General features: G+C 37.7%; 1 long non-coding RNA gene across 1 annotated transcript; it reads right to left on the reverse strand.

Annotated features, from left to right (window-relative positions):
- Positions 1-15,782: 15,782 nt before the first annotated feature.
- LOC133277225 (uncharacterized) lies at positions 15,783-46,531 on the reverse strand. The gene is made up of 4 exons (XR_009746136.1): positions 46,427-46,531; positions 28,100-28,200; positions 16,825-17,002; positions 15,783-15,838 (listed from the first exon to the last, which is right to left on the reverse strand). It is a non-coding gene; the product is annotated as an uncharacterized LOC133277225 (long non-coding RNA).
- Between the last annotated feature and the right edge of the window lie 25,558 nt (positions 46,532-72,089).

Here is a 72,089-nt window from a genome sequence, read left to right on the forward strand (position 1 = left end):
TGACCTGGAGAATTACAGACCAGTCAGTCTCACCTCTGTGCCTGGCAAAATCTTGGAGCAGATTCTCCTGGAAGGCATGCTAAGGCACATGAAAAACAACAAGGTACTTGGTGACAGCCAGCATGGCTTCACTAAGGGGAAATCCTGCCTGATTTGGTGGCCTTATATGATGGGGCTACAGAACTGATGGACGGGGTAGAGCAGTTGATGTCATCTACCTGGACTTCTGCAAAGCTCTCGACACTGTCCCACATGACATCCTTGTCTCTAAATTGAAGTGACATCAATCTGATGGATGGACCACTTGGTGGATAAAGAACTGGCTGGTTGGCCACAAGCAAAGAGTTGTGGTCAATGGCTCAATGTCCAGCTGGAGACCAGCAACGAGTGGTGTCCCTCAGGGATCGGTGCTGGGACCGGTCTTGTCCAACATCTTTGTCACTGACATGGACAGTGGGATTGAGTGCGCCCTCAGCAAGTTTGCTGATGACACCAAGCTGTGTGGTTCAGTTGATACGCTGGAGGGAAGGAATGCCATCCAGAGGGACCTCTACAAAAGGTGATCCTGCCCCTCTACTCTGCTCTCGTGAGACTTTACTTGGAGTATTGTGTGCAGTTCTGGTGTCCTCAACATAAAAAGGACATGGAACTGTTGGAACAAGCCCAGAGGAGGGCCACGAGGATGATCAGGGGACTGGAGCACCTCTCGTATGAAGATAGGCTGAGAAAGTTGGGGCTGTTTAGCCTGGAGAAGAGAAGGCTGCGTGGAGACCTCATAGCAGCCTTCCAGTATCTGAAGGGGGCCTAAAGGATGCTGGGGAGGAACTCTATTAGGGACTGTAGTGATAGGACAGGGTGTAACGGGTTAAAACTTAAGCAGGGGAAGTTTAGGTTGGATATAAGGAAGAAGTTCTTTACTGTTAGGGTGGTGAGGCACTGGAATGGGTTGCCCAGGGAGGTTGTGAATTTTCCATCCCTGGCAGTGTTCAAGGACAAGTTGGACAAAGCCTTGGGTGACATGGTTTTGTGAGAAGTGTCCCTGCCCATGGCAGGGGGGGTTGGAACTAGTTGATTTTAAGGTACTTTCCAACCCTAACTATTCTATGATTCTATGACAACTATATCAACATTAAGATACTTATGAAATTGGACTACATAACAATTGTTCCTAACAAAGCAGATGGACACCAATCCATCACTGTAGCTATACGACTATTGATACATTATTTTAAAAAATTATAAAAAGTTTATAAGATTACTGTTGTTTGAATAATTCTCAAAGTATCTGCTAAGAATAAGATTTTCTTTACATGCCAACTCAACAGTCTAAAAGCAAAAATTTAAAGTTTTCGTGTGACAGAGTTCTTTAAAGTATTAAAAGCAATTAAAAAAAAAAATCTTTTTTAGTGAAGTATAACTCTATTGCTTCCAAGGAGAGCTGGGTACTTCCTTTGCCTCAATTATCATAGGTACAATAAATCAATAAATCAGAGAAATCACTTCCATTTTTTTCTTGCATACAAGTAAAGGTTCCATATCCAACTCAACGTAGTACTTACTTGGCCAGTGAGCTCCCTATATTTCTCTTTTTGCAGTATTCCTGCTCCAGTGCATAGCATTGCTCTATTAAGCTTGTGTTTGTTTTGGTTGCACTATGTAACAAAGATAATTAAGCACATTCTACATGATCTCCAACTACGACATTCCAAAAGGATAAGAAAATTATGTATAATCAACCAGAGCCCTTTTTACAGTTGCTTTCAACTTCCATTTAAATCAAAATATTAAAACCCCACAGTCTCCCAGATTACACACAGTAGGTGCAAAGTGGGCACTTCACTACCATTTACCTAGATCTAAGGTATTAGGAAATTTCCCAATTATTCATTAGATGTAACAAGAGGGGAAGGAACATCTACATCACTGAGAACACTCAAACACAGACAACTGCATTCAAACTTCTTATGAATTAGTAGCGGTATCTCGGCCATCAGCTGTTAGAGCACTCTCAACTAAGTTAGCCTCTCCAGAATGCTTAAGAAGCACTTAGATCCATTAGATTAAGTATGAAAGCTAGTGTTATAGGGTGCTACTTCCCACACATTCCATTCTTTAAAATCTTATATTGAAGATAATTTTTCTTGAAGCAAAAGACTCAGTTTGGTAAGAAGAAATAGCACTATTACCAAGCAAGGGGCAAAAGCAAAAGAACAGTTATCTGAAATTTCCCAAACTGTCTTTTAATAGTTCCTTTTAAGTTGTCTCAGACTTCATTCCTTATCTCTGTATGCTGAACCTCAATCTGAATTTCTGCTTATTGGTCTTAGTTTCTCCAAGAAACCTCTGATGGTTCTTTAATGAATCCGTAAGATGAATATCCTCTGATAAGCCAAGCTTTTGCACTGTTTTCTCACACAATGTGATTCTTTTCACCTCTCCCTTCACTTTTTAGTGCAAAACCAATCCTAAACTTCACACAGGCAGTAACAGTAACCTGGCTTGTCCCACTCTTGTGATCATGGAAATCCATTCTATTGGCTTATTCTCCAATTGCAATTTAGAACTTACTGTCAATGTATCATATTAGTTTGATTTAGGGTGTGGTGGCAATAAGCTCTCAAAAGATAGCTTTTCTATCAAATAGCTTGCTAAACCTATTTTTAAGACTATGAGAGACCTAGGAGATTCAGTTATATTGTATCTACCGCAATATCCATCTTACTACAGATATAAGAATGTCTGTTTTATCTTCCTCATACATTCTGTAAGCACTGCTTTCTTATAAGTTTCTGAAGCAGATCCATATTCTTTTCACATACCCTTACTCATTCAGTCCTGGATGGTTTTTGTAACTTTCCTTGTTCTGAACTGGTGTTTTACTCAATGGTCATTGCATGTTAGCCAGAACCCTGCACGTGGGCTTTCACCTTCTTTCAGTTTCTACTGAGTTTTTTCTATGTCTCAGAATTCCAGCATGTATTCTTTCTTTCATATTTACTGGGAAGCTTCTAAAAGAAATATTAAATCTACATGTATCCCACACTGTGCACCACTTCAAAATGTTCTTTCCATCATCTATTCTTTGCTCACTGTCCTAAACTGTTTCCTCAGGCTTGTCTTTCCCTGCTGACATATCCAGCTCAAATGTCTCATTCAGTTCTCTTATTTGTGATACAACCCATGTGCCATAGAACCATAGAATCATAGAACCGTTACAGTTGGAAAGTACCTTAAGATCATCTAGTCCCAACCCCCCTGCCGTGGGTAGGGATACCTTACACTAAATCATATCACCCAAGGCCTCGTCCAACCTGGCCTTGAACACTGCCAGGGATGGAGCATTCACAACCTCCCTGAGCAACCTATTCCAGTGCCTCACCACCCTAACAGGAAAGAATTTCCTCCTTATACCCAACCTAAACTTCCCCTGTTTAAGATTTAACCCGTTACGCCTTGTCCTGTCACTACAGTCTCTAAAGAAGAGTGCCTCCCCAGCATCCCTGTAGGCCCCCTTCAGATACTGGAAGGCTGCTATGAGGTCTCCACTCAGCCTTCTCTTCTCCAGGCTGAACAGCCCCAACTTCCTCAGCCTGTCTTCATACAGGAGGTGCTCCAGTCCCCTGATCATCCTCGTGGCCCTTCTCTGGACTTGTTCCAACAGTTCCATGTCCTTTTTATGTTGAGGACACCAGAACTGCACACAATACTCCAGGTGAGGTCTCACAAGAGCAGAGTAGAGGGGCAGGATCACCTCCTTCAACCTGCTGGTCACGCTCCTTTTGATGCGTCCAAGGATACAGTTGGCTTTCCGGGCTACAAGCGCACACTGATGGCTCATGTTCATTTTCTCATCAACCAACACCCCCAAGTCTTTCTCCGCAGCGCTGTTCTGAATCTCTTCTCTGCCCAGCCTCTAGCTGTGCCTGGGATTGCTCTCACCCAGGTGTAGGACCTTGCACTTGGCATGGTTAAACCTCATGAGGTTGGCATCAGCCCACCTCACAAGGGTGTCGAGGTCCCTCTGGATGGCATTCCTTCCCGCCAGCGTATCAACTGAACCACACAGCTTGGTGTCATCGGCAAACTTGCTGAGGGTGCACTCAATCCCACTGTCCATGTCAGCGACAAAGATGTTGGACAAGACCGGTCCCAACACCGATCCCTGAGGGACACCACTCGTTACTGGTCTCCAGCTGGACATTGAGCCATTGACCACAACTCTTTGCTTGTGGCCAACCAGCCAGTTCTTTATCCACCAAGTGGTCCATCCATCAGATTGATGTCGCTCCAATTTAGAGACAAGGATGTCATGTGGGACAGTGTCGAGAGCTTTGCAGAAGTCCAGGTAGATGACATCAACTGCTCTACCCCGTCCATCAGTTCTGTAGCCCCATCATATAAGGCCACCAAATCAGGCAGGATTTCCCCTTAGTGAAGCCATGCTGGCTGTCACCAAGTACCTTGTTGTTTTTCATGTGCCTTAGCATGCCTTCCAGGAGAATCTGCTCCAAGATTTTGCCAGGCACAGAGGTGAGACTGACTGGTCTGTAATTCTCCAGGTCATCCATTTTCCTCTTCTTGAAAATGGGGGTTATATTTCCCTTTTTCCAGTCATCGGGAACTTCACCTGACTGCCATGATTTCTCAAATATGATGGCCAGTGGCTTTGCAACTTCATTCGCCAGCTCCTTCAGGACCCATGGATGGATTTTATCAGGACCCATGGACTTGTGCACCTTCAGATTTTTAAGATGGTCTCAAACCAGATCCTCTCCTACAGTGGGCGCAAGGTCTTCATTCTCACAGTGCCTGCATCTGCCTTCCAAGACTTGGGTGGTGTGGTCAGAGCCTTTGCCAGTGAAGACGGAGGCAAAGAAATCATTCAGAACCTCAGTCTTCTCCAAATCCTGCGTAGCCAGTTCTCCCGAGAGCTTGCTGAGGGGGCCTATATTCTCCTTAGTCTGTTTTTTATTTGCTATGTACCTGTAGAATCCCTTCCTGTTATCTTTAATACCCCTAGCCAGGTTTAATTCTAACTGAGCCTTAGCTTTCCTAACCTGGTCCCTAGCTTCCCGGACAACATCCCTGTACTCTTCCCATGCCACCTGTCCTTGCTTCCACTTTTTTTAAGCCTCTTTTTTCATTTGAATTTTCCTCAGCAGCTCCTTATCCACCCAAGGAGGTCTCCTGGCCCTCCTGCTGCACTTCCTTCTGGTTGGGATGCAACACTCCTGAGCTTGCAGCAGGTGATACTTGAATATCAACCAACAGCCTTGGGCCCCTCTGCCCTCTAGGGCTGTATCCCATGGAACCTTACTCAGCATGTTCCTGAAGAGGCCAAAGTCTGCTCCCTTGAAGTCCAGGCCAGTGAGCTTGCTGCATGCTCTTCTCACTGTCCTGAGGATCTCAAATTCAACCATCTCATGATCGCTGCATCCAGGGCTGCCCTGGAGCGTCACATTTCCAACGAGCCCTTCCCTGTTGGTGAGCACGAGGTCAAGCATGGCACCTCTCCTCGTCGGCTCCTCTATTACTTGCAGAAGGAAGTTGTCTTCCACACAATCAAGGAACCTCCTGGATTGCTTGTGCCGGGCCGTACCGTCCTTTCAACAGATGTCAGGGTGGTTGAAGTCACCCATGAGAACAAGGGCCTGCGAGCGTGAGGCTGTTCCTATCTGTCTATAGAGTGCTTCATCCGCAGGTTCTCCTTGATCAGATCCCCACAGTAATGTCTCCCATAGCTATATTCCTTTTAACCCTGACCCACAAACTTTCTGTTATCTGCTCACCTGTCCCCAGACAGAGTTCCTTACTCTCCAGCCTATCCCTAACATAAAGAGCAACTCCCCCTCCCCGCCTGGCAGGCCTGTCTTTCCTAAAGAGCCTGAAACCTTCCATTCCAACACTCCAGTCATAGGAGCCATCCCACCATGTTTCTGTGATGCCTATTATATCATACCCCTGTAGATGTGCCCACATCTCTAATTCCTCTTGTTTGTTCCCCATGCTACGGCTGTTTGTATAGAGGCATCTGAGCCGAGCTCCAACTGAAGCCGGCTCATTCGCTGGAGTGGCTGGGATATCTCTACATTGCTCCAAGCATTTATTATAGGTTCTGGCAACTGACTGGGTGTGTTGGGATGGAATGATGCCCCCTCCCCCAACACATCTTGTTTAAAGCCTCCTTGACCAGTCTGGCAAGCTTCCTACCAAAACTGTTCTTTCCCTTCTTTATCATCAGACCAGCTCCATCAGCCCCCACTAGACCTGGCCTAAAAGCTTGGGTCCCATGTTCAAGACACCCAAACCCCTGACTATGACACCACCCTTTTAACCATTTATTAACCTGGCCAATCCTCCTAGCTTTTTTTAGGTCCTCCCCTGCACCCTGGAGAATTGATGAAAAGACCACCTGAGCTCCAGAGCCCCTAACGACCTCCCCCAGGGCTCTGTAGTCCTTCTTTATGTTCCCCAGGCTACTACTATCTATATCCCTAGCACCCACATGGATCACCAGGAGTGGTTAATAGTCCGTGGGACTTACTAGAGCAGGCAGCCTCTCTGCCACATCCCTGATCCGTGGCCCCGGTAGGCAACACACCTCCCTTGAGATGGGGTCAGGCTGACAGACGAGTGCTTCTGTGCCTTTCAAAGTAGAGTCCCCTGCTACTACGACCCGCCGCTTTTTCCTAGCAGCACCAGTAGAGATCTCTACCAGGGCATCAGCCGGCTGTTTCTGGCTCGAGTGTGCTTCCTCATCAGCCCTCTGCAGCACAGCAAAGCGGTTCTGCGTGGGGACAGGGGATTTAGGGGGAAGCCCCTTGCTTTTGGTTGTCCTTTTCCTTCTTTTTTTTTTGTTGGTTTTTTTTTTTTTGTCACTAATTCCCAGCTTCCCCGGTTAACGGCCTCCTTCTTTCCTTCATGAGGTAGAGGTGAAGCTCGAGGCCCCTGCACAGTTTGGGCCGGGAGCAAGCAGTGCTGCTTCCTCTCAGCTTCCCTGACATCTCGCAGCCTATTGACAGCATCCCGCAGCTCAGCCCCTGCTGCAGGAGGAGCTCCACGAGGGAGCACCGAGTGCAGCCCTGCCCACTGTGCACCATTCCCTCACCAGACCAGTGCAGGCACTCTCTACACCCCGAGCTCTGCACTGCAGCCGCCCCTCTCATCGGCTCTGTCTGGGTGCCTACGCTGGCACCGCCGGGGCAGACAGAGCAGAGCTCCCGGACCAGGCCCTGCTGCCGAGACATGTACTCACCATCCCCGACCCGCTCTCCTCGCCGCGCTCCCTGGGGCAGGTTTTTACCCAGTCAGGGCTGGTGCCGCTGCTTCAGGCTCCGCCCGCTGTGAGTCCCTGCCCGCGTGAGGTGAGCTGCCGGCTCCCGGGCAGGTCCTACCGAGGACTTGAGGGCTCCCTCGGTGGCTGTCTCCGCTCTGAGCTGAGGCTCCTGGACGCTGATCTCCCCCCGCTCCCGTGTTGAAGGCGTCCTCTCTCGAGCTGCTCACCTCAGCAATGAGGTCATGTTTCTCTTTACACATCCCTCTGCATGCTCTTACGCTGATTGCTTCTCCAGTTGTTTTTTCTCTCTTTACTTTCTTTCCGTGCCTTTGGTCATCCAGTTGTACTGAGCTCTTTGACTGATGACTCCTTTTTTATTCTCCTTCAGTCTCCTACTGCAAAGTTGCATTTCATCTATGATTCAGCTCACTTTAAGGAGGACTACCAAGAGTCCCAAAAGTGGGGACTACCAAAAGAGGTAGTCAGTTATCCAAAAGTTTTTGACTTCAGGCTTCCACCAATAGCTAGTTAATGAGAAAATACAAGAGCCTGCACTTGGAGATTTCAGAAACAATGAGGACCTTAGAGTCCACTGAGCCAAATCTCTTGATCATTTCTCAATCTGGCCATTAAAAGTTACCTTAAAACTATGAATTAACCATAAACTAGGGATGAGGTTGTTTTCCTTTTGGAATAATTTCTTATGTGTATTCAAGAAATCTGGTCTGCCTCTTAAATCTACATCACCCTTTCCGCCTGTAAATATGAACCAGTGATCCGCATGACAACTCACTTGATTTTCTTCCAATATTGAAAGCCATTCTGAGCTTTTTCACCAGCAATAGCAAATTCAACTTTTTTGGGGGTGACAGGTTTTTTTTTTTTAAATAGTTTCTTCACTATTAAAAGACAGTTGCTAAAGAATATGTTTAACAAACTTCCCTCTTTCATTTTCTTCATCAAATTAGTCACTTGTTCCATTCTAGGAATTCTAACATAGTCCTGCTTCTCACACTTTCAAGTCTCTCCTTATTCATAAAACATTTCTTCTTTAAATACATTGACATTTTCTTACCTATCATCTCAGAAAAGTTTAGGAAATCCAAGTTGAGAGCCATATATTGAAGTCTAGGAACTAGATTACAAGTTGCTATTCGATAAAAATATAAGCCATCTAAATTACATGATTCTTATTTAAATTTAAAAACCTTCATACATTTAGAATAAAAAAAGTCTCCTAAGTGTATAAACGAGACAGAAAACCAAAACTAAAATTCTCAGTGAAGATACTGCAATGGGTACAAGAGGGGCTGGTACCTAGAGATAAAAAAGAATATAGTGTGAAAATGCAATCCACAAATGTGCTGCTTTTTGTAATACACATATCAAGCACCACAATGGATATGGACACAAAAGCTATCAAAAAGGTTAAAAGTTACAAAAAGAAGATCTTAAAACTTTCAATAAAAAAAGCCAATAGCTGAACTCTCTACTCAGCCAAAGTTTCAAAGAGAATCAAAAGATGCTAAACATCATTAAATTCGGATAAAAGTGACAAAAGTCAATGTAAAGGTTCAAAACTGTGATTGCAGGAGTCCTTTCATCTCTGCTACAAGAGTATGTTTCTGCCAAAAACTCAGTGTCAGCCCGACAGGAGGGCATTCCAGGAGATTGTCACCTCTCAATTCCTCACCTGAAATGGTCATGAAAATGCAGCAGGATGACTGAGAAATGAGTGAAGACCAGCAGCACCTTTCACAGTGACACCAAGTACCTACCTAAAAATGTTTTAATTTTTCTGTGCAGAATGTAAACCAGATCCTTTTGTACCAACTCCAATATCTTAAGTAGTTTTGTTTGAACATCCAGAGTATCAAGGTCAGGACAACAGCAAAGTATAAGATCAAGCAACACATTTGAGGAGATGACTCTGGAGCAGCTGGTTAGCTTCCATGATGAATGAGAATTACAGCAGTTTTCAAGAGACCAACAGAAGGCTGGCAGGGTCCTAATCAGCTATAACATCAGTAGTAAAGATCTAAGGAGACTACAGCATTTCCAAAACTACAAACTTCTCTGGGCTTTAGTTTCAATAATTATAGCTGTGACAGCTGGACGGTGTGGATACATGACTGGAATTGGTTGGAGTTTTTGACATATGGTGCTATTGGAATCTTGTCTGTCAGGAAAGAAGCATAAAATTACCCCCAGCAACTGGGAGCCGCAGTGCATGTCATCCTGTCTCAAAGTAAAGGAGCAAATATAGCATTTTTGCAGGTTAGCATTCAGCAAACGATAAAATGTCATTCAAGTACTGTTACAGCAGTACATCAGTGAAAAGCACTGCAGGGTCAGAGGGGCAATTTAAGTTAACTAGAGGAAGCACGTTGGCATGCTTGGTTTTCCTTCTGCATGTGAACATGTTCTAACTAAATTTCTAGCTCCTGCTATCCTACTGGAATAACCATTTGGTGCTGACACTGCGGGAAGCAGCTTCACATGAGTTGAAAGAGACTCCAGGTGTCTTGAACAATAATGTCAAATACGTACTTCCTTCTAAGTGTGCCTCTGATGCTGTCTTTTTTCATCCAGCCCATTTAGAATTCATATACACCCAGAAAAAGGGAAGTGCTCTCCTCCACCTAAATAGATACACTTCTATCAAAAAGCAGTGTGAGGTGGCCAGTGATTAATTTTTCCTTAAAGTCTACTGATTATAAATAAATGTGAAAATTTTGAAGGAAAAGATATTCAGTAAAATGAAGTAACACAGAACTGTTTTTCAGCTAGACAGTCTCTCTGTACATGGCCTATTTCTGCTACGAAGAATGGTTGAACTATAGGTCGTCGAGACAGAATTCATCATTTTATCTGTTTTCCTCAAACTCTGAATTGTGCAAGCTGAGAAATTTTAGGTAATATACAACACTGGTTTTAGTAATTCATGTTTGGTTTTTACTTACATGCCATGATATGAGATTTTGGTAAATCAATTAATGATGACTCAGTGGAAGTAGATGCCATTTTTTTTAAACAATAAACACAAATATCTCATAAAAATATTTTTTTCAGATATTTTCTCACGAAAGTGTGAAAAAAATCTTTTCAAGTAACATTTCTATAAGTAAGCTCTATCTGAAGCTGTGTTATTTTGCTAGTGTGAACTGTTGTGGACTTCCTTCCTTACCATCCCCTGGTATTCTGGGATGTTCCCCTCCTCGTTTTTATTTATGCCTCAGGGGCCTTTTCTGGTGTTCATTATGTTTAAGAGGGAGAGAGAGGATAAACCTTGTAATAAGGTAACATGAAGGCCATTTCACAAAAAGCAGAGACAGGGGAGGAGGAAAGACAATGAGACCCAATACTATAATAAGCAGAATAACACAGAAATACAAGGGTATACTCTTTTTACACTAGAGTGTTGAACAACAATGAACTCTGGTTTCCAGTATATTTAGAACTCTGTCTTAACCAGGGTTCTCAAATGTGTTAAAAATATACCAGATGGGGCTTAGTGTTTTTGATTAGAAATGCATTAATGTGGGACAACCGGCTTTTCCAGAAGAAAGGCATTTCTAACAGGAGAAGGCTGCTATTATTTATAAGAGCTGAGATCATCCCATTTTACTGATTCATTTAGACTGATGCCAACTATAGCAGAAAACAAGCATTTCTTCACAAAGAAATTATGAAATTACTGGAGACTTTGATCTAACATCACCCAAGTTTTCATCTACAGGGACTCACAGCACAAACGTCAGTCACTGGAAACATACTTTATAGCATATCTTATAACAGAGGAAAGGAGAGAGAAGCCTATTTGATCAAAATATTTGGAACCATGACCTAAAGCCAGCTTTGACAGAACTAACTTCGGGGTTTTTTTTAGTAATTTAGATTCTTGCATTAAGTATTTTCTAATAGAAAGTGAATAACTCATAAAGTAGCAAGATTCTAAACACTCATATCCCTTGGCTTCTTTCCCACCATTGTAAAATGTCTGTCCAAGGAGCTGTTTTTCAAAATTACACACACATAACTACATGCCCAAATAGATTGTACATTTATTTGCTTGTATTTGCAAATATTTGATCTTGCTTTGTACTACCAGATTTGGCATACAGTATTTGCAGTTAAAAAATCTTCCCTTAGGCCTGTAAGACTATCCCAGTTGAAGAAAAAGAATCAAAGAACAATTGCCCTCAAGTCATATCATGTGACGATTAAATATGAAATACATATAACACCAATAAAAGAAAAGCACAGAAAGTGGATTAACAGGATACTCCACTCCATACAGTTTAACTGAAAGATGATTAATCAGGACAGTAGCTGAAAGTTGCTGTTACAAGTCATGGAAGGGTTATAATAATGGCCAAGACAAAAAGGCTATATTCTCAGAGCAGCCTGCTCTATAAGACACCATGTTACCATAGTCTGATAAAGAAATGTGAAATATAAAGTGTCAAATAGAAGAAAATGCAATCAGTTCACTGAGCCTACACTGAAGAATTAAAGAAGGCAATAGCCTTGAGGAATGAAAGCACCTCTGATCTTTCGCACAGCATGGGCTGCTGGTGCTCCCCTTGTCAAACAGTAAATAATCAAAATCAATGGGAGGCATAAGAAGTTGAAAAAAACTCAAAGGAAAAATAATTTTCCAGATATGCCAACAATAAGACTCATTACCATGTTATATAATTTTGATTTTAGCAAAATGCAGAAGGCAGAGACAGGGACTAACTTTTGTACTCTGTATTTCACTGATATCTGTGAGGTTTTGTGGTATTCTGGGTTCAGTATATTCTTCTGACTGATCATTTGAGTAGAACTCAGCTGCAGCCGTGGAGGGAAACAAGTCCAACAACCCCCCAGAGAGTCAGGCTTAGGCAAAGGTATGCAGAGCACCAGAATCGATACTAATACTAAGGGACTAAACACAGCTAGGCAACTTGAAGGCCAAACTCTGTCACAGATCAAAATGATGGATAAATTTCTGGTATATAAAACCAATGCAGCAGTATATTTCCTGTTCTCCCTACTCTAATGGGAATAAGGAAGCCCTTTTCAGTCGTTTAGAGTCCCTCCCCCAGACCACCTTCTGCCATCCACATTCACAAGAAATGTTTGGAAGAAAGAAACAGTAGTCATGAATACCACAGCAACACCTGAGAGATCACAACTGTGATGAAGTCCCAGTCTTCTGAATAAGACACAGACACATTGGACATAGCAGACAGCAGTAAAAAGACAGGTAATGATCTCTGTTCATGTTAAGGGGATTATTTCTCCACCTTGCTTTTCTCTGTCTGGATTCGGGTAGGAAAAAATTCAAGCAAATTGTTTGAAAGTCGTATGATCTTCATATTCATCTGTTAATTATCAGCCCTATTCTGCACTGGTATAGTGCTTCTGTATGCCAGTTTGATGGTCTGGGTTAGAGCACCATACACTGACATGAAATTCAGGAGTACCTCTGGGATTTATGATCCCTGAAGTCAGCAAAAGCTTATAGCACCACAGAGATGATAATGGCTGTCAGTCTCTCAAGGGAAAGGCTCTGCTCATGTTGCTTTTGAAATAAATGATGGAATAGCATTAGAATCATCCTCATTGATATAGGCTGACAGTTACCTTTATTGTCTAGAGTTAGAACTGCATCAGATACAGTACACAGTACTGTAAAATAGCACAGTTTGATTCTGCATAGTGAGCCACTCGTTATGTCAGGCAGTCTTACAGAGAGAATAAGAGTAATGGAACAAAGGGAGAAACTGGCAAAACAAAGGAGTTTCTTCCAGAATGGTTGGGTGGATCCTCTACAGCCGGGTGACGCTCTCATACTATCAGATCTTACTGGAAGACAAGTCACTTGACTGGGCCCACATCTGTAGTCAGTATATCATTTACTAATAATCCTAGCATTGCTGCAGTTGTCTTTAACTGAATATAGCAGCCTGTTCAAGCAAATAAATTAGGAGGCAGTGTTCGTTAGTAAATCTGTAAGATAACTAAGCCTAATCCAGAACACCTAAATTAGGAAGTCACTTCTCCACTGTCTACTTAGAGTGCATAGCTCCTGAAATAGGCATCTAGAAAGGGTTCTGAATATTCCTTGATATTCTCAAAGGGAAAGACCTTAGCATACTAAATGTGGTATTGGTGCTAGGATCATGCTGCCAGCTGGGAAAAATATAGCTGTGTCTCCATGTTTAATAACATCTACATTTTTGACATATCAGCTGAGCCCCTGGGTCACTTCAGAGAAGCTAATTATAATTACCTCTTCCTCTTACTAATAGTGCCACAGAAAGAGTAATGACCACACTTGTTCAGTGTATCTGGCCTACGGCCTGTTTGAGAAACAAGACGTTCAGTGTCACAGGCAGCACACTTCCTTCAGCCTTGTGTGCTCCTCTGAACTTCTGACATGCAAGTATTGGCGTTTCTTACCTGGTGCAATGTGAAGCAGTTTTTGAGGGCCATAAGTTCTACTACTGCTTCCAGGGGCAGGCAAATACAATAATCTGTCTTCCCAGGATATGGGACCAGAGTCTAAATTATATCTAACTTCTCAGTGTAATTTACAGCATTTTCTTCAAAAGGGACCAGGCATTTTCAGTAGGTGCCAGATAAAAAAAAAAACAATGGTGTTTCAAACCACTAGAAAGCCTGTAGACTGTATTTTCAAAAGACCAGCATAAATATATAGTTTATAATTGTCTTTTCACATACTGTATATGGACTTTCATGACTTCTCCCACAGTGTTTCAGAGGTTGTTACAAATGCCAACACAGAAGGGAAGTGGGTGTTTGGTATCTAACTAATGTCAGCATTTACTAACCTGAAGATCTCTTCTTACATCTATCTAATAAACTGGTTTGTCAGTAGATAATATGAAATTCCATCTGACACATTTGAAAACTAAGTGCCAGACTCAGCGTATGTTTTCATTTCAGTACACAAGGCTTTGTACTTGGAGCTTCTATTAGCTTCAGTAACAGCATCGATGCTGTTACCTTTAAATATCAGAAGTAGCAAGCCCCTTGGTGAAAGCAGCTAAGACTTGTACAGGTCCCTGTGTAAAATAACTTTTAAAATAATCTTTTCAGAACTGTCTGCCTGATTTTTCTTGCAAACACAAAAGGGCTCAGAAACTACCAAAGGTCTGATGGACATATCAGTGGTGGGTGGAATTTGATTTTGTTCATCCTTTCAAAAGTGCCTCTGAGGTTTGTAAACATTCACTGTGGTACTAAGGTTTTGAGAAAGTAGTTATACAGAAAATTTGAATGATTAATGACCCAAGACATTTTAACATGTTATTTCGCTATTTTCAACATAAATAGTGTGTAAAGGGTGTTTAAAACTTTAATGAATCGAACTATATGAGTAAATAATGTTAATCATTTTAATTGCCCAGTAGTCTGAAATTAGATTTAACAGTCTGATAATGTATCTTTAAAGTAATACAACCCTGCTCTATAAAAAAAATCTCTTCTGAGCCAATTCTAATAATTTCTATTTATCTTTTATGACAGTAACTGTTATACCAGTCTGCCGACAGACAGCCTTACGCTCACATTTAGTTTAAATGTGGTGCAGTATAGTTTTTCATTATCATTAACGTGCTCCTGGTGGGCAGAGTGCAATGCAGTGGCACTGGTCACACTTCATTGCTTTATCTGATATGACAAAGAGAGATGATGTGCTTCAGTCCGGGCCAGAAGATGAAAGCAAAAGGTGGCCATGGAAAACTCCCCCTGCTGCCTAGGAACAGCATAAGGGCTGCATCGAGTGACTTGCTAACAGCACGAAGGAGCAGACAAATAGATTTTCCTCTATATTTATAACCAGCATCATTCTTCCTTTCAGGCCTTTCAGTGCAGGTAGCTGTTTTATATGAAATGAACAATCTTTATAGACGTACCAGAGCCATAACAAGGCTGATTTTCAGCGAGGCTGAGGTATATAACTCTTACAGAATTGTCAGGCTTCTTGCTCAACAAATCAAGCCTAACTTATGATGTTTGCAGTGTAATTTTTATTCCTGTTTGACTAGCCAACTACCCAGTGGTAATAGGATGTTAGAAAAGGGCAGTAGCAATGTTTGTACATGCCATGATTGATAGGCAAACTCTGCATTTTTCATTTATATCTCCTGATTCCAAATCAGTTAAGTTTAGGAAAAATGAAACAAAATGGCAAGAAAAATGCTTGCAGATTGCAGCCCAGCACTCTCGTAGATCTGAGTTCAGCCCACATCTGCTAGGATTGTCTGGAAACATTAAGATATCTAAATGAAAATCAATACTATATGTGCCAGCATTTACTACCAAGAACAAGTATCAAGAGACCTGGCTTTCAAGCTTGTAGTTGAGCCATAGTCTGAACCCCAGGGGTTTCCTAATTGGCCCAGACTAATCATAGAAGAGTTAAATTTTTAACCAGGAAAGACATCTTGTTTTTCTTACCAGTCATCATTTTGAAACTGAAAGCCTCACCTGTGCAGTAGCAGATGTATGGTGATAGCCACCGGTCATGCAAGAACTGCTTCTCACCTGTCAAAGGTAAAGGAAAGACTAATTTACTGCCTTCCATAAAACCAGTCAGGCACATTTAAGCTTTTGGTGGGTATATAGTGCTATCAAACCTTTCACATGAACTGCATATTTTCTCAACTTAAAAGCTCTGCATTTAACCCTCCTTTGCTAGAAGACAGAAGGTTTATACTTTAAAGACCCTCTGCACAATGTGGTCTCGTAACCTAATTTTTTTGTGTCTGCTACACAAATATATTTCCAAATCAAACACTGCTGGTGGAACTTTGTTTTCTTTTTCTTCTGCAGTGAATGCAGATGTGCAAAGAAACTAACACACAGTAGTTCAGTTCACAAGGTATAAAGACATTCACACGTTTTATTTTCCCTATACTAAAATAAAATTCCTTATTCTAGAAAAAAAGTGTGCATGATATCTCTTGGAATACTGTTAAAAATTATACTGCATGAGGGGATTGGGTTCCTAATATTTGTATTTGGGATGCCAAATGTGAGCAGATTTTATACTATTTTCAACAAATTAAACACAAATATGTAAAATGTTTATAAGACTCAGTCTTCTATTTTGGGCTTATTTTGAGTAACTTAGTAATTCTGCATAGATTTTTTTAAACAGAACAAAATAAAATGATGAATTAAGCTTGGAAATGCAAAATCTAATTCTTTTTTTCAGCTTTCTTCAATAGCATATGTAAACATCCCCAGAGATTCACATCTACAAGAAATTTAATGACATTATTAAGATTCTTTCTGTCCTATATGTTAGATGTATTTTTAATGTGTACCTCTTAAAACAAAACAAAAAGTTGTCAGACACTGTATTCTCTTCTCACCTCTGTTAATGCATTGTTTGCTAGACAGTGCTATCATGGAAACATCAGGGCATGTTGTGATCAATGAAAGCCTGCTTCTCACATGGCATGATGTTTCCCTTGGATTCTCATCTCCGACTCTTGCCTGCTGTGAAATTTTGTCAGTTCTTTTACCTTCAAGGATCTCCCTTGTCCTCCATGTTGTAAACTACTGAGTTATCTTCTTGAATTAATCTTCCCGTCTTTGCCGCTTCACCTCCCACTTCGTATGGAACAAGAAGGCTATCTTCGTCTTCCCCTTCAGTCACTATGTCTGATAATTTATTGCTCTCACACTGTAGAACAGAACAAGCTAATGAACAAAATAAGTAGATAGAGAATTTCAGCAAAATCCACACAAATCCACTGAGAGGCAGAAGGACAAGTAGAAGTCTCTCCAAAATGATTCGATTATCTGAGTTTTTATTTCTAGCCTGGATATTACATATGCCAGTCAGCAGGAAAGTACCAAAAGCATCCTAATCATCAGTACACAAAATTAAGTTCAAAGATACTTTCTTTCTTTGCTGAACCTCATTTTTTTTCTCCCTTTAACAATAATTTAAATATAAATCAAAACTACTTACTACTTTGTATGTGCAGAACTCTATTGGTACAAACTTGATTACTCAAAACAAGACTTCATTATCCCCACTTTGTTCTGCAGCTGCCCCACTTCATTACCATTGGAGGATTTTTTATTTTTAAATTAATGCTTTTCTGAACTAAAAATAATTAAAGTGCAGTAACATTTTCCCTTCTGCTACTCATGTCAGAATGGCAGTGGCTTCTGGCAAAGAGATGCTATGGGAGGAACTGAGGTGCTAAATGTGTTAGACCTCTTTAGCAATCTCAATTCTAGCAACCATAGCAATCTAAATTCTAGCAACCACTGTCTTAATCTTGTCAAAATGGTTTTGTTCTTGTTATCCTTTGAAATCTGCTGCACTCATGTGCTACCTGTACCCTTATTCCAGATGTGAAGAAAGATATTTCAGCACCAGGAATCCATAGCAAAAACCATCCTATCTCCCCTAACCTCAGTTAAAATCCTGGCCCCAACAAAACCAACAGTGAAAAACAAACTGATTTCAGTGGAATCAGGATTTTATTACACATACTTCATGATGGTGCTCTGATTTGAGCCCTCATATAAAAGGTAGGTGTAAAGAACCATCGTTGCACACATCCATGATGAACTGGGCAGAATAGCTAGCTCCACTACGCTATTGCCAGTGGAGCTCCATGTCATCCAGAGACAGAGAGATAGAAAGACAAATTTAGCTATTCACAGTGAAAAAAAAAGCAAGACCAAATATCTCTGGATACCTGCAGCATTACAATAAGGCAGAATAGTCAATTATTAATGATGTTCAAGTGTCTTTTACCCCCAGTTTTGCAGCTTTCTTGGGATAACTAGTAAAGCCATGCAGTATGATTTAGAATCATAGAATCACAGAATAGTTAGGGTTGGAAAGGACCTTAAGATCATCTAGTTCCACCCCCCCTGCCATGAGCAGGTAAACCATGTCACCTATTTGTACCCATTGCATAAAAAGTGCACATGGGTGAACTTTTTATGCACCTATTTGGTGCATAAAGAGTAGACCACAACTGCTCAAAAGCAATGAAGACCACTCCCTTTTCAGCAGCCTCTGTAACTCTATGGAGAGTAATAAGCTCCAGGAGATGGAGGTCTCCATTATACAAGAGAAGCTCTGTACCAACCCTGCTGAAATAAAAGTCTTCTATGCATAGTGAAAAAGGGTATACAAGTTCTCTGCAGAGCTGAGAGCAAGCTCCAAGTCACCTCAAACTCTCATTGAAAAGATGATTGATTCTGCTCTGTTTTGCTTCTTCCAGCAAAACATTGCAGGATATTTTCTCTGCTGCTTGCCTCCAAGTTTACTGTATTTGTTTGCCAAGTCCTGCAGTTGTCAGATGAACATGAACTCCCCCCAATGGTACACACCTATTTTCCTTGTGATGTAAATGCTCCTTTTCACTATAAATACAAATCACAAAAGCACATATAATTCTACTTATTTTCATATCATACTGAATGAAACAACTTAAAGCTTATGCCAAATTAACAATCTTTTCTTGGCAACTTCACACTGGGATTCTATGCCAACTTCTGTTTAACAAGCAATGTTATTAACATAGAAAATAAGTTTTTTTGCTTCTGCTTTGATTTGCCTACTTGAATTATCTGGTGCAATGAATTTTCCTGTGTATATACATACCTAGAAATGTAACAAGGGCACAATAGTTGTTTATTTCCGTAAGAATTGCTACCACACTCAAGTTCTAGACAGTTTAGAGGGGAGTTTTAGTGTGGGTTGTATTTTGTTGTTGTTTGATTTGTTTGGGTTTTTTTAATATATTAAAACTAATATTCAAAATAGGGCTTCAAGGCACAAGTTTCATACCATCCTGTAGACTGCACTATCACACACTCCAAGAACTGGATTTTCTGTGAAGATCTTGCCTTTCAGTGCTACTCAGGAAGCAGAAATGAAATAGATTTAACTAGCCAACAGATTATTCCCCTGGCACAGGGAATGCACTGCTGCTAATGTGCCAGCTTTCCTCCTGCCACCCACCATCTCAGCATATGGGGTTTGTCAGGAGTAAAAAAGCAGCAGAACAGTGCATCACTATTTCTTCTCCCCTGTACAGCTCAGTTAAGTTACCAACACTACTGGCAGCTCTTGGAATTGTCTGTCAGCAATGCAAAGACTGTAAGGTCAGGGATGAGCACAGGAAGGGAATGACGCTCCCTCTTCCCTCTGGGTTGAGCTTCAGCCCTGGAGTCTAACTATCCTCAGTAGTTTTAAAGGCTGTTTTGTGCAGTATGCACCCAAAACTAACATATAAATGTTTATGCTGCTCATGGTGGAGCGTACAACCAAATCACAAGTGATCTGACACCTTCTGCTTATCATTTTTCTCCAGTGCTGTTGCAACTCAGTTCAATTCTTTCTAACACCCTTTTCTTACTATTTCTGATAAAGCAGAATCCTTAAACATTCTGTATATATTTGGGGGTCTTGAGCTGTACAGATGGGCTGTTTCTTTGGAATTAAGTAAGATCAGTCCCTTGTTTCTCTCCCTGTATATATAAGACGTCTTCTGAAGTTGCTCTTTATACTTGTTTTCTACAGTCCAGCAAGATTAAACATAGAGCACATATTGTGGAGGCTCCACAGTTGAGCTCAGTGATGGAAAGCTGCTTTGTATCACTGTTTGAACTCTTTCAACAGCCCAGATTTCAACTGGTATTTAGAGAAGGGAGCATTCAGAACACCTCTCAGAAGTAACAACACTTCTACTGCTTGTTTGCTTGAATTCAATGCATTTTGGGCATAGAAAAAATTATTTATGGGTTACTAATGTATTCAGTAATGAAAGGTGTATTATATCTGAAAGATTACCAAAATGCAGTCCCCAAAATAAAAACAAGCATAAAACAGAGGCTACATTCTGCTATTCTTTGCTGAAACCTATATTATTTTCAGTTCATATTGTCCTGAAAAGTAAGGTATCCTACTTGGCCATGCAAAAAGCGGACTCCCAAAAAGCTCTCAATAAAAGCCTTTGCCTTGCTCCATTCCTGAAGGCAAGGAAGACATTGTCTTTCACAGCTTCTGGGCAGCTGAAATGCATTATTAAAGAACAGATACTAAAGTTACCTTGATGATTCTGCAAAAAGGACATGATATAACATAAAAAGGATAGCATACTTTAATATCATCTTTAGGTTTCAGAATTAACAATTCATTAATTAAGTTTAAATGAGGTAAGTCTCTTTCCCTTTTACCTTGATGATCCAGGAGTAATCTGAATTTGAAACATTACCATACCAAAAATACAGGCAAAAATACTAGACAATTTTAAATGAATCTAAGATTTTACGGGAGTTGATGGCATATAAAAATAATAGTTCCCTAACTGCAGCTTTGAAAACTGACTTCTGGGGGAAAGAAAGCTCTTTGTACTTGTTCTTTCCTTTAAGGCTTTAGATAAGGAATGCAAATAGCACTTTTTGTAATAATCTAGAAAATTAATGTTGGCTATCAGAATAATTTTGTATGGGATAGTAAATTGAAAATAACTGAATGTCAAGAAGTGACTGCAAAGTGACAAATTTGCAATGATAATACCAATTCCCTAAATATTCATTTAACACTTTCATAAGAACCAACAACTTTAATAAAGTGAATTTTTATCTGGATATTAGTTGGCATGTTGTGGTTTTATTCCATTTCATCGAATTTGCTTGAGCCTAAATATTACTTCAAGATATTTTTTTGTGTGTGTTTACTTCTCAAAACTTCTTAAAAAAAACTTTATTCTTTGTCTTATACCTTAAAAATTGTACCTTTGTCATTGGTTATGCACACGCTTTGCACCAATAACTTAATCTTTTCAAACAATCCTCAGGCAGCTGAACTTTGCAAGTATCCAGCATTTCTGAAAATCAAATGCTTTCTTCTCTAGGCAATGCTTATATGATGTTACATCAATCTAATTTGCACAGCCTAATCATACTGATTTAGCTACTTATATATCAAACTAAAGTGCAGCCACACCATTTTACAGTGCCAGTAGAAGGTACTTCTGCTGTTAATCATTGAACAGCACAGTACTTGGTTTGAAAAAACACTTGGTACACAGCCCATGGTGCAGCATTCCCTTCCTGAGCCCTGTCCTCCCCATCCCTGCTACCTGTTCAAGCATACTGCTCACAGATTGCCTGCCCTGGTGTGGGTAACTAACATCTTTCATAATTTTCAAGATAAGTAGTGGCATCACTTGCAGAAATTTTTCTTTAAGGACAGCAGATAGAACAAGCAATGTGAACACCTGGTTTTAGGTATTTCCATCGTGTCTTCTTTATGTTGACACACTAGCAAATCCAAGAACATCTTCCCTTCCTCATTTGATCATTCCAGTTTTTTAATAGTGAACCACAAAGAGTTGCAAAGAAGGAAAGATCTTTGAATGGTTCATGCAAATCCAAGAAACCTGCACAAAGTTCTGCCTCTTAAATTTAAAAATTTAAAAACTAACAAAAAAACAAACCTTCTCACCCCTAAGCATCACAGGAAGATATATAGGGAGAAAGGCAGAAGTGAAGTAAGGATGCTAACCAGCAGTTCAAAGAGTGGCAAAAAGAAGCTAAAAGGAATGAGTGAATCAGAATAATGTATTTACTCCACTTCCAAGGAAGGTTACCTCACAGTCACCTAAGATGCCTTTTAAGAGAAATCCTAATGTTATATCTCTTTGCAGGGAAGGTAGAATATTCTGGACTCAAGTGCCTGCAGACAGCTAAATTCAGTGTTACAGAAGGAAAAAAAAAATAAGAATAGCTTTGACCCCTTCAAAATACTTTCTGCTCTTCTCATATTACAATTGGCATCAAACACAAAATTACAGAGGCTTTTCATCACTTTCTTTTTTTCATTAAAAATGTCCTTGGTTGCACTGATTTTAAAATATCATAATGCTGAAACAAACCAAAAATTTCTTAGTAATAGCAGCCTGAATGACAGAGTATTAGCACCTTTATCAAACGGGAAATGAACACAACACTGAATTGCACATAGTTTTCACAGCAGATTTGACGAAAGAATCATCGTTCATTAAGCTGGTTTTATAGGAGAAATGCCTTGAAATGTAATTAAAAAGCTGACAGTACATACATTTGTAGTACCCACCACTGCAACTCACTTTGACTTCTGGATTTATTTGTTGTTGTTGTTGTTGATGTTTGGGTTTTATACACTGCCTAAAAACTTTAATGTCATTAGCTGCTGGATGTTTTTGTATCACATCCACTATGTTCACTATCTCCTTTTATCTTTGTATATCATCACAGGCATTTTATAGTAGTAGGATAACAGAACATGGGTCCAGACAATGCTCTTAAATAGCACACTTTCCAAAATAATAGATGTATGTATAATATGAACTTATACTACAAAAGATACTGTACAGCATACGGGTATTTCCTTTCATTGAAACAGTCCTCTTTGAAATACTTTAAGAGGGCTTTAAAGTAACCTTCTACATTTCATCTTGAAAAAGGGAAGGGAAAATTTCCACATTGTGGATTCAGTCAGGCGGAGGACGTGACTTGTGCAATCCTAATAAATCAGAGCATTCCCGTGTGGCAGAAGCAACAGGGGAATAGCGTAAGAGCAGTGCTGCATGTTGACCTAAGCAAGAGCTTATCGAGAAATGATGTCCTCTTAAACAGACTCCTGTATAGATGTTCTGCATTTCCTCTGACAAATTGTAAGTGCCCTGACTGTAACATTCCTAATAAAATAGGGCTGATTTAGCAATGCACAAACTGCCCATTATCCTACTGCATAAAAAGGCCATTTAAAGCAAAGCCTTAGGACACTGGCCCATTGGAAACAGTACATCTGAAAAATTACCCCCATCTTGTGCCACCAAAGCTGTTAACTACCCTAGGGAATATACCTCATTTACAACACAGACAAATGTTAACTTTAATGAGTTTAAAAACTGCCATTTTTCTTGCATGACTTTGATAACACTTGAGATCTTAAGCAAATACTTGGCTATTTTTTCACCTGGAACACCATCTAACCAATATTACCACCACATTTGTTTTCAGCTGCCCTTGTCTTTCCCTCATTCAAGTCATAACACTGTGTGAAAGTGCAATTAAAAAGTACATCTGCTTCAAAACAATCTATTTTAACAAAGTGTTCCTGCCTGAAAACTTTGCATGCCAAGATTACTACTTGTCATTATCTTACCAAGAGATGAAGCACCTTTTTAAAAAGTATCTCTAATGAGATCTACAAATCTATGTGCAAGACAGCTTACTTTATTGTGTTTATAAAGATAAAAAAATATTTTAAACAGGTTGTGGCTCTTGGGACTGATAAAAACACAATGGGGTTACGGTCATTCAGAAATGTTAATAAAAGTTTTCATAAAATATGATGATGCTTAAGGACTAATGTTTGGGCATGAAAAATAACTATGAAAATATATTTCCTGCAACAGTAAACACTCAGTTTTTCTATACCTCCTTGACTCTCCAAATCCTGCATTTGTTCTGTTGGTGGACAATGTTTCTAGCTATTTGATTGTCCATCTGGGATGGTATTACTATACGCAGATGCAGCGTATTTGCCCAAACTTCACCCATTCTTTTACAAGTTTTATAGAAAGAGAACATTCACCTGCTTTGGCCATTAAACCCTTGTTTTAAGCACTTAATCTAACTGCCAGTGAACGACATCAAAAAAAAAGCTTTATCCTAATCATACAAAGGAAAACCTGTTCAAACCCTGCAAGAGTGATGGCCTTCTTTTCTCACAGCATAGTTTTCAAGACAAGAAATTCTGGGAAATATAGCAAAAATAGGTGACATTGTTGAAGGCAATCCTGCACCAGTTAAGTGTCACATTATGCTTATACTCCCTATCACCTTCCCTTCCTTTAGCCTGGTGTTCTGTTGCTCCATATAATTAGCCACAAACTGAAAGAAAATCCTTTTTTTTCAAGTAGAATTTCTTACACAAGTCAGCTTACCTTAATGAAATCAACATCAAATATTGGATTTTCATGTTCAGACATAGTACTGGGGAGAAAGCCAATACCCTCTTTATCTTTTATTTTCCCCACCTGTGACCAGCTTTTAAAACCAATAATTTACAAATACTTTCTGTTTACACAGAAAATAGGCCTTCAAGCATATAACTCCATTAATTGCAGGCTATCAACACCTATGTGTCTATTCAATAGAGACGTGTACTTTAGAGCGTAGGCACAATTTTGCCTCAAAATTTTTTTTTTTTTTGCACTTATGTTTTATGTATTTATATAATTAATGTTTAAGATTAATTTGATAGGTCAGGTAACACATTTTATCACATTAAAAACAATAAAATAAATGCAGAGATTTAAGAAAAATTTAGAGCACTAGCAACCAATTATCTTGTCAACCTTGTACACAAAAGATGAGATTCTCAAAGCTGATTCTGAAACTACTCTGTTCACCAACACATCAGTTTAAAATAAAATGGTAAATGCTGAATTAGTTTAAGATTCACAAAATTGATATTTCAAAACAAACTTAAGTCATGCAAAGTAATTATAATTTTTGGTTATGCAATTTATGTAATTTTCGGGGGGAGGAAGAAAACCTTAAATAAATTTAAAAACCAGGTATTGGACAAAAATACAAGAGGCTTGAGTTTAAAAAAACTGCAGTTCTTAACCTGGCTAATAATAAGGTGCACTTTTTAATTTATCAATATTTCTACAATTTAAATACCATTCTTTTGGCAAGATCACATACAAAATCTTTATTCTATGAAAAATAACACATCACTAATTTGAAGTGAACAGATCTAAGATTAGCTAGGCAAAAAACATTTATTCATTTCCTTCTAAAGAATCAGCAAAAATTTACCACAAAAATTAATACAGATATGTAATAAGCTTCATCAACCACAGACTCAAAAGTCAAGAAACACAGTTTATGGTGTAGCTTTCTTTTTTTCACACATCTTTTCAGAAAAAAAAAAAGAAGGACAAAAAAGTAAGCACTATAAAATATTAACACTTTGAATTAATCTCAAACATATTAGTAGTCAGCCGATAGCGACTGCATGTCATATTCCAATTACAAAGCCATTTAGTTGGTCTGCACATTTCTCTATAAATCCAGGTTTGATTCCCAAACTGAGATGTTTTATTTCTGTCCCTACACAGAAACCAGGTAACTACTGAAGGATCCATTTTACAGGAAAAGTCTGTAGGAATTACACTGATGGGGATGATTGGTTTTCCTGATTTATATTCTTTGTTTTTTCAGAAGGCAGAAAGCCCAAGGTGAGGATCCTTAGTTACTGTGCATCAGCTTTGCATCAAGCTACTTTGGTTTTTGCTAAAGAAATTGTGATGGTGAAGGACACCAAAAGAAATGGGGAAGAACAGCAGCAGCAATAGATTAGGAGAGCAAAAGCAGAGCAAACTATAGACTCCTATCATGGATAAGGTTTCATTACTACAGAGATCTCAGCACATCTAGATGTAAGATTTAGCAGACAAAAATAAGCACAAGCAGTATCATAGAGCTATGTCAAATCCATTTCAGGTTCCTTCTCTTTTCCCACTGGGAAGACAATCCTCAGCTACAAGGTTTTGTTGCCCTTCTCAAGCCATCACACTATGCAATCTCTGATACCCCAATTGTTTTAGAATACAAGCTAGAGCTCTGTACTGACAAAATTCTATGCCACCAAACTGTTATCAAACTCTAATACAAAACCAGCATCTGTATTTTGCACTGGGATCTATGTAAGGCCATATTCTGACAGTCAGGACACAGACCTGGAATGCATGAGCTATGCAAGACCATGTGCTTCCCTGCTATCACCTTATCCACAGACAGAGAAGCAGCCCCGACCAGCCTTTGCATACAGCCCTTGAAAGGGACATGGTGGACAATACTACTTTTGCTGGCCTTGTTCAGTCAGCCAACATGGAGCAGAGAAAGATGTTGTGAACCTTATTCCTGCCTCCCCCACCTCTTGGAGACCATCCATACTAATACCAGTTCTGGTTTCAAACAGCCTTTGCCCTCGGGGATTGTAAAAACAAAGATGAAAAACAATGCTATTCAGAGCAAACATTGTGAAGGCTACTCACAGTTGTTTCTTACAGGTACTGCAGTAGTTGTCTGAACCTTTTTGTTTCACTGTAAGTTCACAGAAGGAAAGACTTTGCACATTTCTTATTCTTTAAAAAATTACAAAGAAGTACCTAAAGCAGTATAGCAAATTCAAAGCCACAACTTCATCTGGGTGTTGTATGTCCATCTGCATTAGTTTGTGGCCAGGTACAATTTAAAGCAACATCAGCTCAAAATTACACTAGTTGCCAACAATTCCCAGATAATGTTAGTGGAGGCCACTCCCAGACATGCATTATCTAACCACTGCACAGGAATCAGAGTGATATAACAGAATCGTGTAGAGGCTGAATCCAGCAGCTTTAGGAGAGCTCAGTGCAAAGCTTCTGTAACAAACCAAGGATTGGAGCCCCTGTATCACCCCTATATCACCACACCACAGAGATGTCCTATTTATATGAACTGCTCAATGATAATCTAATTTTTTCTCATTTCCAAATATTTCTCAGTCCTATGTGTGTATTTCTTCTAGTCTTTTGTTTAAGATATCATGTATACATGCAGTGTCACCTAGCTTCCTTCGCCTCTGACAAAGCCGGCCAGGATGTAAATAATACAGAGACATACACTCGCAATACGTGCTTACGCAGCTGAACAGACATGGCAGTAAGCGCAAGATAGGCTTTTGTTTCTAGAACCCATGCCAGAGGTTTGAAACTGCCCCCAGTACACAACAGTGTTGTTTTTCAAATGTAATTACATATTATTTCAGTGCTTGAAAGGATTTTTATGCTCTGTAACAAAAGACTGAGACATAGAAAGAACTGGAGATTACTGTTAGCCTAAAGATTTATAAAAAGCAGAAATAAAAACTTCATGAAATGAAGTTTCTATTATAAGCTTTAAGTCATTAATAAATTAACAGGATTTACTAGTTGAAATAGATCCCTATAAGCATCTGGTATCTTCTTTTATCCAATACTCAACTAGTAAAAGCAGAATAAAAACGTTATATACTAGTTTTGCTTGGATGAGAGAACAGCTGTTTGATGTTCTGGTTTATGAAAGCGGCCAAGAAAGAGTGTATTTGTTGTGCAATTAATTGGTCCAAATTAAGCACATACTGTTTTTCCAACTTATGGCAGGAATCTATGTGATTTAATAAATATGATAAATAGCTTGTGAGAATAACAAAGGATGATTCTGGGCCACCCCTGTAGTGCACAGACTGTCAGCAGAGTTTGGGTAACTATCATTTCAGCAGTAGAATCTGGTAGAGAGAAAATCTGAAACGTTATCTTGGCTTAAAAGCGAATCAGCTAGCAAACATTCTGTAAAAAACCTTTCCTCTAAAACAGCAAACTGAACCAAAGGAAGCATCTTTACCTCTTGAAAAAAAAAAAAAAAACACAACAATTGGCTGTCCAATAACACCACATTTTAATTTGTAATATTTAAATTGGTAATGAGGAAGGTGTTTTGTCTGAATTTCCATTTCTTTCAGGGCCTAATTATGAAAGACAGAAAAAAAAATGTGCTATGCACTCTCTTTCACATCTCATTACATTTATTCAGCTTTATTACTAATTCTTTGTTAATATAATTTTCACCCTGGGAACTACATTTTTTGTCTAGTTACCCTGATACATGAAACCCTTAAAGCAGGAAGTCCTTGATCACCACATCATATTTCTCATGGTATTTTAAAATGACACTCACCATATTGTAAGAAGTAGGTTCTATCAGCAGGCTGCTCTCTGGAGGTGTTCTTTCTCTCTCTCTCTCAGGTGCTTTAAAGAAGTTTTATCTAGCTTGGTGGCCTAGAGAGACGGGGATCAGAAAGAGAATTGAAATGCTCACATAGGTGTACAATCCATCCCTTCCCACCTTAGGTTTTGCTGTGGTACACTGTACATTAGCAGCATGGCATGGCAAATTAAATGATGTGACAGCAAACTCTAACCCCCAGTCTCTTAATCCTGCCACTTGTTAGAGATGGAAACCAAAGCAGCATTTACAGTGCCTCATCTACAGTTAGTTTATGCAAGTTCAGTAAGCAGGTCCCTTAAGGAGCTAAAGAGGAAAACTGCAGCAAATGTGCATGCACTCACAATGAAATCCCAGCCCAGAGGACAAGCGCTGTAATCCCACCAATGATGTTCCAAACCCATGATGGCTACCAGCCGACAATACCCACAGACCTCAATCCATTTTTATTGTATTCAGGCTGCAGTGTTATATTTCCTGCCTCCCCTTAGCACCACACATACAGTGTACTTGAAAACAAAAATCTATAATATTGATCCCACAATGTCACCACAATTATTCTTTTGAAACAGCCATTGAAAACAAATTACATCTGCACTGCCTTTTCATCCGATTGCTCTGGGTGAGCAATGCTCACTGTAGCCGCTAGCATTTTCAGTGTTAGCACTGTGTCACTAAAGACAGCACAGGAAAAGGGGGGAAAAAAAAAATCAGGGAAAAAAAGAAAGCATCAGTAATACATTCATAAAGGCAGCTGGAGGAGGAGGAAGCCATCAAATTAACCAGATCACAAAAAGCCCCTCTAACCTGGTGCAACACTTAAGTCTCTTAGTTTTCTGTATGCAAATCAGGATGATACTAGAACAGTACAGCAGCCAGTTTTCCCTCCAATGGCTCCTAAGGTTGGCTTTTTCCTGCCCAGTAAGCCAGGTATAGTTGTTACACTAATTACATTGACAAAGATTCAGAGGGTCTTATTTTCAGGTAGTCTGTTTAATACCTTGTGATGACAAAAAGCATTATTTGAAGCAACATGATTTTAACCTCATGTAACATAATTCTATTGACAAACTGGAAGACTTTCTTGACAAGGGAGAAGTGATTAACACAGAAGTGATGACTGCAGAACAAACCCACCCATTCAGATTAAAACAGTGACATGACGAAGCTCAAAGGAATCTGTCCAGAAGAAGCAGAGGCCTTTTGACACAAATAGGAATATGCAGACAAGGCGGGGGGGGGGGGGGGGGGGGGGAGGAGCGGGGGAGCAAGCCCACCTTCTTTCATTCCAGTACTTCTACATTTTTATCCCACTAATGGTTTTACTCACAAATATGAATCACCATATCAGTGAAAATGTAGCGACTCCCACAGCACACAAAAACCAGCATAATTTCATAGAGAAAACCCTGTCAGCAAATGCTAACTTTCATTGCTCACTAATGGTCTGGTTTGGAAACATATATACCTCATCAACTATTTATTTTTTTGCCATAATGGTGGTTGGCCAAGGGAAAGTGCTTTTGTTAAGTTGTGACCACACAAGTCACAGTGGTGGGTTCCTGCAGTGGGGAAACGATAACTTTGGAGTATTAAGAAAACCAATAGCCTTGTTGACATGAACATGGGAGTCTAACCCCTGAAGCCTCCTGATATGAAGCATTGATTTTTCTGTCTGGGTACAGTTCTAAAGCCATTCATTCTCTATGGTCAGGACTCACAGGGCCAGAGGAGGAAGAAAAAAAGGAAAAAAAAAATCTCTTCTTTCCACTTTTACCTCCAGGCAAAGTTGAGGAATAAAATTCTACATTTTGAGGGATGATTTGTTCAAGCCATGTTTAGTAGAAGCTTATTGCATAAAAAAAAATTTGTTTCCTTGACCCTTGCAACCTGTGACCACTTATTCTTTTGTGCACCTTCTTCACAAGATAACAGCAGGGGGAAGTGCCTAGAGAAAGCGCCCCTGCTTACTTGTTATTCTCCAAATAATATCACCAAGCTTATTTATTATTCCTCAAATAATACTGTCATGTTCACTTGTCATTCCTCAAATACCGCTGCCAGCTGACTTGTTATTTCTCAAATGCTTCCATGCCTACTCGTTATTCCGCCTCATGTAATTACTACATCCCTTACTTGTTATTCCTCCTCATATACTACCGCTGGGCTGCACTTGGTTATTGCTCATGTACTACTGCTATGCCTCTTTGCTATTTCTTCTTTACCACTTCTTCGACATGTTGTACCTTTTTGAAAGGGGAAACAATATTATCATCTGGTATATTTTTGCAACCCATATGCTGACTCCCTGTTTCCTCTGCACCCCTGTTGTGTTCATTTAGTAGCTCTTGTAAATCCGCACTGAAAGACACCAAACCCTCTTGTGTAAGAAATAACAGCTCCACAGTTTGGAGCGAGAGCAATACGTTCCATTGTCTTTAAAAAAAAAAAAAAAAGAAAAAATTAAAAAAAAAAGGAGAGAAATAAAATTAAATTAAAAAAAAAGAAAATTGAAGAGATGATAGAATAATCACCAGTTTCTCCCTCCCCACCAGGTCACAGTAGGCAACCACACAATGGGATGGTTCCTGCTCTGGTGACAGAATGCTGAGCCAGTTTTTGCTGTTTGTCTCTTCTTTTCAAAGAAACAAAGAGACAGCATTAGACAGAAGATGCCAGTGTTACCGAAGGCTAATGTTTGGACACAGAACCTGCTCTCTCCTTCAGCTGGCAACTATTTAATTGATTTTTTTATGTAAGTAAATATTCAAATGCAATAACACACAATCATCTCTAAGGGAGGCATAAAATATCAGTGTCCACAAAGAGGCTGTCATCTTTACCTAGGTGTATATGTACATACATACACACCAAAAATATGAAAATAAACACCTCTGAATACTGATCTTTATAAATCTCTGATAAAGTACACATTCTTACATGAGCACGATGATTTTTACCAATATATGTCTCTACACATGTACACAGATTAATCCTAGACAATCTCCTGTGTTACTATTGCAGAAGTATGCTTATATTATGTTACAGTATTAATATGTTTGTATATTTATTATTAAAATACTTACTGTTCTGCCTTTTGAAGTAGATGGACAAATGATTTAGGAGTAGAAATAGACTAGAAACAAAATTAATGCAAATAATGTGTTGCTTTTTTTTTTTTTTTAGCTTGATTAGCCAAGCCAATGGAAAATTCTAGAAAACGTATACAATTATTTTAACTGTCATAGACTGGCAATTGTAATTGACATGATTTGTATGAGATGCAGTGTAATAACTGAATATATTAAAAAAAAATCTCATGGCTTGATTACCAGGAGAACATTACTAGTGCCACAATATTATTAACAACACAATTATCATGGCATCCCTAGGACACGCTCTTAGCACTTCAATGCATTAGCGAACCTTTGCTAACGAAGAAAAAATTAAAGTACCGCAAATTTCAAAGCACCAGTTGTACCCAACATCATTAAAAATTTATAAAACTTCCCCTGAACATGACAAGTGTTTGGTTTAAATGAAGATCAGCCACAAGAAGGAGCAGAAATCTTGTTATTCTTTGTCTCTTTCTCTCCCTCTTTTTCTCTTTCTCTCTTTCTCTCAGACCTCCCCCAACCACCACCACCTCAATCCAGCTGAAATATGTAACCATTACAGAGTGACAGTTTGACACACAATGACCTGTCAGAACATTCATCTCTCAATGTTTTATTTTAGTGAGGAGCCAAACTGCAGAAAAAATAAGCAAGTTGTTTCAAGGCTTGGAATGAGATCAAACATTTCTGGCATCCCCACTTACCAGACCTTTGATTTACAATGGATCTGTCAGAGGCTGATTAGACAGTGTGTGTTTAAAAACCTATAGATGTTCCACAATTGCACAAGCTCTCCCCTTCCCTTTACAAAGAGCATTTCTGCTCTTTGTTTGAATGGGGAGAATAAGCCAGGTTACATTGCAGCACCCTACACCTTGCAAGTGGAAAACACCACATGCAAAACTGCAGGCAGCTGCAATTAAACCTTTGAGGTAGGAGTGTTCTGATTCTCTACTAAAAGAAAGCTGTAGCTCTTCGTTCTCTGCAATATTCGTTATGCCAATTTCTATTACCTTTTCCTTCCAGGCCTAAAGTTATAATGGTCTGCAGAGAAAATATAGGTAGGAAATGCTGCAATCTCCGCATATTTTCAATAATGTTCAAAGGCAACATGCAGCTAAAAATTAAACAGAGAAGTGCAGGTGGCTAAAATATTCCCACACTGCAACATTTTTTTTGCTCATAATTGCAACTAGTGAAAAAAAGGTTAGAAATATATTGTTTCTATTTGTACTTGGAACAGTTGCAGAAAGAGCAGCAGGATTTGTGCCTGGCATTAGAATGTGTAATTCCTTAATACTATATTGTGGCATATGGTTCATTGTAGCAAATTATGAATACATGTGTTTGGAGAGCTTTGGTAGTAAATTTGGGCTTTGTACATCTACAACAATGCCCAAATCTGACAAACGTAATTTATGTAATATTAAGTTAATACAGTATTATGAAATTAGCTCACTGTAGTAAAGCTGTAATTTTTAAATGAAAGACAATACTGTGAAATGAAAACAAAATAAACATTAGCATTTTGTGAAAGGTAGAACAAATCTTCCAAAAGTCTGCTTTGTAATTTATTACAATGCAGTGTTTATGACTTCCAATATATTTAAGACATGGCATCCTTTAACAGTATAGTACAACTACAATGCTGTTCAGAACGATCCCAATCTTTCAACCTCTCTCAGGCAATGCTCACAATTAATTTAAGAGAGACTTTTGAATGAATACTACCTCTAACTAAGGCAGCAGCAAGTTGGAATTCTGGGATCTGGTCCCCAGGATGCTCCTAGTGGGTTGGACAATGTATTTGCTCCATGTGGTAAATTCTGATCAAGGCGACAAGGCTGTAGGAACATAGACTAATTCTGTGTGTGTGAGACTATTCTAGATACACAATTACATTTTTCATACCCATATATGTTACCATGAAGAGGGAAATGATAAAAGCATTATACTGTGAGCCCTTTAGCTTCTAGGAAATTGCATGTGTTGCAACATGCAATTTCATGCTTTAAGGGAAAGAGGAAAGCAAATTAGCCAGAGCAGGAGTCAAAAATTAAAAAGAAATAAAAAGATGTTTTGAGGTCATCCCACAAGAACCTGAAGTCATGCACAGTTTCCAATTTCAACTTTTTGAGGAAAAAAAAAGGGAGCATAAAGAAAAATGTATATTAGTATTTTAAGGGTGCACAGAATTTGTGTTATACCTGCTCCATAAAAATATAACCATTGACGGATGCTATGTAGGTATTTCTAGTACACCTCCAGTTGGTCAGAATAACAGAAATTGTCATCTGAAAGCAAGAAGTCCTTTGTCTCAGTCAAGATCTCATTTCCAATATTTAATTTGTTTTCTTTTAAGTGGAGAATATGATTTCCAGGATTTACATGTCCTAAAGAACAAAACATCTTATCAAAAAGGGGGTTTACAGTAGGACATGCAAAATATCATATGCCTCAGGTATCATGAGACTGGAGCTCCATCAAGTTATAGTTACCAAAACCTAGAGGCCCAGAAAGAAGCAACTGTAGAATATAGTGGCTTCACATATTCGTGAAGTTCATGTTGCAGAAACAATGATACATCACAGATGAAAATGTATGACCTTTCTTTTGTGTAAGTGAAAGCCATGTTATATGCTACTGAATATTGCTGCCATCCTAGAAATTCGCTATTGGTATTTATCATTCTGCCACCTTATTTCATACTCTCTGAAACAAAGAAAAAGCACTTTTATCTGAGCAATCAGTGAACTGCTAGAATTGTATTACTGTGTTAAATGTATGAATGAATCATGAAATACGAATTAGCACAAAATGCTAAAATAAAGTCCTACAAAATGCCTGTATGAAATGCATATAATGTGCATGCCTGTACACCAAGTACAAATGTCGTCATGTCCTTAGTGTCTCAAATCCATATTCTATGTTATTCAAAATATTGCAGGGGGAAATCTAATGCTGAATAAGGCATGTACAATTGCCTGCTGTTATGCATGTCTGCAATTTGCGTATCATGAACTATATAACTCAAGCATAAAAGTTGCTGCACCTTAATCCTGGAAAACTTACGCATCTGAACTCTGAAAATAGCCTTAATTTTAGGTGCCAACAAACATGGCCACTTTCATTAGGAAAGTGAAACATATCGAATAATTAAACTCAGAAAGGGCAAATTTCAGATATGAGCTCTCTGCTGTAGAGGCCAAGAACAAGGTAACAGCTACTGTGTTAAAGAGGCAGTGTCTGCATGCATTTGTGCCTGCGGCTGACACTATGCAAGATTCTGCTAAAAGCAGTAAAGTGGGAAGTATGTAACTTTTGGGGGTCCATTTTTCTACTCATTACGCTGACAATCAGGGAAACAAAAAAAGGCTGCCTAGGCACAAATCCAGACTACGGATTAACCTGTTTATGTCTTTTTAGGCATGCTCAAAACAAGACCTCTTTCAACCTGAATTTTGGTAAATTGCATGGAGTAGGTTGATTTCCTGGAGGAAGACTGAGATCCAGTATCAGAAAACAAGGTTGTTGGCAGGTGAGCCTGGATCTTTCTTACAATTCAGTGAGAATACCACTAAATCTGAAGAGTGACAGGTGATTTAGGATTACAAGAAAGCAACAGAAACACTTTCAGTACAGCAATTTCATGTGATCACACCCTGTGTGTGCCTCTTCACTTTTCAATCTACTGTCCGTTTCAACAAAGTTGACAGAGAATGATAAGTTCAAAGATAAGCACATTCCTACACATTTTTGAGAATGGCATATCCACAGAGAGAAGACGTCCTTCTACTGACCTTCGGAAAACTTTCAGAATGACCTCAGGAACACCTTCATACCTTACCAGATATCAAAGAATCTGTAGCAGGGAGTAATTAAAAATGCTGCAAAAAGCTAGAGGACATCCATTTCCTGGGCATCAATATCCAGCAATCATAAAACAGAAATCTATGGTAAATTAGACTTCTTAAGTTTCATGGAAATATGTATTTCAACATGTGTAACAGCCACTTAAAAATAACATGTCTCAAAGCACAGCAAAAGTGAGATGAGAGCAGCTAATACCCCCAGTTCAGTTACTGTGGGGTATTTGGCCACTCACAGCTTGCATACTTACAGGCTGTGAAACTCGGTAATATTCCCAGCATTAGACAGCTCCATCAGCATGCATCTATGTTATTATTGCCTGAACTATCCTTGTATTCAGACTGTCAGCATTTAAAATATAAAATTATTTTTTCCATGTTAACTTGAATTATCCTTTCATACACATATAACCTTATGTATATTCATACCCACATAATAAAATCTAACTCAGTGACAGACTCTACAAAAATTAACATTGTCAATTACTAATTATAGCATGCCCACAGGTACAGTTATGAAAATGCAACCAAGTAACAGGCTTAATTTCAAAGAATTACACCCTTTTTCTATTCTATCACATTTGAATGTTTTTATCTATTACTATAAATATAGAAAAGCAAGATCAACAGATAACATTTTATAAGACAAATTTAAGGACACTCTGTTTTGACCCTCTTCTTGCTCAAGGAACACATCCTGTTCATTCTGACTTTTTAAAATCAGTTAAATATAAACAAATTAACTTCCCTTGCATGTTGTTTCTGAGTGAATTACTTTTCATTTTTAGAGTGGTTTTCCATCACTACAAACCTTTCCTTTCCCTTATGCACCAGCAAACATACTGTTACAATTTAAAGGTCATGTTCTTTTCAAACTGACAGGGCCCTCCAAAATTTTGATGAGAGTCCCTCCAAGAATCACACCATACAAACGGAAAGGAATTAAGTAAAGCATCACTTGATGTAGGCTCAATCATGTGAACTGATTAGAAAATGTAACCATGGAGAGAGGTGATTCAAAGTGTGACGGACAACCTTTCAAAGAAAGGAGATGTCATGTTGATAATAATAAGCAAGTACCTGACATTGAAGGAGGGAGTGAACACAGAGGGTCAATAAAGATATAATTGCCTTCAGCTACTAAAAAAAAAAAAAAATCCCAACAAAAAAACCCACAAAAAAAAACATCACCCCACAAAGCAAAACCACACCAACCAAAACACAAAATCTCTTTTCCAACTGTTGTTTCTTCAGACCCCAAGATAAATATTTAAAATAATCAGAACATTTCATCTCTGTAGGTCAAGTTAAGTTTTAAGCCAAAATACACTGAAAAAAATGTATTAATGACAGCTCAGTTGCTTAGCTCATTCTTTCACCAAGTAAAATGTATGTCTTAAAGTTCAAAGCCAAATACATAAGAGTTTGCCTTAAAGGTTATATTGATACATATTGATCTGCATTACAAGTTAGATCATATTTAAGAAAATAGCACTGGCTTTGGATTGTAATACCCACATCATTCAAAGAAATGATACAAGCAGAAAGTAAATGCATCCGTTTGAAGGATGTTTCTTACCAGGAATATGATCGGTTCTTCTTTATACATTTTAAACAGAGCAAGTCTAAACATTTTTAGGAAGCACAGTGTAAGCTGGATTATGATAAAAAAATCTTTCCACAAAATAAAAGTGGCAGTTACCATGCATTACCAACACAAGATGAAATCTGCAGCCCAAAAGAATACTCCACCCTCCTTCCCATGCAATCAATAAAGAGCCTAGCCAAACTGAAGAAATGGGTAAAAAATAATTGGAAAATACCATATTCTTGTCTTCCTTTTGAAATTAAACAATATTTAACATTTTTTAAATTATTTATTTTATAGTTCTCTAGTTGCTGCTCTTTCTTTTTCCATCAGTTGCTAAGATTTATGGCGCACAAAACAGTTCCAGCACAGAATGAATGTTTATGGCAACAATTTGAAAACATTATATCCAAGATAATTTTAATGATAAGGCCTGTTCTCTTGTCTGCATTAAAATGTATATAATGTATATGAATAAATGTAATCTTAACTGATTTAGATACTATATTCATATTGATGTCAAAGAGGTGAGTGAACACATTTAGTGCTTTAGCCAACCATGGATTGAAGATTATAGTTAATTAAAAAGTAGATATGGACCCTTTCTACTATAGCACAAATCCATGCCAAATTTGCACCTGGTAGGGTATCTTCAATAGTTGAGGCAAAGTAAGTCAGAGGCACAACTCAAATTCTTACTGGACAAACGCCCATTTCATCAAGAAAGTAATAAACCATGGCACCAATGACAAACTTTGACACTATTTGCTTGACATAGTGCCTGCTCAAGGCTTGTCCATGTGTTGCAGATTGAAAGCTTCAGGACACAACCAAAGTGACACCCCAGTCATACAATCTACTGCCTGTCTTGGAAAGAAACAAGGTTTTACTGCGATCTAGGTCTGTTGCAATTGCTCCTTGGTCTGCTGGCTAATGAGGTCAGACAGTACTGTCCATTCTAGACATATTCTTTTTAGGGTATCATCTCTCCAAGAGACATTCCATGAGGACAGACCCTTAAATGTGCCATCAAATCAAATTATAATGATAGAATTTATTAACATTTTTTATGAGGCAAAAAAAAAATCATACTTTTAAGGAAACACAAAATAAAAATGGGATTAAATAGAAAATTAATTTCTGAAATTATGTGGTAGATTTTGTTTATGCTATCGGAAAGCTTTTGTTACATGCAAAGATAAATGCTGAACTTAAAACGTACAGACACCCCTTACTAGAGATCTTAACCAGACCTCTTTTTTTCAGCAACTGACAGCTTTCCCACACAGAAAGTGAGTGAGCAAGCATTGTATTCACATATATATGAAAAGACGGACTTTCCTTCCTTTTTTTTTTTTGGGGGGGGGGGAGTGGATTTTGGGGGGGGGGTTGGTTTGGTTTTGTTTTTTATTTTATTTTATTTTTTATTTTCATGCTTCTTAACACAGCCTTTCTAAAATGGAAAACTGAGATTGAGGTCACTTGAATCCATAAGTGAATACCACAATACACTCATGTAAGTCAACGTTTCTATTCAGGAGTCAACAACGTTCCTCCCTTCAAGCCCTCAAATCTGCACAATGGGTGGAGTTCCTAAGATATTCAGTCATATTTAACACAATGCATACTCTGAAAACAAGTGTCCCATTAGTTATTGACCTGTCACTGCCCAGGTCCATGCTTAAGTGAAGATATTATAGCCACAGCCAGCAGCAGCTATGTCTTCATTAGTGAAGGTTAGGGGTGATGTTGGGAAGAAAAGAGATAAAAGGTAGCAAGATAGTGGAGAAAGGACATGGGACTTTGTCCTGGGTTCAGCAGTAGCAGTCATTTTTCCCCTTCTTAAGAGCTGGTGCAGCCCTGTGTTTTTGAATTTTGGCCTGGGAACAATGCTGATAACACTGATGTTTTGGTCTGGCCAAGGACTTTGTGAGCCTCATCCTCTGCCAGGGAGGAGGAGAAGCCGGGAGGAAGTAGAGACAGGACACCTGACCAAAACTGACCAAAGAGGTATTCCATACCGCAGCACATCATGGCCAGGATGTAACTGGGAGTTACCCTGAAGGGCTGGGACTGCGGGGTTGAACAAGGTATCGGTTGATGCTTGGTTGGGCTGGGGGGCGAGTTACCAGTCAGCGGGTGGCGGGGTGTTGTATTCTCTTCCCTTGTTATTTCCTTTATTGTTATTAATATTGGTGGTAGCAGCAGTGATTTGTGATTTACCTTTGTTACTAAACTGTTCTTGTCTCAACCCATGGGAGTTGCATTCTTTTCGATTCTCCTCTCCACCCCTCCGGGAGTAGGCAGAGGGCAAGAAGCGGGGGAGTGAGTGAACGAGCCCTCTGGCTGGGTTTAAACCGCGACAGACTTACAAAAGGAACAAATGAGAAATCAAAAAGAAAACACACACATTAGTATTTCCCAGTAGTGTCAGAGAAGCATAATGGACAGAAGATGTAATAACTACTCAACCTCTGTTCAGGCACATCACTGCAGTAGTCATAGGGCTGTGCTTAGAGAAACATTTCAGTCCAAAACAGTGCTACAGTTTTGACCATTCTTTCCTATTTATCCCCTCTTATTGCAGCTGGCTTGATTCACAAAACCGTTTTGATGACCTGATCCCAGATTCTTTTGGGAGAAAGAAAAAAAAACAAAAACCAGAGCCAACCAACCCCTGCCTCACACCTCAGGTGTGTACCAGATGTGCTACATGTTTCAATGGAAATAAAACTTTCAAACCAGTGATTGTTTTTCCAGTCATCTCCAAATACATGCATGGTGGGCACATTTGGTTCCAGTGACCATACTAAAAGTAGTCTAAAATAAAAAATCCACAAATTTACTTACTGTAGGTACGAGGCCTCAGCATGAATCAATTTGATCAACTGATCCATTTTTAAGACACCTAATTTCTTGCCAATGTAGAGAGTGCCTTAGAAAAATTTAGGAGAAATGGAGATTTCAACCTCTGTCAAAGAAAGACATACTTTTCTTTCTGAAGACATGACACACTTTTGAGAAAGGTGACATACTTCTGGACATTCTTGCTTAAGCATATGCTCCATGAAAAAAAACATTTGTAACATGAAACCCTATTTCCAAATTACACATGAGTTAAGAATTACTTCCTCATAGAAGATTAAATTCTGATGCAAATGGAAGGGGGTCAAGCCATCCCATCACTGCCTGATATTCCGTGCTAAGAGAGAATAGGAAGAGCATAAGGCAAAAAAGAGACCAAGCATTTTAGGGGAAAGACATAAAAGTGAAACCCAAGGGTTGCAAAATCCACATGAACTAAACCCATGACTCAAATTATTATAATTGAAAACCATTAAGCTCAGCTCTGTTCAAGAAAAAATTAACTTTATAGAGACTATCATTATAAACTATTGCTTCATCAGGAAAATATATCAAGGTTATATTTTATAATTTTTCTCCTCTCTTCCATGTAGCTGCTAGAAGGCAGTTACACTGAGAGCTGGATCTTTCCAAAGTTGTTAACAAGACACATTCCTTTTGGTTCATGGCTAGTATTATGAGAGTTTCTGTCTTATGTCACTATTTCTGACACATGCTGGAGATAGAACATCTTGGCTCAAAAAATATTGGACTATCATTTTATGAGAAGAGACTTTCTAGACCACAGAAGCAGCTAGATTTAGTACTGACAACACAGAGGTAATGATAACCTATCCTTATACAGCCCAGAGTCTTAGATATTGTAAACTCAATTAGCAATTCTTTTATCTTCACCCAAAATAGATATATTGAAAATTGCAGATTGAGGGCTTTTTTCATATAGCTCTGACCACAAAGATAAATACTGCCTTGCTTTAGCAGCATAATTTTTAGCCCACTCATTTTTCATCCAGTTCAGGTTGTTTGATTCTTAGAGTCCATATTCCAGGCAGCCAGAGCACTCATTTATGAGTAGAATGCAGGCAAATGTGCATTTGTTGGAGATGACAGGCATAAGAGTTTCACATCATTTTGCCACAAATAAACTTTTCCTTTGGTTTGTGCTACATCATGCCCTTCCATTTGAACAATTTTGATAAAGACCTGTTACTCCCTTTTCTTTCACTATACACAGTGTAGTTCACATTAGATAAACACTTCTGTATGTAATCATCAAGGAGAAATATCCCACACAAGGAAACAGACCTTGTGAAATAACATTTCACTTATCTGTGATGTCTTTCTGAAGTCTCTAATCCCAGAATACAGCTGCATATAGTCTTGTTGCAAGAAATTCTGTTCTCAAAGACCAGCAAACAAATATAAGCATAGAGTTGAGAAAGGTTTCAACAGTGACATGTACGTTATTTTACTTCTTTTGCTTTCCTTTTCGTTGCACCTAAAATAGTTATTTTAACAATAGGCAATTTACAGACATGCACAGAATCTGAAGAGGTCTTCAAAATACTTTGGAGGAATAGATCATATAGTCTAAGCCAAAAATATACATCATATATTAGAGCTTTTCACATTTTTACTGGGTGATTTACTACTATAAAATAACACACACAGAGCTATACTCTAGTTACAACAACACAGCCAACATGAATAGAGACAGCAGTAAAGTTTGAAACTACAGCAAGTACAGAAGATTTGAGTTAGCACAGTATGACAACAATAAACTTATTTATAAGTACATACTTTCAAACTTACCTGCATGCTTGCAATAAATATGAAAATCAAGTAAACAAAAAACCTGTTGGATTTACACACTTATGTCTACGCTTATCAAACACTTTTCAACAGCAAGTATTTCTAAACAGTGGTTATAACTTCTGCTAACAGAAAAGAACAGCCTGTTTTGGTGAAATAAAGTTGACATTTAATTTACTCCTGTAAATTTAAGTTGTTCATTCATTGATCTTATATGCTGACAGACAGGATTCCTTTAATGTTCTTGTGCAAAACCATAAATACAGTGTAGTTAAATTTTAGATAGGAAAATATTATGCTTTGTCTTGACAGCACCACAGTTAGGTATAAAGTTATAATGTTCAAATAATCCCTTCTGAGACTCTCTGTGTCATAAAATATGTAGTCTTTCAAAGCATATATGTATCTGTTATTTGATTTTTCCCAAAATCAGAAAGAGATGAACGGGTATCCGGATTCTTTACCTACAGATCCAAATTTCTCTCTGCTTCAGTCCCCATTTCCAGGCTATAAATATCTGATACAAGGTCTATCTGATACAAAAATACTTGATGAAATATAAAGTTATTACTTCCACCTAGGTGAAAAACTACAGAAATTTGGTGGTTGGTGGGTTTGGAGCTTTTTTACAAATAAAAGCCCCAAACCTAAATTCAATGTCCTTACTTTAATTCCTGCAATATTACTTGCTGTAATTACTTCTTTTGGTCTTACTAACACTGATGATATTTTAAGTAGTGACCCAGGAGTTATTTCTCCAATAATGAAGAAACAGATGCATCCATCACACTTCATGTAGATGAAGTAAATCAAGCTCAGTTCAAAAACCTCATGTGCATACACATCCATTTATTTTGTGAATAAGAGGCAAAGTATGCATTGTTCCTTGTTTAGCCCAAGCGATTAAAGCCTTCACATTCCATAATCAATGCAGTTAATCTCTCCCATTTCCTACATTCTTGAACACTGATTGTCCAATATCCCTACATTTGGCAGATTTATCTTGAAATAAAATGGCACATTAAACAAAGAACCTCTATGATGAGAATACATGCAGTGAGATGGAAGCCAAAAAAGAAAAAAACAACAAAAATAATCAAATTAACAACAACAAAAGTCCGCAGCTAGTTTAGCAAATAATAAGATGTATTATTAAATTTAGACCTTTTATCAAATGTTCTCATGATTCACACTAAGGTCTCTTTTCATCTGGGTACTTCTCTCATTTTTATTGTTAACAGATTATCAAAATTCCATCATACAATCCAGAATGTCTGCTTTTTTAACCACAGAAAATGAACTACATAAGTTCCCGTACAGATAGAACACTATATCAAATTGATCTGTAAAGAAGTAGCCACTTTCAGCAACTACTGCACAAGTACATATTAATTTTATAGTGCATTATTAGGACAGATAACTCAGCATGTTCATGATGGCCCCTATTACTGCAGTCTCTTATGTTCTAACAGCTATTACACTTACACCATATGCTACTGAAACATCTGCAGACTTTCAAGCAAAAGAAGCAAGGGTTTTTTCTCAATCATCATTGCACACCAAGGTGCTCAAAACCATATTCTGTATTCAAAGGTGAAATAACCAATGTGACAGATCACATAACACTGCTGTTTGGTTGCTGAAGAGTAGACAGAATTTCTTAGTTTAAGCATTGTATACTACATTTTTCCTCTACAATCAGTAGTCCAAAAAGGTGCCACTGCAAAACCAAAGGGTTCTTAAATGGCAAATAATGCAAGCTCCTGTTGTGCTTGCTTCTTATGACTTTCTCCAAGTAGAATTTTGCCTTCAATGAGCTTAGAGCTCTCTTTAAACAACAGTGTTTAAAATAGAGATGCTCTATGTCAAAGGAATATCTGTATCAAGTTCCATCTGAAACTGAGAGGAAAAGTCTAAATATCCAAACTATTCACAGAGAAATAATCAAAAAGTAAAAATTAAAAAAAAAAAAGAAAAAGTCTTAGGGGCAGATTTCTTTTATGGCTCAAATACTTTGGTTATAAGATCCTTGGGATGCATTCTGGTTATTAGGCAGGCACAGCAGTTTCTATACACCTCCACAGACAAGCACATGGATCATGCAGATGAAACGAAAATTCAGTTGATGTTAATTCATAACAAGGATTACTGAACGAGTCTTTGGGCAGCCACAAACAAGTTGACCAGAACTAGGTATTCTGTCAGCATCCCTTGACCTCTAATTGTTCCTACCAATACCTATATCCCATGCTCAGCATCAGAAAATGAAAGCAGATTACCTTAAGCAAAATACTGCCTTCAGAAGCTCGGTTTGTGTCTTAAGTCAAAACTAAACTCTTAATGACCCAGACAGTCTGTGAGAATAAGAGGAAGAGCTGAAAAACACCTGAACATTTTTTGTGAAGAAGTCAATGTGTTTGTTAACTGAAAGAGGGACAAGCCAACTAAGTTATCCTCAGGGCTCCTATAATTCTAACATGGATATCATGCTACAAGGCAATCTCCCCCCCTCTATTTAACCAAGACTCCCCTAAAAGATAACATTATTGCTAGTTTAAGATTCCTTAAACTTATTTTGTGGCCATTAAAATATTACACAGTTGGAGTTACTGAAAAAAAAATAATAAATATTTTACATTAGGACCAAAGGAATTTGTGGTCTGAGTAGTAATTACCTATAGCTTAATATAAATCAAAAGATACAGTAAAAAAAGTAATTTTGGACAATAGAAGAAACCCTATTTCATCACAAACATTTGACATCTTAGTGGGAGGCAGTATGCCTCTCCCTGAAAGCGGAACTTTCCCACTCTGCCAGAAAAATATTAGGACATCAAGGAGTTTTTAGCAATTCCAACTAATTTCAACAACAGCAATGGCAGTACTCCCTGCTCAGCATTTAAAGACAAATCCAAGAGGAAAGAACTAAGAAGAAACAGAAAGGGTAGAGAAAATGGCACCTCTGTATCTCTACTCACTTTGCATTTGTTTTCTACTAATTAATGCCATCTGAAAAGGCTAAGTTTAAACAGAAAATATAGTCTGGTTCTTCAGACCCAAATTCTATTCAATAATATTTAAATTTTAATGATCAACATTTCCACCATAGAACACAAAGACTGAAAATATAAACTTTCTCATTTTGAAAAACACAATGTAAATCATGTACATTAACCCTTATATTGCAAACCGTGACTGCTGGAATTGCATGGAAGCAGTTATGCAATCCAGACATATTGTTTGGGCGATATCTTTTCCTTCTTTTAGCTGCTAAATCTTCATCTGAAAATTCAGCAATTTCAATTAAAGTAGAATATAAAGCATGTAAAACATAGGGTAATGTCTGAATTTGATATGCAATGTGTGCCTTGAGGCACTGTATCATAATTCAGTCTTGCTTTCATTCTGTCTAAACATGTATTTACCAACAATAAAGGCAGGCTCTACTTTGTTGTACAGGTGGAATCCTCATCTCTTCTCTCCCTCTTTGATTTGATCTTTTCTACCTGAAAGTCGGCACATTGCAAAACTTTTTTGTAAAGTCTATGCAGACTTTATTTCAGTGACCTCTAGTCCTTATAATTACAACTGTTCTGAGCTTCTTGAGACATTGATTATGTCTACATCCATGTTTGTACAATACCCACAGTAACAGGGCATTTTCTAAGTCTGGGGACCCTAGGCAATACTTTAACATAAATATTATATAATAATAAAGTTCTGTCAAGTCAGTGATCTGTGAACTGCCTCAGATTCACGTGATAGCATGTTATGGCGAAAAGGCAGACCTTAGCAACCATCATATAAAATCTCTATGGTCTAGAAAGTACTTAAACAATGATTTACACAAAAGTCATAAAATTAATAGGAATTACATATATTCAAAGTTAATACATACACCAAAATTGACATTTGTGCTCAGTTAAGGATTTCAAGTGCTCATTTCCCCTTTGCTCTTTCAACACTTTCCATATCAAACACTAAAAATGTTCACTGATACATACATATACTAATAAAATACCAATCAGCCAAGCGTTATGAAAACATTGAAATAGATTTTGATAAAATTGAAAAAAAAAAAATTTTACATTAACAAACAAATATAATTAGCAATTAGTTTAAAATAGTAATAGCTTCACATGAAGTTTGTCAAAGTAGGGTTAAATTGATTTTCCATTTCATCTATTCCTAGCCAATAATTCCCCCATTTTCACCTATATTATAAGAGCCATACAGTGCCTTGGCATTAACGTTCATTTCCGGGGTAAATGCAAACTGAGCTGGCTTACTTGGAAAATTGGACTTGCACAGAGAAGTAACTAAAAATAAGGGGAAGAAAAAAGAAAATTGTGGAGTTAGATACAGAAAAAAAACTGTTTGGGTATCTCATTAATGAATGGAGGTGGGGTGGGGAAACAAGAGAAGAAACATAAACCAAAAGGGCAACATACATCCATCTTTCATCTGGCCACAATAACAAGTCTTGTATATTTAAATGAAAGCAAGACCTACTACAAAACAAGTGAAAAATTATATTCACTAAAATAGTCAAATACGCCATCACCCCTTTCTAAGACTAAGCCAATTACAGCTAAACCCACTGCATTTTTAGCTTCATCCTACTTTAGTTAAATGTAGACAATTTAAACAGCTTTGGAACAGGAGGACACATGCTTCACAGTAAACTAAGAAAGGTATATCCCACTTTCTGATTCATATGAATTCTAGGGGGAGGTATTATGCAAGCGATAATACACCTTGTATATAAAAGCCTTCCTATATTAAAAATAAATAAATAAATAAATATTTTTTAAAAATACTATGGCTTTACTGAAGTGATACATATAAAACATTCTTATAGGTATACCTAGCTATAGGTAACAAATAAATAAATAAATAAATGAACTGTACTGTTAAGTATCTAACACAGCTTCAGTAGAAACCCATGAAACTAGACATTTTAAAACTCTCCATAAGTAATAAAAGAATAAATTAAGCTCTAATTAGCTTAAAATTTTAGTAAATTTACTGGAAGAAAAAAGGCAAACTTAAAAATGAGACAATGAAACCCTAGATTTCACAAAAGAAGTATAGTAAATGTCATGTGTTTGAAAAAGAAAAGAAGTGAAAAAAGCAACTAAGTGTTTTGGATGTTTTATCTGGAAAGGAAGAGAAACTACAGCCTCTCTAAAACATGCTCTGAAGTATGCCCTGAAAAAACGGTAGATGCTAAAAGTCTTATTTCAGAAGAAACAGCTTCTTTATTTTGCATGTTTCTTTCTATCATTATTAAGTATCTTTTTTTTTTTTTCCCTTATTGCTGAAAATAAAAAAGTTACTTCTGCTGACATTAAAAGCCTGATTTTACAAACTATTCAATGCACTCTAAGGATACTGTTAAAAGACATTGGCATGTTGATGTGAGCCGTACAAAGGTCAGTGATTTGGAGGCTCTTTCAGACAATTTGCCAGGATTTTGGCATTTTGTAAGCACACATAGGACAGCTCTCCAGCAAGCTGACCTTGACAGTGAATTGGATAAATAAACCTTCAATTTACCCCCTCCAGCTCGATGCTAGCCCAGCTGATCCCTCTGGAGCCTTCACCTGTCCATATCGTTCAACTGCCGGCAACTTTCAACTGACGAACATCCACAGCTTTACAGGTTCTGTGACAAACACCATCTAACAGATAAGGCTTCTGAAAAGTCAAAGTCAATAGTGTTTCCATTGAAAATTTAATGCTGCTTCCATCTTTACCCATCATTCTTCCTACTGTTGCATGTATCCCAGGAGGCACTTCAAGCAAAAGCACTACTCCATAACAGGTAATGACGTGGCATTTAATGATACTGTCCAAAGTGATCCAAGCCCATGGAAAGTAATGTGCACTCATGTACCAGATAAGCACAGCTGAATGTACTAGAACAGCAGTATCTTTCACTGCACTGTCACTAGATACAATGTGACATATGCTCTGCCATTGTACCTGGCTTTTCCTTTTACTTCACCATCAGAGGAAAAGAGCATTTTCAGATACAGAGCACCAAAGTGTTAAGGGAATTCAGTAAAAGGTAAGATGGCAACATATCCGTAATTAAGTATTCACAGCCTCTTTAATACTTCAGTGCTCTTGGATTCGCTACTAAAATCTGTGAATTATACCTCATTGAAGAATGTCCTTAATCGACTCTGACATGTTTTATTGGAGGCAGAAAAAATGTTTCAGTATGATAGATAAGGTTAAAAATGTTACTACTCTGATCATTTACTCTAGTGCCTTGCAAAAAACTCCAAAGCCAAAAACCATTTACATCAGTCATCTGATGCAATGGAGAAAAGAAAGCATTATCTGACAGCCCATTTTAGCTGATGGGACAAAGTGCACATTTTCAATTTTTCTGACAAAGTTATGTTGTTTATGTAGATAAGAGGGGAAAAAAAATAGAAAAAGAAAGCAACTAAATAACTGTAACATTTCTACCGCATGCCATAAGGATCTGAAATTTCAGTTAAACAGCAAAGTACCTTGAGACCACGCAGAGCATAGCACGACAAACAAAAATCATTTTTATGGTTTCAAACCAAATAATACATTACATGTTTTCTACTCTAATAGCAGTACAGAGTTTTGAGGCAGCCCTAGAACACTGCAGCAAAGCTCAGCATGACATCTCTATGCGTGTGTGAGAATAATTCTCTCACTGTAGCGTTACCTAGGAAGTAGTTTAATAAAAACAGCCAAAATATTTTTAAGTAAACATTTAAACTGAGTTTTTCTTGTACTAATTTTGATACTCTCCAGATATCAATGGTTTCTGTTTAGACTACTCACTGCAAAAGGGAAGAAAAGGAATCTCATACATATTCAATTTCTATTATTAATTTTAGTAAAGTGATCCATGACTATGTGGGGAAGTTAGAAAAGAAATTTTTAAACTCATCAGCAGCAACTTCTCCATGGAAAGACATGGCACTGGCAGAAAAAGATGGCTATTAAATTACATTCCACAGGACACAGCACATTAAGTTTTCAAATAAATTATCTATACATTTAAAGCCTATGTGGATAGCCTATATGAGAGAGAATGTATGTTTTGAGTCCCTGTTTTCAACACGAAAAGAATACATCATCATTTTTGGTCACGCCAGTAAAGCAAAATTAATAGAAGGGATTTTATTTGCAAGATTATCACTTCAAAACAAATTAGGAAGAAACAGTGTTTACTACAAAGGCAATATAATCCCATTTTGGTTCATTTTACTACTCATACACAAGAAGGTAAGCCCACATTTAAGAACTGGCCCAATTACTTCAGGCTTTGAGATACACTCCTAAATTACTAAGACATCTATGAGCTACACCATCATCCATTAGAAACCAAACTGAAAACTTACAAATAATTGGCCAAGGACCTAATTCTACAGAATAGACAAGGCTTTAAATTAAGACCAGATGTTGGATTTTATTCTTTAAACAGCAGTTCTAAGGACAGAGAAAGATCCATCTTCCAAGCCTACTTCTGCCTGCAGACAATATCACCAGTCTTAATGAGGCTGCTGAATGCTTTATGAACAATTCCTCCCACTAGTTACTATATTCTGGCACCAAAATTGAAATATTCATTCTAAATCTTGTCATTAGGATGGTATTGCATTCTGCCAAATTTTCAGTGCCAATTCTTATATTCAATTGTGATCAAGTGTTTCTCCAGAACCAAACACCTAACACAAAGGTCTGCCTCCACATCTTGTAATATCACCAGCTCATTAAGAAAACTTAGTTCCCATAGACACTGTTTGGAAAAGAGACACAAGGAAAACAGTTTATCCCACTCACATCCATGCTACCTGCTGCTGCTACCAGCTACCTGTATCTCTGCTTATATGGTTAATCACAATCATAAAAATCCTACTGAACAGGACAGTCCTTCCTCCAAGATAAAAGGCAGAGGTGGTAACAGACAAGGGGAATGGAAAATTTAGGGCATATTTCAAAACTGTGAGCTAAAAATATGGCCATGTACTCAGTAGAATGTAGAAAATAAAAATAAAAATTCCAACACAGAAAAATATAGGGTATAAGAAATGTGTTTGTATGTCACACTGGGGACTGTCAGTCAAAACTGTGCCTCTGGTACACTAATATGCATTACCATGCACAGAAAAACATGAAAAAAGGCTACCTTCTGAAAACTATTCTTTTAAGAGCATTCATGAATTTTACAAATAAATAAAAAAAAAAAAGCTTTCCTACTAGAACTTCTATTTTTTAAGTATATGCTTTAGAAGGCTAATTGTCACACATGAGAACAAGGTCTCTCTTCCTGCTGTATGGCCATTTGCAGTGGTGAGACTTCCAGCCATGGGAAGACATCATGTACTACAACTAACCATGCATTCTCCAAAGTAACTGTGGGGAACAGACAGAGTAGGAGGGTCATATCTTTATCTCCTCTTCCCTGGAAAGACCAATAGAGTAAGGTGGTATTTAATATAAAAATACAAATCATTACCCTGTAGTAAAAAGAAATAGCTCAAAGAGCTGGGAGTCTGAGAGCCAAAATTCACAATCTGGAGCTACCTGACAAATCTTATCTAAACATAACATAAGGTTACAATTGACCCCAGAATATTTCACTTAAAACTGGTATATTCTTGATTTTTCTCCACAGAAATTAATACACCATTTCTGCCCATATATCACAGCCATATATGCAGAGGTTCACACTTCTATACCTCACTTTTTTGAATCCTGCTTTCATGGCCTTTGAAATTATTTATTATATTGGTTTTGCTGCATAATAATTGCTTTCCTTTTGTACATTGCAGGGCTCAAGAGGAGAAAAAGGAGGAGGAAAGAAAAGAAAGAAAATGTACTATCCTTGTTATTAATTTTGAGACTGCTTTTTTCTTATTTATTTTAAAGTAAGATGTTTTATTTCCCAGGCAGTATGTATGCCTCGTTCGATGAAGTGTGAGGTGCAATTGCTGCCCTAGCTCTGTGTGTGGCTGTGGCCTTAGAAGTCAAGGATAAAAGAAACAAAACTTTGAGGTTTTTTTAATTCTCAAGTGAAAAATCCATTTGATTTCTTTTTGTTTATTGCTGCACTACTTAGGTAATTGCTTGAGTTGAGTCAGACTGACGGCAGGGCTCTGGACCCTCTGACTCCAATCTTTTTGCTTTATTTATTAGTCTCACTTATTAAAAGAATGTCTTGGCTTATATGATGGGTACTATTCAAGCAAAAGTTAAATCACTTACATTTGCAATTTAAGTCACTGACTGAAAAAAAAACATGTTAAATATTTGCAAAGACTGTCTAAAACACACAAAAATCACAAGCTCAGCTCCCCAAAAAATCACATTGTCCAAAAGGGTCTGTGAACATTTGCAATGCATTTAAGTGAAAGAAGGCCACAGTAACTTGCAGGTAAGAGTGAGCCCACACCAAAACTGTAGCCTCAACATGTATAAAAAACTTGGCCATGCTTAAGCAGATCATATGCAATAGCCTATAATGAGTGGCATCCCTCAGGGATTGGTGCTGGGACCTGTCTTGTTCAACATCTTCGTTGCTGACATGGACAGTGGGATTGAGTGCACCCTCAGCAAGTTTGCTGATGACACCAAGCTGTGTGATTCAGTTGATACGCTGGAGGGAAGGAATGCCATCCAGAGGGACCTGGACACGCTTGTGAGCTGGGCTGATGTCAGCCTCATGGAGTCTAACCATGCCAAGTGCAAGGTCCTACACCTGGGCAGGAGCAATCCCAGGCACAGCTACAGGTTGGGCAGAGAAGAGATTCAGAGCAGCCCTGCAGAGAAGGACTTGGGGGTGTTGGTTGATGAGAAAATGAACATGAGCCGGCTTCAGTGTGCGTTTGCAGCCCAGAAAGCCAACCGTATCCTGGGCTGCATCAAAAGGAGCGTGACCAGCAGGTCAAAGGAGGTGATCCTGCCCCTCTACTCTGCTCTTGTGAGACCTCACCTGGAGTATTGTGTGCAGTTCTGGTGTCCTCAACATAAAAAAGGACATGGAACTGTTGGAACAAGTCCAGAGAAGGGCCACGAGGATGATCGTGGAGAGATCGTGGAGAGACTGGAGCACCTCCTGTATGAAGACAGGCTGAGAAAGCTGGGGCTGTTCAGCCTGGAGAAGAGAAGGCTGCATGGAGACCTCATAGCAGCCTTCCAGTATCTGAAGGGGGCCTATAGGGATGCTGGAGAGGGACTCTTCATTAGGGACTGTAGTGATAGGACAAGGGGTAATGGGTTCAAACTTAAACAGGGGAAGTTTAGATTGGATATAAAAATGAAATTCTTTACTGTAAGGGTGGTGAGGCACTGGAATGGGTTGCCCAGGGAGGTTGTGAATGCTCCACCCCTGGCAGTGTTCAAGACCAGGTTGGACGAGGCCTTGCATGATATGATTTAGCGTAAGGTGTCCCTGCCCACAGCAGGGGGGTTGGAACTAGATGATCTTAATGTCCTTTCCAACCCTAACTATTCTATTATTCTATGATTCTATGACTTACTTAATTCAGCAAAACCTCAGCAAAATTTAGAATATCCTCTGCTTCTCAAAATGATCGAGAGACCTGCTGTTTCAAACAGCTCTGTCTTTCCAGTATTTTCTAAAGTTCTTGATAGGTATTAAGCTCCTGAGATCTCCTATTATGTGGTGATTGCATGTGAAAGCAGAGATATTTAGCTATTTGTTACCTCAAACTGTGCTGATGTCCTCTTCTAAAACTCCCAAACTAACAATGCAATTTTTCATTAAAACATTAGCTTACAAAACGAGTTACAAAAGGAAAGGATGTCAAATGTTTTTTCAGTTATCTTTGATGTTTAATCTGATGCCCCAAGATAAAACTACATACACAAACTATTTAAGAAATCCATGCGCCTAAACCTTTAACCTTGTCGTACCCTTTTCCATTCTTTTCATCCCTAATATGCAACGTATTTGTTTTAACAAGCTATTCACTATCTCAAATGTCTTCAAAGACACAAAGGAGTTATGGTTAGAGTCATGTACTGAAAGACAAGACTTCTGGTCAATATTCCTGAATTTATGTGTCTTTTTGCCTTTGCTTTATTTCTAAGATAACTTCCTCACTCAGACTTCTCCCACTTGTTAATGTTAGCTCCTCTTCCAATCCTGTCCTGCAGCTGAGTTACACTTGCTTTTGGCACAAAGAAAGATGCATTCCTATAAGCTGTTAGAGATATTCTTCACAGTGTTTGGGTTTTTTTTCAGCCTCTTAGTTTTTGTGCTAGTACTGTTCTGGTTGTCGTTAGCAATGTAATGTTTTGGTGTACAACTTCTATATTTGCTTGAGGCCACAACAGTATCAGTGTTCAATGTCATATTCCATTTTGTCTCAGACAGCCTTTGAACTCACTTGAAATAAGTGTGGTCTATTGCCACTGACAATTGAGAATGCTAATCCATATGCTATGAAAAACATGATCCACCCTGATGATTTAAGCCAGTAAGCTAAATGTTTATTGTGAACATGTAAAAGGAAATGGGAGCCTGAGTTAACAGTTCCACAATCTCTAGTATTAAACAGTTCATGGTTTATCAAGGTAGCACCTTTTCCCTGTTAATTCAAGGCTTACTAGACAGGTGCCAGGAGACCATCCTACACGTTCTCCCACAACTCTTCTGCTTCATTACAAATTGTTTAGTATTGCTTACACTCTTTATTTCACTTCCATTCTTCGTTAATGACCACCAAATGTCTCCCAAAGCAAGTCTCTCAATTTATACTTCCAAACTCTTCAGTACTAATATTCTTACCTCTTAAAATTAATTTTCCTGAAATGCTCATTTTCACTTGCATTGTCTGCTCCTAGCCTCCACCCCAGATGTATTTCCTCAATACTACTAACTCTTCATCAGTTGCCTGTTATCCTTTGGTTTCTTTTGCTGTCATTTCACGCTTGATTGCCTTCTCTGTAACATACCATACGCTATATATTCTTCTGCTATATTTCATTTTGCTTTCTCTACATTTTAGGATAATCATAAAGGAGCATCAGCTGCTTACTGTCTGCTAAGCCTGTTTTGTACTCTGCAAACCCGTAAAACTAATTCCGACCACCTGGTCACTAGAAAGTACCCCAGGACAGTCAGAACTTAACAAACGCACAATTTACGGAAAAAATAAGAACTCGCCTCCAGATAAGCCTTTAAAATGACATGGCTAAAGATTTGTAGTCACAGTGTTACGGGTGAAAACTGACCTGAAATTCCTCCTTTCTCCAAGTAAGACTGTAGACTGTTATAGCATATTTTTTACAGGCAAATGTGGCATTATTATCAAAGAATCTGGGAATATTGCTTGCACATCATAGAATTTTCACAAGGAGGTTCTATCACAGTTTTAAGCCTGAAAAAAAAGGTGCAAAAAAATGCATTTTGATAAAAATGTATTAGCTGAAACCACTCATAATTATTACATCCAAAATATTTTATGTTTATTTCAAATTTGAGTCAGTTAGTGCTAATTTTCTCTTTGGTGGCAGCACCCAAATTTCTCTTCAAAATTACATATGCTGTCTGAGTTACCACAGATTTTTTTTTTTGTTTGAACACTACAGTAACACACATAATAGTTACCACTGCAGAAAGGTAAAGAGATTACTGAATTCTAAACCTTAGGTGGAAACAAATTTCTTATTTTAAACTGTGTCACTCTTGCTCCAGAGAAAGAGTGATTATAATCTGCAAGGAGGGAGAAAGGGGGAAGAAGAAGAAAAAAAAGGAAAGCCCTGAAGAAGCAAGCCTTTCATAACTTCACCATTTTTCACAGGCAAGTATAATTACAGTTTTGCATAACCATCTAATGAGAGGAAGTCCTTTCTTGCAGTGTTAATAAAGGACCTTGCATAACATGTTAACAAAGCAATGGCACTCTATGTAGGTAATGTCATTGTGTAATTAGCATGCTCATAAGATGACTTAAGATTACAGTTTATCTGAATCTAATAACTGCCTATCAGCTGCTTTACCATTCTGTCTTTTTCAATATATCTTTCCTCATGAATGGTTTGAGTATCAACCTGCTCAGTACAGAATCGCACAGGGAATAAAACAAGCTGTTAATGGAATGGAAACAAAAATTGAGTTTGAGAGCAATGAAATGAATAAATATTTGCACTTAGTTTAAAAACAGCTTTTTCACATACCTAGACATGCAATTTGGAACACAGTACCACAAGCACCTTTTACATGGCACATTTGAACAGGCAGGAGAAATGCTACTGGATGTTTTACTGGCCACTTAGTACTTGGTATGAAAGTAGGGCTCAGACCAGAACTGAATAGTTCTCTAAGCCACTCAACAGACTGTTTTCACAAGAAACTACCTATAGTGGGAATACTCAAATTCAGTATTTACTAGCAGCCGGTATCAAGGACTGGCTCCTTTTCCTCCTCTCCTTTCTTCTGTACCCACAGGTTCATTTCCAGAAGCAAAATAGAATTCAGCAGAATCTGATCATACAGCTAAAATTAGTGGACCAGAATCACTTCTCCAGCTCCCAGATCTGCAATGTAGAACTCACAAAACTGCAATAAATAAATAACCAGAACTAGTACAAGAACTTGGCTTGGAACAAGGTAATGTTGATTCATGTATCCCCACATATAAATTCCCCTTTTATCACTTTTCTTTTATCAGGTTCAAGAAAGCAAGCCAAGTGAATGAAAAAGTAGAGGATGACAGGTAGTGGTTAAGTTCTGGCTTGGAATATTATTTACAGTACGTACATTTCAAAGCTTGCAGTGTGGTATGCCAGAGTTTTGGGGATCACAAATTTTATACCCCCAGATTAGCTGAAAAGTGAAGACCTCTATTAAAAAAGAAACTGAGCACAGAGCACTATGCATTTCCTAACTTAAAAAACATTACAAAGGAATAAGAAATTACATATAAACATTTTCTTAAAAAAAATAAAAAAAAAATTAAAAAAAATGTATCTCCCTGAAGTAGTAACTGTAAAACAAATTAAGACATTTCCAAGTATTTGCTAACCTACTTACAGGCATCATTGCTCCCTTGGGCCTTTGTAGCCTTGCACCTTCCTTAACGGACTAGCTGAATAGGTAAATGGGTTACATCAGGCCAGGAAATCAATGTGTATACTGTGTTCTCAGCCACAGATGAGCTTGTCGAAGCCATTTTATTATAGCTCTAGGAGCTGTATTGATCTGACTGTTAACTACTCTGAGGTGGCTAGCAATCCGATGAAGATGCGTTCTGCCGTCCATCCAAATGCTTTCTTCCCTCAATAGCTCTAACAGAGTTAAGTGTTTGCAGGCTGAATTAATTTAATGTTTGCTTAATCAAAACTGACTATGCTGGAGCCTAAATTCTATTAATTACTAAAGGAATCACACTAATGCTGTAACATGAGTTAGGCTGGAAAGGGCTTTATTTTACTACGATAAGAGGAAATAAGGGTCATAGGGAAAATGGGATAAGTCAGGAGTCATATCATAAAAATATCTATTTTTTATTTTACACTCTCTTAATACAGATAGCTGAGATTTATTTTTTTTTTCCTGAATGGGGCTATTGGCAGTCAGCAGAATTGACTGATAAGCACAGAAAGTTAAATGTGTACTTGGTAATGAGGAAGCAAAAAGTTTCATGTCACCCACATTTATTTCTGCGAGCAAATAAAGGTCTTCTGTCAAATACAGCCAGATGGATCTTTTCTCTTTAATTTCTTATTTCTACTTAGTCCTAAGGTTTGCATAGTTGATTTTCCTTTTCACTTTCTTCTTCACTTTACAATAAGAAAAAAAGTTTCCCAAATTTTCCGCAAACAACAGCAATTGCTTACAAATAAAACAAGTGTTGTTCGACACTAATATAAACTGAAATATTAACAATAATATTATCCAAGCAACAGCCAATGTACATGCTGGATTCAGAAGGCTCACAAAACATTTACCAGGGAAACACAGGTAAGGTTTCCAGGCAATTTTTCCCTGGGAAAACCTTACAAGTACATAGTATTCTGCTTAATCAGGTGTGCATTCCAAACCCCTTCACGTCCCGCGTGTCACAGAGGGTAGATCTCCACGGTGTCTGGGTTTATTTTACTTTTTTTTTTTTTGTAAGAAGTTATTTCATACAGCACTTTTGGAAGCTGCATATTCTTAAGATAATTTTGGTGTTAAATTATGTGTTCATTTGCAAAACCGAGTGAATTTGCCTTTTTTTTTTTTTTTTAATTAAATAGTCTATAGATAAAAAGACTAAGTTTTGTATGGAAGCAAAATAATCTTGATTTGATTAATATAGCCGTAGGCTTACAAAGCACACACTGAGCGTTAAATAACAAACAGTAGCCAACTGCACAGATTAGCTACATACGAAACATATGTCCTAGAACAATGATTTTATTTCAAACAGAAGAACAGTCTGTGCTCTTTATTACACCCCAATTTACTATTTCAGTTTCATACTAAAATACATTTCTGATAACTAGCTTTATTATGTGAATAGTTTAGATTTTTCTCTCACAGGCATACAGATCACAGCAAAACAGTTATAACAAAAACCTATTCTCTCTGTCTTTCATGGTCATCATTGTTATTATTTTAAGTGAATGTCAGTCGTCACTTCAAGGGTTTCCAGATACATTTTCAGTTGAGCTGAGAAGCTTCCTGCAATCATATTAAACCAATTAATTGATTCTATAAAAAAATAGAACTATTACTCCAAGAAACGTTGAGTAAGTAAGAAGACTGAGTCAAACTCTCTTTGTTACATATCAGGAGCCTATCGTGACCTCCAGTGTGAGGGAAAAAAAATAATTATGAAAACTAAACAATGTATATATTTGAGCCAATGCAACAACTCACGGACATGGGGGAATTAACATAGACAAAGCACTCACAATGCAAACCGTACACATTAGGTCTGTATCTCTTACCTTACAGCATTGATCTTGATTGGAAGGGGTCAAAAGACCCCACCACCTGTACCACTACAACTACATTTATTCAAAGAAAACCTTCCAAACAAAAAAGAAAAGCAGATCCCATAAGGACAGTAGCTTTCTGTGACTAACCAGAAGGTAAAGAGACAACAAAAGGTGTACAGACTCTGGCTGGTCAACAGCCATTTTCCAAGTCAAAGAGGGTCATAAACTGTATCCTGTAAATTTAGAAATGAGTTCTTTCCCCTTCTGTTGAAAGTCTTTGAGATGACACTGGAAAGAAATTTGCTGAAAAGATTTTTGGTATAGCTATTACCACTGTATTTTACAGAAATTGAACCATGAATTCAAAACTGCATGGATGCTAAACACTGGGTAAAACATTGTAAGAGCTAGCTGTCAACACACATAAACGAAATATGAAGGGATACAACTTTAAGCCATATTTTAAAAGGATGCTTTTGGAGTTGTTCTTCTGCATCAAATCTTTATTACAGTTTGTGAAGCAGAAAAATTTAACACATAACCACAGAATATCCAAAATATATTAAAAACAAAACAACAAAAAAGACAAATAAAAAAAAAACCTACACCAAGTAACCTGCAAAATGAGACTTCACCATTCAAGAAATGAGAAAATTAAATTTCTGTAAGAGTTTCTTCCACCTTGTAGAAAATTCCAGTGCTTATATAAATGTAATTTCTTCCCTCCACACTTGGCCTGTTGCTAGGATTTATGATATGGACAGTAAGATGGTCCTTCAAGAACAGGATCCTTTACAACTTACAAACTTTTATCCTGTCACAGGTCATAAATGAGGTAGAAGGGAAAAAAGCAAACCCTGTGGATGTTACAGGAATTCTAACTGATGATTGACAGTGCTAAAAATGCTAAGATACATTTTGTGGCTACTGTAAACATTCATACTGTAGTTAACTTTCAGCTCATATTTATTTAATGCAATCAGAAATTCTCATTTTACTTCTCAGATAAGAATATTCCTTTTGTTAAATGAACATTTGCCATTGGAGTGTAATGTTTGAAATCTGCATTTCATGTCAGAGGTGGCGGATCTACACAGGGAGCAGTGACACCCAGTACAATGAAATATTGTTTTTACAAGCCATACCTTTGCACAGCACCAAGATCATTCTGGGTTAAAACACGAATAAAATGAAAAGATTCTCATTACAATTGATTCAGACATGTCAAAATGCATTTTGCTTTAATTAAACTACCCTGCCCTCCACTTTTCAAACATTTCTAAAACATAAATTACAGAAAGAAACAAAACTGGCTGCTTTAAACCATAATCATTGCAAATTGCAGCATTGACATCTCCAAATTAAAATTGGAAGTGAATTCACATTTAGGTTGTTTTAACCACTATCTACAGTCATCTGACATATTATAGGATCAGAATAATTTTAAGATGAATATAATATTCTTCCCCATGTATTTCATTAGTGAGGATCATTTGGATAAAAACATCCTTATTTTTGAAGTCCACTAACTCACCAGAGATAAGAGTTCAGTGTTTGTGGTATAACAAGCTATGAATGACAGTGTTCTCTCCTATTTCTCCAGAGTACAGCTTTGTCATCTACCACTGTGATCCCAAAAAAAAAAAGATCCAGATGTCTGCAAATTAAAGGAGAGCTGGATGACATTCTGCTGTTAATGCTCAGCATATATAAATCATTGTAATAAGGGAAGATTGTTATATTAACCTTTGTCACGCAATTTTCTTTTTCTCTGCAAGAAATAGGAAAAACAACAAATTAAGTGGCACAATAATTCTATTTTAAAGCAGAAGGGTGTACAGAACTTTATCCCCTTGCCAGTCACGTGATTCCCACTTACCTGGAATTTTATATGTGCCCTATAAGAAGTTAATATGCACACATACTTCACTTGAGATGGTATATTACTAGAAAGACGGAAAACATCTATTCCAAATAAATCATAATTTTTGAAGAATAGATGCTGAAAGACAGGAAACCATGAAATTTAACCTTTGCCCTACCAAAAATCCATCTTACGGACACTGAAATGCTTTACTTCCCTCCTTCTGTTATCACATGTGAAAAATAGGACATTAAAAATTCCATACTTTAAGAATGAATATACAATCTCAGCTTCTTCTATGTACAAATGTAAGTATATGGTTTCATGACGAAGCTGGTACAATTGGGACCTCAATAGTACCCACTAAAGAGTTAATATGTTTCTGAAGAGACCTGGTAATAGTTTAGGTCTCTGGTGTATACAGCATATATGCATACTGTATGAGATTAATGCAAAAATTTACCCTCATGCCAGAGACCTGCCATACCTCCAAAGCAATTTAGTTTTAAAAAATTTCAATTCTGATAAAAATAAATAAATAAATATATAGGTGCTCAAATTAGCCTCCTTAACTTTAAAGGACATGTTGTCATTTGAAACATCCTGTCATTCCACACTGGCTCCTGCTGTTGTTTCAAATTAATATGGGTCTCATGTCATGTCTTATGTGACATCTGCCCAATTTCTCACTATATATAAACACATATATAGTGATATATATATACATATATATGTATGTATATGCATATATAGTGAGATACACACACACACACACACACACACATATACCGATATATGGGGGAGACAGAGAACAGGCAGAATGGGGTTTTTTTTTGCAAATTCCATCCCTATCTCCCAACCTGCTTTTCAAAAACACAGTATAGATGCACTGGGTGAATAATAGGGTTGAGGATGGAGCTTTCAGAGCTTAAAAAATAACATTCATGACAACATGGCTTCAAAGGAGGACTCAGACATTCTCTGACTATTACTGCAGTAGGAAAATGGATAATTAAAATATGTTCAATAGAACAGAAAAGTGTAACCATATGGAATTAGTTTTGCATCATTTCAGTACATCCATACTTCACACCACAAAATACTTTTAAGAGAAAATAAATACAAAGGGAAGGGAAGGGAAGGGAAGTGAAGGGAAGGGAAGGGAAGGGAAGGGAAGGGAAGGGAAGGGAAGGGAAGGGAAGGGAAAGAGAAAAGCCATACAACCTGATCCACACATCATAGTACTAGATAGGAAAAACTAATATACTATCAACAACTACCTAATAAAACAGGGAGTTAGTCTAACCTAGTGCATATTCCCCAGGTTGGTTCACCTTAATCCAATTTTTTTGGCTCTATTATTTCAACTGCATATCAACCTTGCCGTTTCATGCCTCATAAAGTCACTTCAAAAGTGTCCCATACACCAAAATGGAGATATAAGTGAACTTATTCTAAATATATTTTATATACATGATATGTCAATATATACCAAATATTGATTCATTTGAACTGACCAGTAACGAGACTAATTCCAGAGATTGGCTGTACTATTTTCAGGAGAAAATAGAAGTTCACATTTCTTCCTTTCGTTTAAACTAAATATTACTAATAGTATTAGATAAGATTAGGTCAAAATTTAGGTTGTAATTCCAAAGACTTTGAATTTAATAAAATGCTAGGATTTTGTGTAAAAGTTTTCAAGCATGATTAATTCTATTGAAAATATGGCAAGTTTCAGAATACTTACTAATGTGAGTTAGCAAGCCATAATAAACAGCAATCTTGCATGAGGAGTAGGAGAATATCTAAAATTGTAAACAGATTCAAACCTGACACCTGAGCAGTTGGTAGCTAAAGGAACAGAAAAGACACCCTGGAAAACTCCTCACCTCACTTTTCCCAGCAGAAACATCCAGGAATCTTAATATAACTTCAGAAAACTAGACACACAGTCAGCAGTTTCAGTATGTTTGGAAACAAATTGCACATTCCCCAAAATCTACAGGCTTTAACTGAGAACAGTTATCAAATGTTACTGAGATGCCATACAAATTCCACTGCAGAAAGGATGCTAAATGCATTATGAACATATTCCCATGCTGCAAAGGTTGAAGGACTGCTGTACACTACTAAAGTAGTATCTCTCATCTTTTCCATATCAAAGTCCCCAAATCCTACAGCATGTGACTAAATCCAAATGCAGAAACCTTCCCTAAAGTCAGAGTTCACACTCTTAAAGATGAACCACTGTCTGAGTTGTTTCTGCATCCAAAGTCTATAAAAATTACTGTTTATATAATAACACAATACATCACTTTGATGCACTCCATTCTCTTTTAGATTTTTATAAATTCTCTACCAAATAAATTGAAAGACCATTTCAAGAAAGTCAAGCTATATGTTTGAGATCCCACTCAACACCAGGAAGTATGTATTTTACCAAAATAGTATGAACGAGGAGTTGAAACTAATATTTCTGAATTTACCTTGATGTGTACTTTCCATACGTAAGGAAACTTGACAGGCACCTGCAGTACAACAGAAGTCAGTGACAGTGTGTAGGCTTCCAATTCTGGCGTTCACTTTACATAAAGATAAATATAAACACATGGAACACATCTGCTAAAATGTACTGTATTTATTCTTTATTTTCTTTTTACTGCCTCTGTGTTACAAAAGCAGTAGTTTTTTATCTTCAAGATTTCTGTACATTTTCCCCTGAAATAAAGTGGGTTTTTTTTCAAAGTATGGGTTGTATAAACTTTTTCCACAATCCTTTTTGAAGGAAACATAAGGTACTTTATTTTCAAGGACGGATGGACAGAAACAAGGACAGATGGACGGAAACAATGACGGACAGGCAGACACACGTATGGAAACAAGGAATGATGGGCAGATGGAAGGAGACAAAGACGGACAGGCAGACGGACAGAAAGACAATGGCAAAAATGTATTCTTCTCACATGGCTCTAACTCCTTGCTGCAGTGAGGAATTACATCAGCAAGGTGGGCTTGCCTCTGTAGTCAGAAGGTGAAACAGTAGCTGTGCAGCAATTCGACATGAACAGGTTTGCTCAATGCTATAGAAAAGATGAGCCTGTCCCCAGCTGTCATTAATGTCACCCTCATTAGTTTTGCTTTCCAGGTTAGAGTAGTGGGAAGTATCCAGCTTGTGTAGAAAAAATACTAGATGTTTAACCCTTTTCTTTCCATCCTCCATCTTGCACACTTTCACACACACACACAAAAAAAAACAAAAAAAAACAAACACTAAGCATTTATATTCACCCAACTGTAGAATCTGGGATGAATTCCCCTATATATGACTAGATTTTCATATGATTAAGTTTCAGGCTGTAAGAAATTTTTACCTACTTAATTATGTTTTCTAACCACAACAAAAAGCAGACCTTAAATTCTGAGCCCATAGCCAACAACAGCCTGACTAAGTTTGAAGCTCCCAACACCTCAGCCCACATTTTCATCTGCATTCCTGCAACTTGAGGAGTAAAACACACTTCAATCAAGGGATAATAATGAATTTCAGCAAAGAAAATTCTTTGACCGAGAACTAGGTTACTCTGTTATGCTGTCTTTATTGCTCTGTTCAGATATAATTGGCAAAAATCAGTCTGCAATTTGCAGTGGCATGATTTCAGATTTATGTCTACTGTTAACCCAGAGAAGTTCCTTAGCTATGTATTCAGTCCCCCACACAAGTTCAGTATGTGTCCTGAGCTTAGTTTACAAAAGATTGGCCTTGTAAAACTGCAGGCAGAAAACAATAATACTCATCGCATGAAAACAGCTCTTGTAAACTGTACCATCAATTCTTTTATAACATTTGTATCAATTTCATTACCAAAATCTATTTAGAAAGAAAACGTTTCAGTTCTAAAGGTACCTGGCACTAGGTGGAAATATTCTTCCTGGAATACACAATGTTATACAGAGGTATAATTAATTATTTTAAAATACTGTTTTTCCTGTCTGTCACTGCAGTACATAACGCTTCTTTGGAATGAAGTTGCATATAATGAAGACGAGTAAGAAAGGCACTCAGTCTTAAACTTAGTGTTTAAGAAGCAGGGGGGAGTTAGAAAGACTACAGGAACACAAAACACCCAACTCCATTACAGTTGACTGTAGACATGCTTCTCAGTGACTTCAAGCTCATAACAAGGCACAGGCCAAAGGAAGTCAGCAGAACTGCAGTAGTTTGCATTTATTCAAAATAACAATAATTTTCATATCTGATCCTACCACTTCAGTCCAGACATTCAAAACTGCATGTTACATCAGTTTGCAGTAACCGCATTTCTGCACAATTCCCTCCATGATCAGTAAAGAACTACCCTTGCATAATTTACCATGAAATTCCCACTAAAAACAGTCTTTTTTTCTGCCCTCCATACTAATTTATAGTCGTGAGACAAGAGTATCAGCTGTTCATTTAAGATATTTTAGCTTATTTTACAGCCTGGTCCCCAAAAATCTCTCTTTAAAATATCTCAAGCATGTATATACTATGTTCTGAAGAGCTTTCATGGAGAATGTTTATTAGTCACTTTGATCTAATTCATCACAAAAGAAACATCTTAAAGTACATAATGTTCTTTTAAGTGACACGTGTTGAAGCTGTTAACGTACTTTTAACCCATGCTTTTGAGGATCTGAACTCGTCCTTATATTGTCTAAAACTTAATTAAAAGAATACTGTCAATAACAATGTCAAAGTAACTTGTCACCCTATGAATGAGAGCCTCAGTCGATTTTTCAAACTGTGCCAAACTTTCGAAAGGCTCTTTCACTTTATAAATCAACTAGCAGCTTAGAATATCCTGGCAGCACCTTCAAGGAACGAATCAAAATGACGGGAAAAGAGGGGATAACAATCAAAGCTTGACTGAATACAGGTGTTTGAGTTTACAGACGAACCACAAATGCCTGGATCTTTGACAGCTGTTGATGTTATCAGTTATGTGCAGCTATTATTGGCTCCGGTCTTAGGGGCTGTAAGGCCTTTCCCTTAGCAACATCTCTCTGGCTGATAACATTTGGCTGAACTTTCAGATCTTAACCTCCCTTCTGACTTTTTGCAGTCAAACCCGCCTAAACTGATCAGAGGAAGAGACACACAGTGGGAAGACAAGTAAAATATTATTGACTGGACTGTTTCATGTCTATTAGGAAGAAAGAGCAAGGGAGGGGAGAGCTTTCCAGCTTGACAGGCTTCAAGATAATCAGGGAAGGAATCAAGGCAAGAGTAACCCTTAGAAAAGTAAGAAAGCAATGGCTTATGAGAGGTCATTGTTCTATATGAGGAACAAACATGGGGTGATATTTTATCAGGATCCATTTGAGTTCCCCCTTTTTAGTACATTTTAGTGCTGCTGTTTAAAAGATCTAGAGCAATTTTATGGCACACAATTCAATATTATCACTACTTAAGTCTAGAGCTTTAATCAAAGCATACACAGATAAGTAAATTGTTATGATTCACAGTAGACCAAACCGTGCTCCTGGGCATTTTCAGAGGAGTCACATTTTTAAGTAGTATTTTTAATTCTGATTCATCTCGTTATCAGTGTTTTCCTGGGCAGACTTTCCCCTGTTCCACTGCTGAGTCAGGCAAAATAAAATTTCATAAATATACTCACACTATTTACTGAAGTCATTCCACTGTTAATGACAATTTTTCTAAGGCAGCGCCATGCACTCTGTAACCCTTTTAGAGCAGCACAAATTATCCGAAATTCCCTATGTTACTCTAAAGTAAAGGCCAAGAAGTTCTCTATACATCTGTACAAATGTAAACTATCAAACATCATTCCAATTATTAGATCAGGCTCATAATCTTAAAATCAATAAAATCCTAGGTCACTGAATTACCGATTTAACAGACTGGGTTCTCGGATGCCTTCAAATGATGAAAAAGCAATCACGGAAACCTTTTCATTGTCACGAGAAATCCCATTCCGGACCCAATAATCCAAATGATCTTGTTCATCAGTTGGGCAGTATTTGCTTATTAACTGTTACTAGTAAGAGCACATCACATGTATTCTTTACAATGCCCTTCTACTTTGTAAATTTTACATGTGTGCAACTCATGACAGATTATTTTCTTTTCAAGATATTGAGAAAGATCTACTGTGAACAAGTAATCCACCCTCTTTATAGTAAAAATTTTGATCTTCAATTGTGTAATATGCGTATCTTCTGCCTAATAACACCATAAATCCCATGTGAGAAACATGCTGAATGCTATGCATACTGTCATGCCATGCCACATGGTAGAAAGCATGGGTGAAATATACATATGACAGTGTCAATAACATTTGCACAGTTACAGGGAAAAAAATGTAATCAAAGAAGATAGTGCAGAAATAAAATGGGACAAGTTCTGCTGCATTACTGTTGGTATTTTCAAAAATAAAATCCTTTTGATTAGTGACTTCAGAAACTAAAGAGTGCTGTTAAGCAGGAGATTCATTCCAAAATGCAGACTCAGGTGTAGACTCTGCATCTACAGACCAGATCAGCTACACAGAAATTATCAAATATACTGTGATCTATATTAGAATACCAGCATTACACTTAGTTTATGAATAAAAATCAAGTTATAATAAGTCCAGTTTACCTTCTTAAAGTAATTTAAGAACTTACATATTATTGCAGTTTAGGTTTATAATTCTATTTTTAAAAAACGTGTTCAGCCATAAAGATGTCACCATTTAACCATCAAGAAAAGGTCACATTGGCATTCAGGATACAACTTAACTATTCTTTTTCATGCTTTGACTCTGAATCTTTGCATCTCCACTTACTTGCAAGTAACTGCTAGAATCATAATAATATATTTAAATTAGTCACAAGGAGAAAATTAGAATGTTTTGGAAGAAAATTAGGACGGAACGTCTCAAGCATTCCTAATATTCCTTAGACTTCTTTTTTTTCAGACGTTCCCTCTATTGCCTACACCAAGAAAGCAGATACCCTACAGATACCCTAAGGAAGCCATTCAGAGGTACACATACCTATAAATGCCAGAAGCACTCAGTCAGAAAGCAAATATGGGATGGGTGACGAATCACACAAATTACTTTTATCAGCTTGCGAATACCAGTCAAAAACTCCCAATCCACACATTAAAATATTCACTATGGAACCCAGATCAATGTTAATTAATGCAAAAAGCCCATACATTCATGAGCTGTTTACTGAAAATCCAAAGGAAAAGATTTTTATCTGTATATATGTATCAGAATATATTCTCCATATTAATGACAATGTAATATTCTTAGGAAAAAAAATAAAAGAATGGTAAAGTCAAGAAGTTTCTAGTAAACAACATTATAAATTGACCCACTTTTCTGTCTTTCCCAGCTCTAGAAATTAGCTAACACCTGGATTTTCCAATTTACATACTACATACCATAGCCTTTTATAAGACATCTGCCAGCAGTACAATACAATGTGCTGTTCAGAATACTGCCCCAAATACAATCTGCATTAAGACCTCATAGCAGCACCTTTTCCAACCCTTAACAGATCTGGAACAGAGTTGAATCACTTCAAGTTTTCATTACCTTTGGTACCTTCATTTTAGTATTTGAAAATCTGAGCATTAGTTAAGCAGTTAAGCCAGCTCAGGACAGTAGAATTTGGGGGGGGGGGGGGTGTAAGTGTTTACTTCAGAAAACAGGAATTATGACACCTATCTGTGGCTCACTAGAAATTACAGAACTATCACTACTAGCATTAGGTTATCATTATGATAGTTATATGAAAATTAGAGCTCATACCTAATGTATCTTACTGTCTATGTTTCTTATCAAGAAGTCTTTAAAAGACAAACACCAATGAAACAAATAAAGGCTGGTTTGGGGTTTTTTTTAGGTTGGAACTCTGATGTTATTATGCACATATTTTTCTTGTAACTTGGAAAAAATAATCCATATTTATGTGAGTAGTGTGAAATTTATTATGTCCATTTTCCCAGCATAGTTTAGTATTACTGATTTTGAATGCTGAATTTCTTCTTTCACATCTTAGAAAAGGATTTATGACCCATCTGAATTTCTAAAATGTCTAAAGAAAACAAGGTTTTCCAGGTAAGGATGCACATACTTCTCCTTTGCTTCACCTCTGTTTTTCCCCCTCTCCTCCCCTCATACTCTCTAAAAATAACTCTGCTTTTTTGGAATACCCTCAATCCAACAACTACAACATAAATGCCCACACCACCAGTGTTACCAACGATCAGCTAGCCTGTTTGCTCCTCAAAATTCATTTGACCAGTTTTAAAATTTCTTTCCTTAAACATTGTGCAAACCCAGTCACATTTCACACATAGATAATTACCCCAGCCTAAATTTTACCGGTTACATTAGAACTTTATAAGAGGACTCTGGTTACAACTTTAACTGCAAAGAGCCTACCCTCTCTTCTTAATACTTTTATCCTTAAGTCAGCAGCATTTAGGACAGCACTTCTGGTTAGAGATCATTTGTACAACACAACATCGTTATGAAAGCCTTTCATCCTCAATCATTCAGCCAATCCAAATGTGGAGAACCATCTTCAAGAAACAAGCACTAATAAATCTCTCTCATTTCCTTTTAATTTTAGGCAGATAAATGTTACACATCCTGAGTTGAAGGCTCTCTGGACATGAAATCACTTAGTAATGACTCAAATAAAATTTAACCCTATGGTAGCTAACTCATAGACTTCCTTTTGCATTCATACGTTAATTTTAAAAGCTCCTGACCTAAAAAGTAAAATACACATTATAATTAATCTCAAGACAGGCTTCTACAATTTAACAGAATTCATTTCTTCCCTTTCTATCATACATCAGAACAGTTTGGCTTCAGACACAATCATCTTCCTAGTCACAGTTCGCAAAAATCAGTGATAAGTTCTGTAGATGCTATGTTACTTTAGGAAGAATCTTGACTACTGCAGGAAGGTATTACACTTGAAAAACTAAGATCATAGTGTAATGTTAACAGCTATATCCTTGAGTGACTGTGTGTTTGACCAAGAAAGAGAACTTGACAAAGAGATTCACAAAAGTAAATGTAACTACTAAAGACATAATGCACGATTCAAAGACACATGTTAAGTCCTGTCCCAGAAAATAGGAATAGTGCAGCAGCAATATGGCAGAGATCCTAGAATAATACAATTTCCTTTCCCAATCCTTTCCAATTTCTTTCACTTTTCAGCAGAAAAAAAGAATAAAGACTATTTTATAAAAATCCCTAATGAAGAAGCAAGTGAAACTATTTATGTTGCATTTTCACCCACATAGAATCATAGAATAGTTAGGGTTGGAAAGGACCTTAAGATCATCAAGTTCCACCCCCCCTGCCATAATGTTGAAAAAGGTGAAATAGAGAATAGCAGTATAAGAATCTCACTTTTCTGTTATTTTCGTAGCCAACTTACATTTTCTAATGAAAAACAGCTGAAAGTTAAATTGAATCTGCCATGTTCTCACAGTTTCCAAACCTAAATATTCCACCATTTTATGCAGATAGCAGAAACACCTTATTTTCCTTACAGAAGGTAAGTTGAAAAGCTATTGGTCCTGCGTTTGATGGTGTCTGAGACAGACTAATCTCTACCATCAAAGTGATTGTCATTAAAATCTTTATAAGCAATTAGTATTACTACTCGAGTTCCAGTATTCCCTCTACTTACTGCAGAAAGCAGGGAAAACCAGCAGTCTACTGAATGCTACCAGCTTTGAATGGAATATCAATTACTGAGTGTCCTGGGTTCAGTAGTAGCAGTCATGTTTTTCCTTTGTGTTAACTGGTGCAGTGCTGTGTTTTGACTTCTAGCTTGAGAACAGTGTTGGTGAAGCCGATGTTTTCGGTTGTTGCTAAGTGATGTTTACCCTGACCAAGGACTGTGAGGCTCATGCTCTGCCAGGGAGGAGGGGAAGCTGTGAGGAAGCAGAGACGGGGCGCCTGACCCGGGCTAGCCAAAGAGGTATTCCATACCACAGCACGTCATGCCCGGGGTGGGGGGTAACTGGGAGTTACCCGGAAGGACAGGGGCTTCCGGGTGGAACTCGCTTTCTTGGCCGGTGGTATCATATTCTCTTCCCTTGTTATTTTCCCTTATCATTGTTTTAGCTGATAGTAGCGGTGGTGATTTGTTGCTGGACTGTTCTTGTCTCAACCCGTAGGAGTTGCACTCTCTCGATCCTCCTCCCCGTTCCTCCGGGAGCGGGGAAGGGGAGAGCCCCGGTGCGGGGGGGGGGGGGGGGGGGAGACCTTGATTGTTGTCAGCTCGGCACCACTCACTGGGAGTGAGTGAACAAGTTACCTGACTGGGTTTAAACCACGACACTGAGAAAGGTAAACATTGCAATAGCAAAACACTGTACATATGAACACCACCAAGTTAATTGATTGGAAATCTGTAAGAGAAAAATTGGGCTATTGTATTTAGGGGGAAATTTTCTTCTTCAACACTTATTCATTCTAGTTCTACAGTAGACTTTTCCTCTATTAATTTTTCACACCTTATGAAAGTTTGCATTAAATTCACAGAGCTACAGTCATCAAATGTATGAAAAGCAATGCCAAATAAATTCACCTTGCTACACATACTAACTAGGTCTTCTGATTTTAAACTTTTGTATACTGCAGGTGTGGTCATGTGCACATTGAAAAGTGGTAGATATTTCTTATTGTCAATACAGAAAAAGTTACACCAAGTCAAAAGGTATGGTTCTCCACTGAACTCAAAAAACTCTAGCAGTACTATTGCAAGCTATTAGCATGTTATTTAAAGCTGTCTTGGGTCAGTTTTAAACTATGTTTCTTTGTCAAAAATATTATTTTTTTGCAAGTTTGCCTTTCTCAAAAGAGGGCTTTTATCTTTTTTTCCACATCCTGTTCCCTGTGGAAGAATGTACACTCCCCACAAGGATGCACCTTGTACTTATTCCTAATTTTAGAATTCCAGATAGTATTACAACATTACATACTATAAAGGGAGAAATGAATTACGAAATTCTCAGCTGATTTTACACAGAAACACAGACTACACAATGTAGTGCTTGAGTGATAGAAAATAGCGCGCTTAGGATCAATTGCTTTATTCATTTATGCACATTGATGTTCAAGTGTAAATTGTGAACTCAGAAGTGCATTGAAGGCTTGTGCTCTGTAGTCTTCATGTAACTGTACTTCATAAGGAAATTCCATATATAACTTTTTTAATGTAATGGATAATAAATAAAGAATTTGGATCTACAAAAGATTGGGTTGGGTTGTGGTTTTTTTTCCCAGAAAACCATGTTCCTTATTATTTAAAGCTACAGTAGATACCTGTTCTGAAATAATAACCAATTCTGCACTCTTCTGTCTCCCAAATTTTATTCAGGCTTACACAGATGTTAACACAGTTATGCAATCACATGGCTAACATCACCCTCTGGATAGTAAAGAGGTCCTCTCTAACTCTTTATCAGCTATAAAGCATGCAGAAGTTAAATGCACAGATGAAAAAAAATTTGTCTCAATTTCATACTTCTGCAAAATGGTAATTTTGTACTTAAAATGTACAAGATGGATGTTCAGAAATATAGGCTGAAAGCCTAAATTATACTTGGTCATAATTTATGTAGTACAGTCCCAAAGAGATACCGAAAAGGCAGAGCATAATTTATCTGTTGGAATCAGAGATAGCTTTACTAAAACTCCCATTTATTCTATCCCCTATAGCCTTAACCAGCCTTTGTCCTTAGGGCGCATTCTGTTTAAGCCTTCCATATTGCTGTTTGATCACATTTTGTAGCCTGCAATTTCTCTATCATCTGAAGAAAATTCAGCTCACAAAAACCATGATCTTCATGATATTAAATACTGCATTTCTAAAATACAAAGTATTTATAGCAATAAAAAAACTATTTGCATGAAAAATGTCTATCAGGGGAACACACACTTTAATTTTGAGCATAATCCTATTAGAACATAAGGTATCCCATACTTTAGCATTGGTTTCACTATAAAGAACCAAAACAGAGATACAGGATGTAATTAATACAGTGGGCAAAGTTCTCTTTAAGGAAATTTCATGCAATCTCCAAAAAATCAATGGGATTAACCAGTGTTTGTGCCAAACCTGAAATTCAGTGCATTTTTTTTGAATACAGTATTTCATTTATGGGAATGTAGAAGTTTAAAAAAAAAAAATTAATGTGTTTGATTTGGCACATGTAGTAAAAGCCTGCAATTATTCTGTCTAGCAATAGTTTTTCTAAACACAATTTCATGTAGGAAATTACCTCTAAATTTACCTCAGAAACATCCACGTCAATTAAAAAAAAAAGTTTATAGATGCAGTACTTCAGTCTTGGCCTCCTCACTATGTTAGAACTGGTCATGACTTATTTGCATAGAGGATGTCTGAAAGACATCTTCATGTTGCAGAAACACTATGTTTTCAATACCTAGGGATTGCTTTTATCTTGTTTGCATTGAGCTAATATCTTAGCATGTTAACAAACACAATGTTGTTACTGGAGCTGACAGCGTCAACCTTGCAGTGAGACATAAACTGTGGATGTGATGACTTGGGTTCATTAAATATTTCCATGGTTCTTTTAATCATTAGCATTGCTATCATAAATATTCAAATGTTGACAATATATTTTTCCACAATAAACACTGTTCAATTGTAGATTGGCTAAATTCCAATTAGAGTGCTTCCATTTTACCTCCCAAATTTCCCCTGAAGAATATGATACTCTTCTCCCTTTTTCCTTTAATTGAGAATAATTTTCTATGCTGTTTTATACTGGGTTAATGGTTTACTACCAACAGTGTTGCGCTTAAGTGGT

The sequence above is a fragment of the Pezoporus flaviventris genome, unplaced genomic scaffold (genome assembly GCF_033815535.1).
Source record: "Pezoporus flaviventris isolate CSIRO_AGI_PZ_B2104156 unplaced genomic scaffold, CSIRO_AGI_Pfla_v1 ptg000054l, whole genome shotgun sequence".
In the NCBI taxonomy this organism is placed as follows: Eukaryota; Metazoa; Chordata; class Aves; order Psittaciformes; family Psittacidae; genus Pezoporus; species Pezoporus flaviventris.